General features: G+C 32.7%; 5 protein-coding genes across 5 annotated transcripts; 3 read left to right on the forward strand and 2 right to left on the reverse strand.

The window, feature by feature from the left end:
- Positions 1–1,763: 1,763 nt before the first annotated feature.
- On the reverse strand, positions 1,764–7,298 carry LOC11408204 (SNF2 domain-containing protein CLASSY 1). The gene is made up of 5 exons (XM_003600943.1): positions 7,241–7,298; positions 6,152–6,396; positions 4,426–5,826; positions 4,061–4,207; positions 1,764–3,716 (listed from the first exon to the last, which is right to left on the reverse strand). Exons 1-5 carry the CDS (start codon positions 7,296–7,298, stop codon positions 1,764–1,766), a joined length of 3,804 nt encoding a protein of 1,267 aa, XP_003600991.1.
- A 4,845-nt stretch (positions 7,299–12,143) lies between these two features.
- LOC11421033 (cation/H(+) antiporter 15) lies at positions 12,144–15,343 on the forward strand. The gene is made up of 3 exons (XM_024778945.1): positions 12,144–12,386; positions 12,746–13,783; positions 14,105–15,343. The coding sequence occupies exons 1-3, from the start codon at positions 12,144–12,146 to the stop codon at positions 15,341–15,343; spliced, it is 2,520 nt and encodes an 839-aa protein (XP_024634713.1).
- A 750-nt stretch (positions 15,344–16,093) lies between these two features.
- On the forward strand, positions 16,094–21,715 carry LOC11406159 (cation/H(+) antiporter 15). Its single transcript, XM_039832069.1, has 3 exons — positions 16,094–16,138; positions 19,026–19,895; positions 20,453–21,715. Exons 1-3 carry the CDS (start codon positions 16,094–16,096, stop codon positions 21,713–21,715), a joined length of 2,178 nt encoding a protein of 725 aa, XP_039688003.1.
- A 2,402-nt stretch (positions 21,716–24,117) lies between these two features.
- LOC11411380 (laccase-12) lies at positions 24,118–28,615 on the reverse strand. Its single transcript, XM_003600946.4, has 6 exons — positions 28,398–28,615; positions 27,963–28,114; positions 26,908–27,152; positions 26,205–26,333; positions 24,671–25,612; positions 24,118–24,537 (listed from the first exon to the last, which is right to left on the reverse strand). Exons 1-6 carry the CDS (start codon positions 28,509–28,511, stop codon positions 24,407–24,409), a joined length of 1,713 nt encoding a protein of 570 aa, XP_003600994.3. The 5' UTR covers positions 28,512–28,615; the 3' UTR covers positions 24,118–24,406.
- Positions 28,616–68,977: 40,362 nt separating this feature from the next.
- Positions 68,978–71,331, forward strand: LOC11408332 (uncharacterized). The gene is made up of 2 exons (XM_003600952.3): positions 68,978–69,906; positions 70,569–71,331. The coding sequence occupies exons 1-2, from the start codon at positions 69,056–69,058 to the stop codon at positions 71,203–71,205; spliced, it is 1,488 nt and encodes a 495-aa protein (XP_003601000.1). The 5' UTR covers positions 68,978–69,055; the 3' UTR covers positions 71,206–71,331.
- Positions 71,332–72,089: the final 758 nt, after the last annotated feature.

Below are 72,089 nucleotides of genomic sequence, written 5' to 3' on the forward strand. Positions count from 1 at the left end.
TCTATATTCGAATTTATCCTCCATGTTGCCTGCTGATGCACTAGGCATCTCTTTTGTTAGGCATTAAATTTTTTACTTTTTACTTTTTTTTTTCTTTTTCTCTTTTCCGTTTGTAACAATAAAAACAGTCATTATGTTCAACTGCAAAGGGTGACATACTATCAACTAATCCCTTGAGTCGGATATGATTGTAATGGTCGACAAAACTCTCCCTTAGGAGATTTAACACTACTGCATTGACAGAGCTAGTTTCAATCCCAGGACCTCTGATTAAGCTACAAGAGCCCCATTAAGCAACATGCTTTTAACAAATTAGTCTTTAAATTTTTTTATTTTTTTTACAATAAGTTGGTCCTTTATGTCGTAAAATATTTTTAGTTTTTATTAAATTATTTCTTAACATTAATAAAAAGTATCATAATCAAACATATTATTTTCACACTTTAAGAATTCAAATTTTTCATACAAGTTATATCTCTGGACCACCAAAATTTAATAAATGGACATGGTTGACAACAAGATTGCTAGACTCAAATTTTTACTTCAATTCATTTTGCCTAAGTGAAACAAACTCGTAAACTAGCCTCGTAAAATCGTACGAATTTATCTAAAATTAAAATTTTATTAAAGTTATAATATACATAACATATACTAATATAATTATATAATTTGTAAGTATTAACTTAATTATAAAGCAAAAATATACTTGTCTACCGAAATAAAGCATCAGGCTCAACTCAGAGATTTGCGCTTTGAACCTTGCCGACATCGAAGCCCTGTTGTCGTTAGGGTTTCATTGTTTCAGAATACTATTTTTGGTTAACTTATCTCGTTTTGTCGTTTGAGTGTAATGTGTGGGAGAGGAGTCTTTTGGTTACTAAAAGCAATGTACTCTCACACGTTAAATGGGCTTATCAGACAGAAAGAAAAAAAACGGGCCACAAATAGAAAATAAAATACTTTTTTTAATGTAAAATCACAAACTCGCTTAATATCGGACGAGTTTATCCGATTTTGCAGCAAGTTAAATCGCTCAAACTCGCTGCAAGCTCCGATTTCACTAAAAACAGGTTTACTACCGAGTTAACAATGAATTCACACCTAAAAATGTAAATTCGGACGAGTTTATGAGTTAACACTAGAGTTTGAGAACACTAGTTGACAGTGAGCCTCTTAACATTGAGAATAGGGTCATACTGTCTTCATTCATGTACAGAAAGCACTCCAATCATATATCAAAATCTAGTTAAGAGTTAATTTGGCCTAACAGCTTGTCCAGTTAATATCATAAAGGATGGCTACACAGATGGAATCCAGGTCATGACAATCGAGATCATTGTGTATTCGAAAATACCAATGTAGTTTTTGAAGCATTTATGTAACTGTAATTTCTCGCTGCAAACATATTATTATAACATTATATTTTCCTGTATTATTATGTTAAATCATTCTTCAAATGTTGGACCTTTTTTTTAAAACAAATGTTACATGTTGGAAAATATCTGTTCATACCACCAAAACAGAATTACAATAATTTATAACAAGAGCATCCCAAGTTAATAATTAAAAACAAATTATCAATCTGCAATGAAAATTAATTTCTCTTATACAATTGCTCCTTTTCTGCAGTTCCTGCTGCTACTACAGCCTTTGTGAATGGTCCTGCAGGGTAGAAATATGATAGATTATAGTATCAAGCTCATTTTCAGCCCAAAAAAAATAAAATAATGATGCATAACAATTTTATTTTCCCTTACTTTTGATTAGATTGTTGAAGCCTTTTCATTCTTCATAATCATGTGAATAGCTTTAGACTTATCCTCTTCAACCATCTCCCTAAGTATATCATCTTCAATCTTCTCTGCTTGCCATTTAGAAGGATCTTCCACAAACTCCTCACTAAAAATCATGCAAGAAACCCACTCTTTCCAAGTAGTTCTTCTATACTTATCTTCTTCCATCGACCCGGTCGTCAATAACTGATACACATAAACCATTTTCTGCTGCCCCGGTCGAAAAGCGCGTGCAATAGCTTGCTTTGTTTTTGAAGGATTCCATTCAGAGTCCAGAAAAATCACTCTAGAAGCTGCTGTTAAACTTATACCTTCAGCACAAGCATTGATTGAAGCAAGAAGTATCTTTGAACCGCTGCTTTGATCTTCAAATTTATCTATCACTTTCCCTCTTTCAAACAAGTCTAGCTCACCGGTTAGTACCATAATCTCTTTACCATTTTGCCACTGAAAATATTTCTCAAATAACTCTATTAAGAATCTCACAGGTGCAAGGTTGTGACAAAAGATAAGAACCTTTTCATTTTTCACTACTCGTGAGATTAGGCTCAAAACAAATCTTACTTTGGAACTTTTTCTCAAATCAAATTTGCTTATTTCTAGTTTCTTCAATTCTTCCTCCGCAAAAAACTTAGTTGCACATGATGCAGCTGTTTTGATCAACCATGGATGTATTGATCCGAGTGTTATCAAAAGCTCAACCTCAAGAGGGTAACTGGTACTCTCGGCCATTTTCTTCTGAAGTTTCTGTACAATCTCATGCTGTTCGTCGGACGTATTCATGAGCAATGTATATATTTGTAAACCAGGAAGAGTCTCAGAAGAATTTCCACTGTCGTACACATCAATAAAACTGGAAGTGATTTTTCGCAGCACATATAGACCCTGCATCTTCTCCTCATCAATATCCGAGTTAATTTTCTTTTCAATGTTGTTCAAAAAGAATTTTCTCGCGCGCGCCTCAAGCAAATGACGTTCTTTCTTCGCTATTTTTCCACCTTTCCTTCGGTATTTAGAATCTAACTCTTGTAGAACTTCATGAACAAATTTCGGTCTAGCTAAACAAAGTGTGTTGAAATATTCACAGAAATTGTTCTGAAACAATGTGCCAGAGAGCAATATTCTCAATTCTGTTGGAAGTTTCATTAAACATTTCCTCAGCCTTGATTTAGTGCTTCTAGGATTGTGTCCTTCATCAAGTATCAAGATTCCAGGGCTTTCTCTCAATGCTTTAGCCATGTATTTTCTGTGTTCGAATTTTGTATCTTTTGATCTCATTAATTGTAAAAATGAAGTATAGCCCATGACAAGAACACTAGGGTGTGAGTGCCACTTTTGTATCTTGCTGAGACAATCCAAAACATGTTTGACATCACTAGAAGGTCTTGGAAATCCAGGAAGAATCATTGATTTTGGTGTCGTCGAACTTGAACCTGGAGAGGTTCGACGGCCATGGATAAGATAAACCGGCACAGAAATCTTCCATTTTTTGAACTCTTTTCGCCACGTGTAGAGTGTGGTTTTTGGAGCTAGGACTAGAGGTCGTTTCCCTGGAAATAACTTCAAGTAACTTACAAGAAAAGAAATGATGAGAAAGGTTTTTCCTGCTCCAGGAGCATGTGATATAACACAGCCACCACTTGAGTTGGATTTTTCTTCCATGAGTGATGGTTCCATAGAGCCAGCAATGTTTTGCCAAAGAAATTCAAAAGCTTTTTTCTGGTGTTCATGCATCTTTTCTTCAAGTTCAGGAATCAATTCCCAAACATTGTCGATTTCATTAGTCAATGGTTCATCAGGATCAGTAACATGAGTCGAGAACATATCATTATTATAATCTTCATCAACTTTTGGCTCTGATTTATGTTCCTTATTTTCTTCACTGCACTGTTTCTCCTCTTTGTACCTCTTTGGGCATTCCACCTATCATTATATATAAATTAAGTTATCAGGTAGATTCATACCAGAGCAAAGCAATATACAAAATATCCAACCAAATAAGGAGAATACAGTTAACATCAGCAGAACAGTGTTGTCAATCGTGAATCACGAAAAATAGGAAGTTTGTTCAAATTGTGCTATGCAACATACAGCGCCACTATTTCACAGCATTTTGTACTAAATAGCTTATTGCATAACAATAGCGATGTGTTCAAATTTCAGTACGCTATTTCTGATATTTAAACATTGCAGTAGACAACATATCCAACAAAATGAGGGACTAAAATTACATGTAGACTTCTATTATGCTTTTTTACTTGACTTACAAATGGCTCAGAAATGTCCCGTATTGCAGTTTTCACAAATCCACATCGAAGACAGTATATTCCAATTTCTTCATCCAATCTATAATCATGTTCACAACTTTCATTGAATTCTTTCTTGGTATCAGCTACAACTTCAGAACTTGAACCCTGCTATATTTGAACTGAATCAGACTTTAGCCTTATAAAAGAAGATAAAACCAAAAAACAGAAATTAATTCATATACATCATCAGCGTAGAGACTTTGTACACTGTCAACCAATCATAATTTTCACATAATTAAAAATGTTTGGCTTCAATACTAACAAAGTAACAAAAATAAACTCAAAAAATATATTTAAAATAAACGCTAAAAATTGTCACACACCGCAGTTCCATCAAGAAGATAACTTGATGTCAAAGCTGTATTCATTTCTTCCCACAAGGCATCCAAATCATCAGCATTTTCTTCCTCATCATCGCTTTTCGATACTTTTTCTTCTTCCTTTTTCTCCAACATGCTTGTTTCCTTCCGGTTCTCATTTACAGTAGGCTCTTCTTCAGTTGGTAGACTATCGAAATTCTTCATGTAACTATCTATTATTTCCTTGCGGGCATCAGCATTGAATGTTCTACCGCCTTTATGATCTTGTTCTTCATGAACATGACTTCTGTTAGACAAATAACTCGAATGAAAATTTTCTGTTGGAGCTCCCTTTTTGAAATGTATCCCTTCCCATTTGGTTTCAAAATCCATATCATCCACAACATGAAGTCTCTTCCTCTTAATCTTCTCCTTGAAGAAACTATTATAATCTCTCAAAGTAACATTACCATCAACTTCTTCATCACTTGATATTGTTGTAGGCTCATTTCCGTACTCCAAATTCAACACATCAGCACCATTCTTCTTTGCACTAGAAATATAATTAGTCAAATAATGATATTTGGAAGAAATGTCATCAGTTTTATGTACCTTAAACTTGCCATCACCATCATCATTTTTGTTCCTTGTGTTCACATTAATAGCTTTGCAATGATTCACCTTATTAACCTTTTGATCACTCTTACCACCATCCTCTTCTGAATCTGAAGAAGAGTTTTCATCTTCTATCATATAAGTTGTTCTCTTGTAGGGACACGTTCGAAAATTACCCACTTCCAACTTCTCAACAACACAACCTACGTAACGCTCAGGCTGTACATTCCTACGTTTCGAACGTCGCAAGCCTTCAACTTCATTTGATGGATTTGGTGGCGCTTCATCTTCTTCTCCATCATAATCATAAAATACATCAAATTGAGAAACAATAGGTACTAGTGATTCCTTTTTTAAGCTGAAGTTCACAACATTTATAAGCCAAGGACTAATAATATCAGTATCATTTCCCATAACTTGATACACAATCTTGTTTTGCACAGATCTTATATGGAATGAAACCTTCTTTAAAAAAGATGTAATTACAAACCACGAAAGATCAGATGAAAATTTCCCAACAAGTAATCTAGATTGTGATAATGAAGAGCAATCTTCTGATGAATCCCACCTATAAGGCTTAATTTCAGAGGTATCATTTTCTTTTAACAAGCCTTCACAAGTATTATGTTGAAGCCTTTGGAGGATGAAAATTTGATCCATTCCAATTGCATTAACCTCTTTATTAAGAGTTTTTACCTCTGTACCAAGTGAACCTTGATCGTCATAAAAGTTTACATAAAATTGACATGAACATTGATCGGATTTGTGAGGTTGTCTATGTATAGAATTTATTCTTGCATCAATCCACATCTACAATTTACAAAAGATAAATATCAAACCAAGTGTTTGGTAAGTCAACATCAAGAAATTAAACATGTATCATATGTGATTTATTTTAAGTGGTTAATTCAGTTAAGGACAAATCATTCAGGATAATCCAAGTTCAAATTATGGCTAGAACAATCATTGACTAGACTTTACTTCGCTACTGGGTGAACTCTGGATTACCGGGGCCAGTTCCTTACAAATCGGAGGGTTCAGATAAAAATATATCAAGAAAGCAAAGATCAACAAATAAATGCATATAAACACCAGTTTACTAAGAAATGCAGTTTGATAGAAAGTTTGAACTTACTGGAATAGACCTAAATTGATCTGAATTATCATTGTATCGATAGCCTAATAGCATAGATATATCAATTCCAGGTCGTAAAAAGCTGGAGCAATCAGATGAAGTAGCTTTCCTTGATCTTATCCGAATATCGGATGACAAAGTGCTTTGAATTTGTTCAGTATCAATGAAACGTAAGGTTGTTTTTCCTGACTCTATTTTTAAGAGTTCCACAGGTTGCCATGATCCATTAAATACTGCTTCAAATGCTGTTTTGAAACAAGAATTAGAGGAAGCAACTATAGTAAAAAATCTAAGGATATTAATGAATGAGAACATGAAGTTATGGAAATTTGCTCTAACTAGTTTCTACAAGGCTACAGCAGAAAATAAATAGTAGTTCTAGGTTGTCCTGTAATTAAAATGTATTAATTTTCAATTACATTGATCAGAACTGAAAGTACATGCATGCCACATTCAAAATCATGGTTAATGTCTCTTATTAGTTGAGTTTTGTTAATGAAAACAATAGATATAAAGATGGGATAGTTTTTTTAAGCAACAATTGGAGTTGCAAAGATATATAATTATGAATTACTGACATCTCGATTATGAGTGCAAAACAAAAATCATATCCAACTAAAAGAAAAAATAACAAAAATGTGGGAGACATAAACCAAACCTAGAACGGAAACCAACAAACGTTTAATTAAATCAAGATTGAATAATTCATTAATCATGTAATCAACTGTATTGACTATGATTTTAAATGTTAATAATCAAGATTTAGTAACCTATTAACGATTCGAAGAGCTTTGTTAATTCACAATTTTGTTAATAATGTACAAAACCAACAAATTTATCAAGTGTACAAATACAAAGTGAATCCTTTGCAGCTAACTTTATAAGCAGCCAGCTGCATCTCTCTTAATCTATCTAACAATCTATAGCCGATTGCAGAGGATTCAAGTCTCTATATCATTCGTTGCATTGATCATGGTAATGAATATCACAAAATCAATGTTGTAATCCATTGATAATTTTTCATATTTTGCAATTCTTTTGATTTCTTTCTCATGCATGTATAGTAATAAAAAATAAAAAAAAACTTACGATAATTAGAATCGAATGGATGCTTCCATTGATGTAAATGCCTTTTTATGGGCGCCATTTAATTCAAAATATTTAACAGCTAATTGAGCAGCGGAACATGCAATGCGTGAGTCTTCCGTAGCTGATTAGTCTGCAAAAAATATAAACTCAAATTGTAAATATCTTTCAATTGCACCGAAAAAATGTCATAAAAAACCAAAGATAACGGAGGTGGGTCAATCCCGAGACATGATGAACATAACATTTTAAACATGAACTGAAACATCAAATAGAGATTAGCATCATAAACACGTGATGGTGCAACAAAATGAAAGAGAAAGAAAGACAGTAGAAAACAAAGAATGGTGGTAAGTAACCTAGTTGACTATGGAGTTTGTGAGAGAGGTTCCAAAAAAGAAGGCTTAAACTCCGTTGATTATGGACGTTGAGCATTTTTCGCTAATTAAATTGCAAAAATATTGCAGGATCGGATACATCATACAATCAAATTTACAACCTCATTTATTCCAAACCAAAAAATGTAAAAATATAGACAACGTCAAAAAATACAAACCTCGCTACCTATGATTTTTTTTTTTTTTTTTTTTTATGTGAGCGTAATTAAAAAAAGCTACGTCAAATATTTTTATATTGGTTTTCTTAACTATAGTATTCGGGGTTGTTTCCATAAATACATGGTTCTTATTCTATAGAGTAAATTACACTCCTCTCCCCTCAAAGATGCTTCAATTACACTTCCCTCCCTTCTTATATTAAAATATACACTACCCTCCCTTGAAAAGTAAAGTTGAGAGTCCCCTCCCTTGTGAGATGCTTGAATTTCAACCCGCTCCCTTAATAATTAAATATACACTGCACTTTAATCTATTTTAACAAAAATAAATATTTTTATAATATATACTAATTTTGAATCACGATTTAAAAAACATCAATTCGTTTTTTTATAATTTAAATGTCAATTATAATTAAATATAAATATTTTGTTGTTAATTTTATAATTTAGAGTATAAAATTCACATTTAAATAAGCATTACTTAATTGACTTTAATTATTTTTCACATATTTTAATTTTATTTTGGGTTGTTTCATATTTTATAATAGGGTTTAAAACTACATGTTAATGAAATTGTGAATAAAAAATAGAGAAAAATATCAAATTTTGATATATTAAAATGAACCTGTAATACTATTTTTCTTCAAAGTGTGTTGGACTTTTTTTTTTTTTTTTTTTGCTTGATTATTAGAAATAAAAAATAATATATTGAGGGAGTAAAGCGTAGATTTTAACATAAGTGGGGTGAGGAATGTAATTCAAGCTTCTCTCAAAAGAGGTGAGTGAAATATTTTATAATATGTTTTGAATAAGAGTGGAGGGAAGTATATATTTTAACATAAGAGGAGAGGGAAGTGTAATTCAAGCATCTTTGAGGGGAGGGAAGTGTAATTTACTTTTATTATATAATATGAACTGTGTTTTTCAAACTTTTGAATTAAATAATCCGAATGGTACCGGTAGAGACTGGGGGACATGATTTGATGAAACTCCCTCATATGATATTATTTCAGTCATTTTGATGTTTTTTCGTAGAGTTTTAGACTGTTTGGAGATTGGAATAGTAAAAGAAGCTAAGATTTGAAGTTTAGAAATTGTGTCATGATTTAAAGATATCGCGACACGGTCGATCTTGGAGATAAATTGATGATTTTAATTTTGGAAAAGATGTGGCACGATTAGAGAAGAACCAAAAGATTAATTTGAAAATGCAAGAAAATTGTGTTAGGAATTTCAGCAACGTGCCACAATTGTACTGTTAAAATGCCAGACACGTAAGATTAATGAGTAATTGTGGCATGATTTCTCAGAATATGGCTTAATTTTTCAGTTAGAGAACCATAAGACAAACTTCTTTTTTTAAGCAGGAGTTCAATTTGGGAGCTTTGAAGATCAGAGAACTTAAAGTGGATCATCAACCTACTCATAGTGTGTTCTGATTTATGCAATGTCTCCAAATCTTTAGGCTATTATAGTCATGAGTAGCTAATTTACCTCCGATTGGGTCTTAGATAAATATATTGTAAGTTGTTTGAACCATGTGATTGTATTAACTTTGTTAAATGTAATTACTATCCCAGTTCTTTTTTTCTTCTTCAAGTAGTTTAGTGGCTAGAGCTCACACAATTTAATTGTGGAGAAGTGGGGTGTCCGGGGTTCGAACCCCGGCCCCTGCATATAACATGCAATATCCCTACCAACTGAGCTAAGCTCACGGGGATATTACTATCCCAGTTCTATTCACAATTATTTGTGTTTAATGATATTTATATATCGATCACATATGAAATGAGTCTAAATATCAATTGACTACTATCCCTAGTTATTGAATTTGATGATTATTTTTAACCTAATAGGTAACTTTAGAGATAGAAGATTATTAAGTTATGATTGAGAAATTAATGTTTCATTAAAACCTTCAACGTTTACGGGCTTACATAAGAGATTAGGGGGTTGTAACTTTAGAATAGAGTTTTAAATCAAGAGATTGATCAAAAATATTTTGTTGATGTATCGTGAAACTAATAGAATAATTGTAGAAGATATCTACAATTTACCAAATAATGAGCAATATAGGATTCGAAAGACCTGGACACCTTTTATCTTGTAATTATAAACCATTTTATTTGCATTTTACATTTAATTGAATGTTTTTGAGCCAAATCAATTTCCATGTTCAACCTCCCTATTTTATACATATGATCTGATAATGTCATTGCTAAGTTGAAAACAAAACAGTCCCTATGGATACGAATTATATTTATTACTTTGACAGTTTTTAGTACAATTGCTAAGATTACATCATGATTTAAGTGAAAATGCATGGAAATCGAATTAGGAAGGTTTTGTAGTCACATTACTTTTACATTCGGAAAATAGTATATATAAAGTCCATTGATGTTTGGAATGTGCTAAGAAATCAAGTTTTCAAGAAATGAGGTTTTTTTTATTAGGAGTATGGAGTAGAATGTGAGAAAGGTGGTGAGATAATGTCTGATTATGGGAAACCTGATCGTGCGTGTCCATATTATACACACACACAAACATTGATGGATCCAAAAAGTTCGAATAGTGGGGACACCATATATATAAACTTAGCATGAATTATATGTTACATTTCATTTTTAAAAATATTGAATGATTTTCTCATTTTTAATATCAGTAAAAATATCAGTGTATATTAATAACTAAGCAACCATTTCCTCTCCAGAAGAACTAACCAATCATTTATTTCTCAGGGGTTACATGTGTTCTCATTTCTCACGTATGCGGTCTCTCTTGATTGTTGTTTTTTACTTTATTTGATGTGAAAAATCTTTTTATGTTGAGAAGTAAGGGTTTGTTGTGGCAAGTGTGGGTGTGGTGTGGGCCTAATGAGGAAGGTTGTATGATGTGTGTGGGTCAAGTGGTCAAAATGTCAACTTATATTATATTATACCTAGTCAACAAAATTTCTAAAAATTTATGTGCGGGGCATGTGCCCAGAAACCCTCCTACATGCATCCGTCCATGTATATATATGAGTATTTCGGATTATATATAATCCGAAACGGGAAACCACACTCCAAATTATATAATCCGATTTAGGTTTTTTTTTTTTTAAGAAAAAAAAAAAAGGTGAATTGCTAGACACTAGCAAAAAGGAAAAATATATATTTCCAATTTTATAATACAAAAACCGTTAAATACATTTCAGATTATAAAATCTCTAACGAGTAAAATAGATTAAACATACATACTGAATCCGCTAGGTAGAATATAGCAAAGATTATTAAGCAAGCAGTATAGAATTATCCATTGCTTCTATAAAGCATTGTACTTTATGTTTTGCTCTGAACTTATAATTCAGAGAGAGTTTCATATTCATATCAGAATATCTGCAAGCTGAAACAATTTAACTAGTTTACCCCATACAGCCTCCCTGTGCTTCATCTCTGTCCCAAGGTAATATACCTAGCTGCAAAAATCTCCTCAATATAGAGCTCCTGCAGAACCAGCATTGCCTTTTAAAAGCTCCCCTATCAGAGCTAAATATGAGTTATATCTCTATAAATATGTTGTAATAAGATACTAAGGAAACGTCAGAAAAAAGATACTGAGGAAGAAATAATATGTGAACAACAATAAAAGGTATAGCGTGTCGAATTCAGTACCTTATAGACATCTTTAATTAGTTAATTCCCTTAACAAAAAAAAAAAATCTTTAATTAGTTAATATTAGTGTATGCTACTTTTAAGTAGGATTTCTCAATATTCTATCCATATAGAACAAAGGCGTTATACATTTTACTAAAATAGCAATGTTCTAACTTTAGGTTAATAAAGATAATCAGAAAAAAGAGCAAACACAAGCTAACTATTTTTTCTTCTTTAAAATAATTTTGAGAAAAAAGAATAATTTGGACAAGTATATCTTCTAGCTTCCTATTATTCGTACCTTTGATCATATATCTATTTCCTACTATTGTATGAGTGGCTAATACTTTAGTGTCCCCGTTGTAATTTAAATCTTTTTGACAAAAATACCAAACGCGTGTCTATATCATAGCTTAGTATTATTGATTCTTAACCTCCACCTTTCTATTTTTCTTGTATATATATAAAACCCTTTCATCCCTGTCTCCTCCATTTTTTTTCCTTTCTGCTAGGGCTTAATTTTTTGTTCCCCTATGTTTGTGTTTGCTGCAACACAAACGCAGCAACACAAACACAGGAGTGAACCACATTAGTTATTCACAATCGTCATTTAATGTGTTTGGAAACACGATGGTAAATTAACTATGTTATTCATATGGTCGCATCACAAATCCAAGCACACATTTAATTAATTGGTTTGATATTGATCTATCAATGGAGGAGACCTTACGAGGCAACGGAAATGTCTCACTTTCATTTAATTCCCAGGGGGTGTTGAAAATTTGTGTAAAAAATGATAGAAATGTTGGCTCTTATGGCATTTTTTCTGGAGATAATCCATTCGATTTCACTCTTCCGGCAACATTGTTCCAAATCATCATTATTGTCGTCCTCTCTCAAACTCTTTACTTTCTTCTCAGGCCATTACGAACACCAAAATTCATCTGCAACCTCATCGTAAGTTCCAACAAATTAACTCTCCTCCATTCATTTCATTAATGGAACACAATCACTACATTTTTCTTTTTTCTTTTCCATTATATGCTTTCTATTTTTTTGTACCTATTCTAATTTTAGACTAATTATATTTATAGCCTAATTAAGCATGTGTTAACTTATAGATAGTTATTACTATTATTTGATAGAAGCTATTGACAAAAGAAAATTAAAATAGGATTATATTGAATTATGAGAAAATCAATAATACCTCGGAAAACTTATACTATTGATAATTGGATTTATATAGCTAATAAGAAGAACAACTTACTACTGTGACAAACTAAACTGGTATAACTAACTTTTATATCTGATAATAGTCTTTAAATTTATATTTAAGTGAAAAATGTGTGCAGGGTGGAATTATTTTGGGGCCATCACTTCTAGGGAGGAACGAGATTTATTGGAAGGCCTTGTTTCCCCCAAGACAATCTGATGTTTTATCAGTGTTGTCATTACTCGGAGCTATATACTTTTTGTTCTTGATTGCACTGAAAATGGATCTACTAATGACTATAAGAGCAGCAAAAAGTACTAGCCTACTTGGAATATTACCCCTCATGGCTTCTTTTTCGGTTTTATCATTACTCCTGAAAGTTTTTTATGTACCACACAACCCTCATATCAAAATAGAAGCTTCGCGTACAGCATTAAGTGCTACGATAGCATTCAGTAATTTCCCTGCAGTGTCCGATGCTTTGATAGAACTTAACCTCATAGCAACTGAATTAGGACAGATTGCACTGTCTGCAGCCACACTCAATGACTGTATACAATTTTTCTTCATAGTATCACACCGTATAGTGGGGGAACACACTCCTGAATTAAAACTCTCAATCATGGGATTTAGTTCTTGGATATTGTTCATGTTTTGCAGTTTCTATATTTTACAGCCAATGATGAACTTGATTGCACGCAGCACACCAGTTGGGAAACCAGTAAAACAAATGTATGTTGTGTTTATTCTTCTTGGTGCTTTAGTTATGGCTGCTATTACTGACATGATTGGGCTAACATTTCTTATTGGACCATTGATTTGGGGTTTGATTATTCCGAGTGGACCCCCTTTAGGGACAACATTGGTTGAAAAGTGTGAACTTATCATCTCAGAATTTTTGTTACCTTTCTTCTTTGTTTATGTTGGCATGACCACAAATTTGGCTGCACTTGAGGATTGGCGAGAATGTATAACTATGCAACTTATCTTCTTTGCCGGAGACATAGCAAAGGTGGTTGCTTGTGTGTTGGTTTCTATGATATATAACATCAAGCCCAAACATGGCACAGTGCTTGGCCTCATGTTGAACATCAAGGGCATACCTCACCTTATAACCTTTATTAAATTGCACCAAATCAAGGTACGCAATAGTTTAAATACTTAATTAATCTTATATATCACATATTGAATCCATCGTAGTAATTTTTTTTTAGAATTATTCAAAAAAAATGAAAACTTATAGGAATAAATGTTAGTATGTTAATTGTTTGTATATTAGTATTCTTTTTTTGCAAGACTTGAACCCTGAACCTTTAACTCTTAAACTCTTTTTAATCCTTTAGCTATCAATTGAGTTATCCAACCCCAAACTATGTATATGTTGTCTTTAATTTTACCTTTGATCCTATTTGTATTTTATAGTTTTACACAACAAACTAACAAATTAACTTTATGTTTGTAGCTAATGGATGATGAAACATTGAGTCACTTGATGATAGGTGTGGTGGTTACAACTGCAATCATCACACCCCTCATTAAATTGTTATACAAGCATCGTCCTCGAGTATTAAGTTCATCAAGCATATTTGATGAAGAAATGAGAACAATCCAAAACACTCCAAGAAATTCAGAGTTTCGCATTGTTACTTGTTTACATAGTGAAGGAAACGTTCGTGGCATGACTGCCCTAGTGGAAATTTGCAACCCAATTCAAGAAAGTCCCTTATGTGTCTTTGTGATTCATCTCATCGAGCTCTTAGGAAAAAGTGCATCAATTTTACTTCCTATAAATTACAAGCAAAACAGAAAATTTTTGTCTGTTAATTACCCCAACACAAACCACATCATGCGAGCATTTGAGAATTACGCTAAAAACTCATGTGGTCCTGTAACTGTTGTTCCGTACATCAATGTAGCACCTTATATGAGCATGCTTGATGCTGTTTGTAACCTAGCACAAGACAATATGGTTCCTTTTATTGTGATTCCTTTTCATGAAAATGACCATATTGACCTTCACGGGCACGTGTCGACATCTATTCGAAAGTTGAATAGTAGGTTTCAAGCACGTGTTCCATGCACGTTGGGGATATTAGTGGATAGATACTCAAGACTTGGTGTGAATGATCAAACAAAACCTTATTTTCATGTTGGGATATTATTTATTGGTGGGCCTGATGATAGAGAAGCATTGGCATTGGGGATTCGAATGTCGGAGAGACTGAATATGAAGGTATCTTTGTTTAGGTTCATTGTGACAAACAGAAAATATGTGACTAGAATTGATTCAAGTCGAACAGATCCACTAGATGAAGAACAAGAGGAAATGTTGGATGAAGGTCTGATTGATGAGTTTAAGAGTATGAAATTTGGGATTGGGAACATTTTTTGGTATGAAATTGTGGTGGACGATGCAGTTGAGATAATGGAAGCAATTCGTGGTTTGGAAGCAGACTATGACCTTGTGATGGTAGGGAAGAGGCATAATGTTGGAAATTTGAAAGATGAAGAAATGGGAAATTTCATAGAGAATGTCCAAATTTTAGGACTATTTGGAGATATGTTGTCGTCAACGGAATTCTGTATTGGAATGGTTCCTGTTTTGGTGACACAATGTGGTCGGGATAAAAGGGTTATTAACAAGCTTGATAGAGTAGGTTCAGGTTCAGTTACCGTTTCTCAGATGAGTTTAAAAGGTTGACAAATAAAATGTTTTTTTTGCTCCTCCTTTTGATTTCTGCATCTTTAATCTTTGAATTACAAGCACCTTTAGGTATAAAATTACAAGTGTCAAGATTTTAACAAGTCACAAATGAATCATTGTTTCACTAAAAACCAATTTTTTACTATAATAAATAGGTTTTAAATTCAAATAAACAAGTAACAACACTGTAAGATTTGAATGAAAAGAAGAAAAAAAAAACATTGCTGCAAGAAGTATTGGAGGGAAATGCAAGCCCAAATGGCATGAGGAAAAAAACATTCACTTTTGACATAATAGAACTCATTCTTTTATGCTTTCTAAATCAATTTATCATAATGTTGGAACTTTCATGAGAGTTTGTGTAAAAAGGTGGATTGACAGTGGTCTCATGGAGTGAGGTTTATGTTCCTTTGTTTCATGAGAACATATGAAAGATATTAGAAAGGAAAAAAAAAAACACGAAAAAGGAATTTGTACATGAGATAAATGATAAGGGGAAATATGCAAAAACTAACAAATGGTTCATAATTTTGAGAATTCCAAGGGGATCCTACATTAAGTTTGATCTCCATATTTGATTAAGAGAAACCAGAAAAATGAGATTGATACCAACTATATATATATTCATCTAAAATCTTAAGACATTATGTATATATGTCATCTCACTTATATGTTCTTCGAAATCTACTCTTCCATCCAATATAGAGCTTTAACCCACGCTTGAAACATTAATGGTATGTTTGGATAATGGAAGGAATGAAAGTTATAGGAAAGAATGTTAAAGGAAAGAAAGTAAGAAGAAAGTGAGTAGAAAGTGAGATGATTTGTTGGTTGTTTGGTAAGAGTGAAAGTAAGAGAGGAAAGAAAGAGATGAATTTAGTAAAAGACATAAATAACCCTACGTTATTTTGTTATTTAAAAAAAATCAATGAAAATACATTTAAATAATTTTGGTATAAACATAGTATTAAAATTGATCACCGAAAAATGACTTTCCATGAGTATTTCTCATAAGAAATGTGTATAAGTATTTTTTTGAAAGAAATGTGTATCGAAAATAATAAACTATTGTACAAAAAGAAAAAAAAAATTGAAATATTGATTGTAATAATATACAAGATTGGAGGGCACTTTAGTACAATCAATAAAAATAGTGGTATCCTCCCTCTTTCTGCCCAGTTTGGCATGGAAAGATTTTTTATGTGGGACCCACAAAAAAGTTTCTTTCCATTGCTTTACAAAGGTGTGCCAAATTGTAGAAAGTGCATCATTCCATACTTTTTCCATCCACTCACCTATCTTTCCTTTCTCTTTGTTTAGAACCAAACATATCCTAAGATCTCTTAATCATTTGTATGATTCTTTGTGTCTATAGTTATGTGACATAATCAAATAAGGTCAAAGGGAGACGCAATATGTTCTGTTGTGAATTCGAAGAAAAATCACACTAATAACAAATTTGATGTGTGGAGCAAGTGATAATCAGACAACCAAAACAAAGTGTATGGAACAATTATAAACACAAGCCAAAAGTAGAAAACAGCGAGAGAGAAAGGAAGAGAGAACACAAAAGAATTGTTGATCCAGTTTGGTCCAAATAGACCTAGTCTGGGGGAGAGAGCAGCCCTCCGTTCCACTATAATGATGAGTAACTTTACAAAAAGAGATATCAATGGGTTACAAGAATAAGTCTCCCGCATAATTCTACCCAAAGTTCCAGCCTCTTCCCATAACCAAGAGACTCAATCCTAATAGTGTTTCCCAAGGTGAATCAACCCTCAAACCCTAGTGTTTGTTCCAAAGAGACAAACTCTATACAAACTTTAGTTTTGTTGTTGCCTTTCTAAACCCTTGTTTGAGCCCCCTCTATCTCAAAGTTAATTTACTCTGATACAAGGTCTATATTTATAGTAAAAGTATCGCTTAAAATTTGAAACAAATCTGCACCCAAAAATATGTTTCTGTTATTCGCTGCCAGCGCACCATCGTGCCACGTTGCAAGCCCATCGTGCCACGAAAAATCCAGTGACTTGCCTCAAAAACTGAAACCTCCAATCGTGCCACGTTCCCAGCCATCGTGCCACGATTTCTGCAAAACCTGATTTTAAGTTAACTCTCACATGTTCAAAAAGGTTGATTGGTGGTGGTTTCATGGAGGGAAGTTTATGTTTCTTTCTTTCATGAGAAGAATGAAGTTAGAAGAAGAAAAATGAATATGAAAAAGGAATTTGAACATGAGAGGAGATAAGGGAAAACAACGAGTATTTTGTCTTTTTTCTGTGTGAGTATATGAAATAGTGTGAGTTGCTGGTAATTATTTGAGTTTGTTGAAGGACTTGGAGATTTTTGGATTATTGTTTTACCTAAAAAAATTAGATTCAATTAAAAAACGTCACATATAATGTTAAATATCTAATAAGTATGTATTTTGTCAACTAACCATAACACATATGCAATTTTCTATTGTCACTTCCACCACCAAATATAAAAAGTGAAGAAATTTAAAATAATAGATATTGAATGAAAAAAAATAATAAATAGCATGAAAGAGAATGACATCAAAAGTTTACAAAATCCAATTTGGAGTAATGGTAAATGTCAAATGCATGAGAAAGCTTGGTTCATTTTAATTAAGGTGTCATGTGCCGACATTTCTTGTGAGGTTTGCATTTCCATAAATACATTTAAGAAATATTCATTCATTGTATATTACATTGTAATATGAAATTTTTATCGTTCACTAAAATACCATTCAACATTAAAATATTTTGAATAGAAAAATATACACTGGCCTTAGTTCAGTAATAGCATCAACTACGGTGTCTTCTATGTCTTTTCTTTCCAAATTTAACTGAAACTCCAACTCACGGTTATTTCACAAAAAAAATATATGCTATATTTAAATTTTGACATCATTCCAATTACATTAGCTAACATAAGTAAAAAACACCACATAATCCAACTCATACGTGTTTAAAAATTTCAATCCAGAATATAATTAAGTTGTCTTATCAATTTACAGGCAATAAAAAATGTCATAAATGTTTTACATATATGAAGATATTATTTGTCTTCTTCCACCATTTTTTCTTCTCAAGTGTTTGTGTTTGCATTTGTTGAATGCACAAACCCAAGAAAGAAACATTTTTTTCGTGTCCATCAATTTGTTGAATAAAATACATAGTACACACACACACATAATGTCTCATGATAATAAACCCTTTGAAGTTTGTTTCAAGAATAATAGAACGGTTGGTTCTTTAGGAGTGTGGATTGGTGATAATCCATTAGACTTTGTGCTCCCTGTCACATTGTGCCAAATTATCTTATATTTCATGTTTTCTCGAGTGCTTTATTGTCTCCTAAGGCCTCTACAAACACCCAGATTTATATGTTCAGTCCTTGTAAGTTTTTATTACCCTTTAATTTAAACCTTCTAGTTAGTTTCTTCTCCTCTATTTAATTTAGTTGTCTTCTTCAACAATAAAAATAAAAACAAGGAAAAATAACTTATGTAAATTTACAATATTTTCTTATAGACACTTTTTTTTTTTAACAAGAAAAATTTATTAATTAACTTCTTATGTAAATTGTCTTGAAGATAAATGTATATCATTTTTATTTTTATTAGTACGTATCTTAAGAAACTTAACGATATTTAACTTGTAATTTTTCACAGGGAGGTGTTTTGCTAGGGCCAACATTTTTAGGGCGCAATGAAACATTGTTCAAAACTTTATATCCCTTGAAACAATCTACGTTCTTAACATCATTGGCGAAAATAGGAGCTTCATATTTTGTGTTCATCTATGCATTGAAATTGGATGTAACAATGACCTTAAAAGCAGCCAAACGTTGTTGGAGGTTTGGTGTGATTCCCTTTTTGGCATCTTTTATTTCTACATCAATTCTCTTGAAAATGTATACACCAAATGGTTCTAGTAAAACAGGCTCAGCATATTCCATTCCAAACGTCTTCACAGTTACTAGTTTTGCCGTTGTTTCTCAAGCTTTGACAGAACTCAACCTTATGAGTACGGAGCTAGGGCAAATTGCTTTATCTTCAGCAATGATCACTGAAATGATGCAATGGGTTACGATAACACTACAAATACAAGTCAAAACTATGAAGTTTAAAAATATCTTTTTTGCGTTCATTGCCTTGGGTTTATGTGTCTTATATATTTTATCCTTCTTTTTCATTGTAAGACCAATGGCAAGGTTTATCATTCAAAGAACACCAATTGGAAAACCTTTGAAAGAAATCTATGTTGTCTTTGTTCTTTTGGGTGTTCTAATTATGGTAGCTATTAGCGACGCGCTTGGTTTACATTTTGTTATAGGACCTATTCTTTTTGGTTTGGCAATGCCTAATGGACCTCCCTTGGCAACAACAATAGTAGAGAAAAGTGAACTAATCGTCCAAGAATTGCTTATGCCATTTTTCTTCTCATACATTGGCATAACAACAAATTTAAAAGGAATTGCCAAAAATTGGAAGGTGGTATTTGTATTTCAGAGTATCTTATTTGTTGGGTTCTTGGCAAAGGTTCTTGCATGCGTCTTTGTTGCACCAACGTATAATATGAGGCGCAAACATGGCTTCGTGCTTGGCCTTATATTAAACATCAAGGGCATCATGGAACTAATATTTTTTGCTAGACAAAGAAATACCCTGGTACCTATTATTCTTTCTTGTTTACTTAAAATATATTCTTTCTTTGTATTTGATTTCATCATATACACACAAGGTTTTAGAAAAGGTTTACGTCCGCAATTGCAATAGATAGGTCATCTAACTTTGTTTTCTCCCACATAGTTAGTTAATTAAAGTTTCAAAATATTTGCATCTTTGATGTTTATTTATTTTTTAGGGTTTAGAATTTAGGGTTTCATAATTACAATTGCAGTGGTATCATAATTACAATTGCAATCGTATCGACCCTGTTTGATAGTATTTTCTTGCAATATCAAGGTTTGCAAGATAACCGCAACAATTGCAATTGCAATATAGGTTGAATCAACTGCATTTGACTACAATCTTAAATAATGTGACCATGACAATCAATTAAATTTACAACGTTTTTTCATCAACTATTTTTGCAGGTTATTAATAATGAAGTATACAGCCAGATGGTTCTATATGTGGTGGTGATGACCGGGATATGCATACCTTTGATAAAAAACATGTATAAGCATGGCTCTCGCGTGACAATGGTAAGAAGTATACATGACGGGGGAGTGAGGACGATCCAAAACACTCCTGAAAATTCAGAGTTCAACATTATTTGTTGCATGCACAATGATAACAACGTGCATAGCATGATCGGTTTGTTAGAGGTTTGTAACCCAACACAAAAAAGCCCTTTATGCGTCCATGTCATTCATCTCACAGAGTTATTAGGAAAAAGCACACCAATTCTTCTTCCTATAAAGATGAAAAACCAAAAAGCCTTGTCCATCCATTACCCTACCAGCAGTCACATTTTACGTGCTTTTGAGAATTACTCCAAAAATTCCGAAGGTCCCGTCACAATTCATTCATATATTAATGTTTCCCCTTACAATAGCATGCATGAAGCCATTTGTAACCTCGCCGAAGATAAATTAGTTCCTTTGCTCATCATTCCATTTCATGAAAATGATAAAAGTACGAGTAGTGACATTGTTATAACTTCAATTCGTGACCTCAGCATTAATTTTCAAGCTCGTGCTCAATGTACAGTGGGAATATTAGTGGATAGAAATTCGCGAATAAGTATGAGTACAACTAAATTGTCGTTTAATGTTGCGATTTTCTTCATTGGTGGACAAGACGATAGAGAAGCATTGGCATTGGGTATTAGAATGTTGGACCGTCCAAATACGAGTGTCACATTATTTTGTTTCATCGTTCATAACAATGAAAACAATATTAATAATTCAGGTGATGTTAAATTTAAAATTGATGATGGTGAAGAAGAAGATGAAACATTAGAGAATATGTTGGATGAGAGTTTGATAGATGAGTTTAAGGGTAAGAAATTAAATATTGATAATGTTGTTTGTCATGAAATTGTGGTGGAGGGCTATACACAGTTGTTAGAAGCACTTCGAGGTTTAGGTAATGAAAACTATGATCTTGTGATGGTGGGTAAGAGGCATAATATTGGAGATTTGACTGATGAAGAAATGACAAATTTTATGGAAAATGCAAATTTGTTGGGTGTTTTTGGAGAAATGTTGTCATCTACTGAATTTTGTAATGGGAAAGTTCCTATATTGGTGTTACAATGTGGTGAGAAAAAGGTAAACCATTTTGGGAAGTTATCCTCTCTCGTTAATGATGGGTCACATAGAAAAAAACTCTCACTTAATGCATTATTTTAGTTGTGGTCCAAATTAAAAGGTGTTGTGTTGGCTTGAAATCAATATCATAACTCGGCAAAATTTGTTTGTCCATTTTGAATTTTTGAGGAGGGAGGTGAGGGATAAGAAGCTCTAAAAGGGATGGTTGATAATTTGGCATGCTACTCTTTGGATGATTTAAAAAATGTAGAAATGACATAATTTTCAATATTTGTATTAAGGAGATTGATGAAATTGTAGAGGAAATTATGGTGGTGTTTTGGGATTGAAGTTTGAATAAATTAAGATATCATCTTGTTTATTCTATGAATGGTGTTGGAACTCAAAGTGCTTATTGAGACAGTTTCTTGGTTATGGGTGTTTTTAAGTTTTTTCCTCGTGCTATTTTATTCCTTTGGAGTTTATCTTAGGTGGTTTAGCCTTTTGGGGGGTGGCCGCATATTTATGGTGCCTCTTGTATTTTGTTTGATGTATCCTTTCGTATTGTTGATGCGATTGTGGTTTATCAATTTAAAAAATTATTATTATTTTAGTTTTTTTTTAGTATTTTTGTTAGTTTATGATTTGATTGACTTTAGTTTTTAAATTTTTTTTTTTCTATTCATTACTTTGTTAAGATAGAAAAAAGTTCGATGTTGATAGACTCATATTCACCCCTCTCAAGTCCCTCTATAATGACATTTGAAAGAGCTATAGAAATCCATCAATGTGACATTTGGCAACCTACACCTAAGCAAGACATCGTCTTGAATTATTTTTATCAATTGACAATGAGAGGGGTGAATATTAGTTTTATCAATTGGCAACCTACACATTATCAAAGTTTAAATATGCAATAGCCTTTATCTCAGGAGAGTCCAACTCATTCAGCCGAAAATCAACAAGAGATACCGAAGGGACTTCAGAACTTGAAGAAAGAAGTTGAGCTTACAAGAAATTTAAAATCACAAGAATATTAAGTTATTTTAATTTTCAATTTATGAGACTTAATTAATAGTTACCAAAAAAAGACTAAACAGTTAATACAAATTCCGTATCACAAATTATTCGAGCATGTTAGAAGAATATGAAATTCAACCACAGTACCATAAATCTTCTTTCTAAAAATTTATACAAACCAATATATCATATTCCTTTTTTTAGGGTTAAATAATGTTTTCCCTGCTATTTAGACGGGTTTTGATCTATTTTGTAAAATATATTTTTTTTAGATTCCACCAAAATATATTCAAATCGCAAGGGTGAAATCTAAAGAATATTCGAATGGTAAGGGGAAATTAAAATATATATACTTTACAAAGGGTAAAACAAAATAGTATGGGGTAAATATTATATAACCTTTTTTCTAACAAGCCAGTATATTTTAACTCTGTCAGTTTAACTCAATTCGTAAGGACATGTAGGGGTCATAGTTTAAAATCGAACGCCCCACTAATTCAACCTTTAAGAGGTGAATTTTTAACATCTAGATTACTTGAAGAAAAAAAAATATTAAAAGTACAATTAAAACAATACTGCTTACTTTGGTGAGATATTACTAGCAAACTATGTATCACATACACGTCAAAACGAACGTGTATCTAGTTTTCAATACATATCGATATCCAACATTGACACATGTGATTACACTTAACTACTTTTATTGAAATTATTACTTGTATCTAAGTGTCTCGTATTTATGTTTGTGATTTAATGCGAGAAGGGATAGCAAGGAAAGAGTTGGATTTAATGCGAAGGGATAATCAATAAAGCTATGTAAAATAAGCCCTAAGATTTCATAAAGGGAACACACATTTTATTTTATTTTTTAGAAAATAAAGGGAACAAACATGACAAATAGAAAATGAACGAGTAATGTAACATGTAAGGGGGAGAATCAGACATGACCAGTGACGGAGCCTAAAAAAAATGTTAGGGTGGGCCACTAAAATTAACTATTGAAAAATTGTTTAAAGTCTCGCAAATTAGACCTATAATTGAATTATTTAAATTTTTCGGGTGGGCCACTACACCAATTTGCAGGAATTTGGATCAACCGAAACCTAAAACCGACATAAAATTGTATAAAATCTCGCAAAATAGACCTATAATTGAATTATTTAAATTTTCGGGTGGGCCACTACACCACTTTGCAGGAATTTGGATCAACCAAAATATAAAACCGACACAAAATTGCATAAAATCTCGCAAAATAGACATAATCATTGATTTTTTAATTTTTCCGGGTGGGCTGTGGCCCACCCCAGCCCATGAAAGGCTCCGCCATGGACATGACAATGGAGCGGGGTAGAGAGGAGTTTTACTTTTTCATTTCCATCTTCGATTCCCAAACACTTACCAGCCAAATTATAGTGGCATATGTTTCCGAACTTACAACTTAAATCATTATTATACTAGGTATAAATAACAACAGAAACACCATATGTATTAAAAACTTCCAATATATTTGTAACATAAACTATAGGAAAAATTTATATAACATCAATTGATCTACTCGGGCTTGTGACTATTAAGATGGTATCTTAGCTTGTAACAGAAACATCCTTATTTCTAAACCCGATTAATCTCTAAATAGAAAGGAAATAAAAACAAGAAAAATTCATCAAACATAAAAGCTTCCCAAATTCAGGAAGGCAAAAATCAACTTCCAACTAAATAAAAATTAAGACCCTTATTACTATGCTTGATAAATTCATGAAATTTTTAATTATCCTAACAGATAGGCAGGTCCTGTGGAGGTGATTGTATTGATTGCAATTTCCCAACTCCATCCTCTACCAATAGTATAGTAGCCAAACCCCAACCAATATGAACATCCAAGTGACAATGCAGAATCCAAGCACCTATAATACACACAACATTATTAATTATCAACAAATTTAATGTCACAACTGACTTTTTTAATTCTCGTGATTTATATTAATCTTATATTTAGTGACCGAAGTAGTACTGTAAATTTGGAAGAAAAAAAATCACCTGGGTTATCCGCAACAAACCGGATAACTGCCCAACCGTTGACAGGTACAGCAACTGTATTTCTCATAGGTGGATCAACAAGGTTGAATTTTGAAGTATCTTTCTTAGCATCAAAATTACCAAACCCTTCAGCAACAATGTAAAAATCATACCCATGAAGGTGAATTGGGTGATTCTCAGGAGTAACAATACTGGTATCTTGCAACACAATTTGCACCCTTGATCCAAACTTCAACTTGTAAGCTTTAGTCCCGGGAACAGGTTGCCAGAGGGAACGGCTCACGTTGCCGGTGTAATCGAATTTAACGGGTGGTTTTGCTGGAAAATCAGTGGTAAAAACTCCAGGGATTCCATGGTAATGAGCCTGCAAAATGGAAATATTGTTTGGAAGAGTAAAAGAGACATTGTTCATGCTCGCAGTGAAGCGTGTTCCGTTAATAGGACCTTGACACCTTCTTTTTCTGAAATTTTTCGGGCAATTGTTGAGTCCTAGACCAATTGTGAAGAAGAGATTTTCATCAATTTCCGTCGGGACTTCAGCTTTTCTCAGACTAAAAAAGCTTCTACTAAATTTAGTAACTATGTTGGTGTTATTGTAAGAAGGGAGTGGTGGCATGATTGGTTTTGTTTTGATTGAATTGTGGTATTGGAGAATGGCTGTGGTTGTGGTGTTATCGAACGGTGCATTTTGGGCGGATTGATAGGCGCGTGCAGCTATGTAGTATTTGGAAGGTGGTTGGTTTGCGTGTATTAAGACATCGGTGGTTTGGCCGGGTCCTAACATGAGGATGTTGGTGGTGAAGGGTTTAACGTAAGAGGCATCTGCGCCAACCACGGTTAGTTTGTGGTTGGCAATTGTGAAGAAAAGTGGTTGGTTGAGTGCCGCATTGATCACTCTGACGAGGTTTGTTTCTCCGGAATGTATTGGAATAATTGTTGTGCCTGCAGTTTCAATCATTCATGTCAAAATAAGAAAATTAGTCATGTATTGTTGAGAATGTGTGACATAGTTATTGATCTTAGTTGTCCGATTGAAAATCAACCGTGAAGATTGGTAAATCAATCGATCTCAAATTAAAGATTGAAATCATTTGATTTGTGTAACTATTTTATTCTTTTTTTTTTTTAATATCTATTTAGAAAAATGATAGCTTTTTCTATGATTCAAATTTTTGGTTAAAGAAATTGTTAGGCAATCAAAATTAAATATTTTAATTTAAAAATAAAAGAATAAACAAATGGTCCCGTCATAATAGACCCTGTACCAAAAAAAGGAACTCCATTGACCATTTGTTTGATAAAATCATTGAAATAGTATCTTTTAATAATCTCATATAATTATGAGCTCTAGGGTCTTTGTTTTCTTCTCTAAAGCATTTCACTTTTATGATTATCTCCTGTTTTATTATGTCAAATCTTATGTAAAGTCAAAAATTTATTTATGAAACAAAACATGCGATGCATGTTTAATGTAATCATCAAATTTCTTAACAAAAAAATTGTAATTATAAAAATTAAGAAAGTTATGAATTACCTTTGGTAGAGCACTTGTAAAGGTCACCAGGTTGACCATTGATAGTGTATGCATCAGATATATTTGGTGCTGCTCCAGTTCTTTGAGCCTGCCTCACAACATCTATGGGATTTCCATCCCACCATTCCCCTAATCATCATTATTTTCACCGCTAATTAATTTGTCGTCATCATAAACATAATCTTTGTCTAAAAAGTTAAAAAAAAAAACAATGATAATGACTTAGATATAGACACTGAACGCTGCGCTGACATGTTGACACCATCATCGTGTCAACAACATCAGTAATAAGGGTCATGCTAACTTGTATTCTAATAAGGGTGCAAGTTAAAAATGTAATTAAAAGACAAACTTAATATTGAAAGGATAACTTTTTAAACTTTTATGGTATTTCCTCCCGTTTCAAAATACATGTCGTAATTTCACAATGTGCATTATTCACATAGTTTACTTTGATCATATTTTTTAACTAATTTTCAAAAAAAAAAAAATTATATTTGGTTTTTTAACTTGCGCCTAAGAGCACAAGATAACACTTTCCTAATGATAATAACTGAATGCAGTCATGTAATATCGGTCATACATCATATGTTGGTGCTATAGAAATTACAACTAACTTGATTTTCTTGTCTCCATGTTTTCATGAAATGTTATGATTGTAACAAAAGGGCAATTAGTACTACTAATTAGTGTAATTAATTACCTAAAAGAATGGATGTCTCGTGGTTAGGCTTAGGAAAAGGGTAGGGCTCTCCTTCCCTAGGACGAATGATTAAAGCACCATAAACAGTGGCCCTTAACCATGAGCTATGAGCATGCCACCAAAGTGTCCCTTCTTGTCCATTAACAGTGAAACGGTAGGTGTAACTCCCTCCAGGACGAATGGGACATTGAGTCACAAATTCAGGACCATCTGCCCATCCTGTCCTCATTTGTCGAACACCATGCCTAAAACACACACAAATACATACACAATCAACATTAATCATTGATTGATCAAACAATTTCCTCTTCAAAATGTTGATTTTCCAAGTGAAATTAGAGGCATTAGTTACCATTTTTCAAATACACAATCAACAAGAAGGGCATTTAATGGTTGGATTGTGTCTGTTATGGTCAAACTTATTACACGTCACAATGAAATTTTATTGATTCGAGTTAGGTAAAAAAAGAAGTAGATGCAATTTTTTTGTCAAACCCATTCCAAAGCAACTCGATGATGAACGAGTTTGTTTGGGTTCGACCATCATATCTAAAGATTTATTTTTTAAAAAAATTATATAAATAATGTCATTCTATTTTATAAAAATTACAATACCAAGATTTAATTTTATTATAATTTAATTAAAATTTTAATGCTTGAATTAAATTAAAATACTTTTAGAAAAATTCATAAAAATTTAAAACTACATTAACGAATATATAATATTTTTTAAGAGACCAGGTTCGTAGATTTAAAATTATATAAAATTATATCCCGAACCAAACAACTTTAAATTTGATCTTTAATTATATCCCGAACCTAAGAAAGTTTCATTTTTCTAGTAAATTGAAAGTCCACTCTCAATTACATATTTATTTTCACCGTGATAAAGGAAAAATAAAGCCACATAACTAATTTCTTAGGTTTAAAACTTTCATTTCATGCATGTACGATGCTGTTTTGTTTGTGTGTATAGGCCAATATATATGATGACATTGTTGTAAGGAAATGAAGTTAAAATGCTAGCCTAAGAAATTAAATGATTGTATTAGTACCAATGAATGGTGACATTGTAACGAGCTTTGTTAGTGACTTTTACAACCAAAGTGTCTCCATTGTTGATTTCTAGGGTTGGACCAGGGTATTGCCCATTCACAGTTATGGTGTTGTGTGTTTTGCACAGCCTCTTCACTGGAGTTGCTTCAACCTATATATATTCAATTCCAAAATAGAATAATAAGTGCATGAATATATCACAAGAGTTTAATTTTTATATACCGTCAGTGTAAAAAGATTGATAAGTCAGTGTAAAAAGTTTTGCACTGTCAATAAATTACAATCATTTATATGTGTGATCATAGACGAACTTAAGATGAAAGCAAACAATCTTTATTATCATACAATTATGATCGATAGTGTAAAACAATTTTATACTCGAGATATATAATAGGTCCAATGAAATAAAGAAATAAAATTATGAGATAACTTACAACAAACTCATGCTCGTGAGTTTTGGGATTTGCTAAAGCCAATGCAAAAGATGAGAGAACAAAAATAGCTATTAAGATGGATGAGTATTTGGAATTGGTTTTAACACTCTCCATCTCTTAGCAAGCAATGAATACTACCTTATAGTGTGAATGTGAAGTTAAGGTTGCAATGCAAATAAGAGTGGGAGAGAGTGCTTTTTATAGGAGAGATTAGAGGAGAGAGATTATGTTGTTTAAGGTTGGCACAAATTATATTTGGTTGAGTTCAAAGTCATAAACAAATTAAGTAACTTAGTTCTACCCCATATGATAGTTTGTTGCACCCACTAGTTAATCAAGTTCATAAATGCTTGCTTCATAAGTCTTCATTTAGAGGTTGAATTTTGAAAAGCATAACTATATATTTTCAGACTTTGTTTACCAATCAAGATGGTTTTTTTAATATTTAGGTCAAATTCTTTTTAACTCAGAATTATTGGTCACGTGACATATTACTTAGTAAATTCCCATATTTTATTTCTTCCATTTTTAATTGCAAAAGTTTAACATTCCAAAAAGACCGAACCAAAAGAGCAAAGTACAAAGGTCAAAGGTTATCTTGTATATTTAATTTATATTCTTTGCAAATTGTGCAAGTTATATGGAACTTCTCTAAGAGAATATAATATGGTGAGGTTAGCTTGATTAACTATTATCCATCACCTGCAGAAAACAACATATAATTAATTTAGTGCAAACCGTTAAACAAATAGACGACTTTCTTTTTATTTAATTCTATTGTGACATTTGGATAAGAGGGTTTATAACGGTTTCCTTGTTTATGTGACACAAGATCTAGTGCCACTTTTGCATTAGTCCAACTTGAGTACGTTTTCCTTGTTTATGTAATTGTAGGAAAGTGAATTAAATTAATCTCATTAAGTAGTCTAGTCGTTTGATGAAAAGGTAATCGACTTTAGAATTTAGAAAAGTTTGATAGATGAAGGTCTAAAACACATCTTCTTTTGTTTGACGTGTATATATACACACAACCTTCTCATTTTTCTTATAAGCAAATATTTTATTAATGTGGGTATAAAGGATATTTGAAACACTTTATCCGTTGTGTTTAGTATTAAATACTTTGAAGACAAACAAGTGGGTTTAACCATCAATTCGAATATTGTGAGAGAGAGAGAGAGAGAGAGAGAGAGAGAGAGAGAACATCAATCTGAAATTTTTTTATTACTACGCTACATATAAAACAAGATCGAGAAATATGCTTATCCGACCAATTAACATCAAAGAATAGTCAATTTAGCCGTTAAAAAAAAACATTGTTCCGCTCTAACCCTAATACACAAAGTCGTTGTCAACATACATACGTTTGAAAATCATGTTTTACACCTCCGAGGTCTTAGGACACGACGCAAACAAATGACTAGCGGATTCTATGTCCCTAAGACACTACACACAACATTCTTGATGTACACCCTTTATTACACATTTACTCCGCAATTCTATTTAGTTGGTAGTCTATCTTGTAACACAACCTTCCGATTTAACATCAACATGAATGAGGAAACACTTTTCTCCACATATCATTTTTCTTTTCCTATTATTCTCTCTTGATTAGATAAAGAATGACAAAACATTAAATAAAATAATTATAAATGAATGATAAAATTGAAAAGAATATAAAGAAAAAAACTTTTACCAAAAATTGGTATATCTCCACATATGTAAAGAAAATTCAATTGTTTGATTGGGTAGAGTGAGAAAAGTACAAATAAAGATATGTGAATAACGGATAAAATAATTAAAAGAAAAAAAAAAAGTACTGCACAACAATGAGGTTTTTAGTTTATATGTACATAATTTCAAATATTTTGATTGGATGCTGTTGGGCTAGCTAGTAAGTTTGATCGATTAAGTTTGGTGAAAGTGAAAAGTATAAAACAATTGAATGTGAAAAGTTGACTTTAAAAAGGTGTAACAAAGTATTATATTACGAAATTTCTTAGTATGGTTTGATTGCATCTAACAAGAATTTAGTTAGAGATACTTATGAAAAATATAGCTTACGTATAAAATTAGGTGGCCTGTCCAATATAATTTAATTTTATGCATAGATGAGAATTATACGCACAAGCATTGCATTTCATGTTTCAAAGATACGTACTTGGAATATGTTTTTTTGAGTTCATATAGATATGTACCTGGAATTGGATTGGATGTACACGCCACGTATCATTTAATAATTTTGACGAATATCTTTAGATGATTTTTCTTTTTGGTGAACAACTTTAATTAGGTGATATAAGGATTTTGAGTTTCGTTTTTCAAATGGTTGAAACACAATAGGATTTTGAATCTAAAAACTGGTTGAATTATGAGGATGTGGTGGTTTCCTAATGATTGTTTTAAATATTTGATTTCCCTAAATTGTTTCTTTTCGGAATCCAAAGCAATTTAATAAATATCATCATACCAAATACACTCGTATGCATTTTTGTGTTTTATTTTTGTTGAACAAATGGTCTCCATAAAGTTTTTGTTGGGTATGTATGTATCTTTGATCTAACTTTTCAATTCATGTTATATTTTTATATTGATTTATTTTAAAATAAATTCAAATATTAAACAAATTTTATTTATGTGGTATCAATATCAAACAAAACTAGGTACTTAAGAATGTGGACTTAGATTGATGATATGAGAGATGAAGGTAAGGTTGAGGATGTTGACAACTCCCTAAAGAATGTGGTGTATCCGCAAACATTTTGATGATCAAGTTGGTGATTGGTCTAGAGTGTGATGTTTTAGGCTATGTTTGGATTGATGGAGAGTGGTGGAATGGAATGGAATGGGATGGAATAGAGTTAGATTCCATTGTTTGGTTTTGCAAAATTGTAATGGAATGTGATGGAACTCATTCCATCCAATACCACTCATTCATCCAATTTTCCATTCCTCCCAAATTGGGGTGTATCCAATGGAATTGAACACATTAATAACTCAATTACATTTTTATCCCTATTATTTCTATTTCATTAGTCACTCCTCATTCCCTGTTTCTTTTTTCCATTGATTGTTTCTTGTTTATAAATCTCTTTCTTCTTCATTCCTATTAAAGTGTCACGAAAATTGACTATAGTAGTTACAAATGGAAAAACACATAGGTTTCTTATTTATAAATCTCTTTGAGATCGATTTTGAATTATATCTAAAAACTATTGATATTGAATTATATATAAAAATACGATGAATAGTAATTTGCAACTAATGTAACCTACATAGGCTAGAAAATAGATGAATTTTAACGTGTAACCTATATTATTATTGTTTTATTTAACCTGACAAATGGAAATATTGTAGTTGCAAATTATGCCAGAACCGAAATTTAAAAATGTTTTGTTCTTATCTTAATTTGTGGTTCTACTTGTGTTTATTCCTTTACTTGTTTATTTTGTGCTATTTATGAATAATGTCAAAATAACTACTTATTGATTGAATTGAGTTGAGAATTCAACATAGTGATGTTTTTAAGTAAAGGGTAAAAATGGAATGAAAAAGTTATAAATCATTCCGTTCCATTCACTTTCCAAACAATGGAGTGGAAAATTAGTTCAATTCCGTAGTAAAATATCCAAACAATAGGATGGAACCTTTGTTCCGCTCCGTTCCATTCCATTCCATTCCGTTCCACTCCGCTCCATTCCGTTCCGCTCCGTTAGTTTCATGTTATCCAAACAGAGCCTTAAGGTTTAGAAAATCGAAATTTTTCGAATCAACACACTTAAAAGTAGTTCATAGTTGATCAGGCAATAAAAATCATTAAACGCAAATTATACTGAAAAAAGTCTCTAATTGCATTAGATAGGTTTCGTAGATTACATAGTTCAAATAGTACCATAATGGTTCATCATTAAAATTTAATCTAACTTGTTAGCCACCACTGATAGTCAAAGGGTTAAAAAGCAATACATTCAATACAGATGACAACAGTCTTCATTCATGTTGTCAATTGTTGAAAATCGTCACCTTTGGTCGCTTGAATCGCTCGGTGCTCCTTTGCTCTTCTAAATTTCAAAACACTTCTGGCAAAAATTTTGAATAAGTAGAAAAATTTCCAACTCGCGCATGCCTCCCTTTGTGCCGCACATTGTACTCATTAATATGTTTTGACATCTTCTGATTGGTTTGTACGCGTGTCGCGCAGGATGTAACACTCATCGCGCAACTACCTGTCAAAATCTCTTTCTTCATTACAATATATGTGTGTCACACGTTATGTCACACACATGGTCAAGTAGTGAAATTGACTTTAGGCTTCATTTCTAAACTCTCATGAAGAAACAACCTTTTGACTTAGTATCTGGACTTAGGGCTAATTTCATTAAGTTGTATGGACTTAGTTTCTTCATTGTGACTAATCTCCATACCTCTGTAACATCCACAAAGCATCATCTGATCGGATCACCCTAAAGGTTAACACCAAAAAGACACTGACTACCTACATAGTTGTCTTCTTAAAAAAATACAACGACTTTATTTTTATTGTTGTGACATGATTTATTTTAATTTTAAGCAAACAAGTTTACCATTGAAGAGATACAGAAAGTTATAGCGCCCCAAACCCTGCGAGTTTGATCTTCATATATTATTACTTGAGACAGTGTATACTTGCACTGGTAAAACTCCTGAAAATACAAAGTGTCTTTAGAGCTAGTAGTAGTCAAGAACTTTACTATGAATTAGGATAAAAGTAAAGCGTATAGACTAATATGTGGGTAGACTGATGACCTCATTCATCTCATGGTCATGGATAAAGAGTTATTTAATCTTCACATAGGTATAATCATTACGAATAATATTTACACTCGGTTGACCCACAATGAGAATAATACATAGTGAGTCATGTAAAGTGTCATAAGATATTCTCATAGTGATAATGATTTATTTTACCTTTTCACTTGAAACCACTATATATGTACCCTAGATGTAGGAGTCGAGTATTTCAACATCGTTCAAATGTTGTCTGTAATAAGACGAATATAAAGTCGGATAATAGATATGATAAAAGTTTTAGAATTTAATCATGGATCTAGATACAAATTATAGCATATCATGACAACAAAGAAGGAACAAGATATCATGACAACAAAGAAGGAACAAGAGATTGTGTACCTTTAGAATTAGGTTTGATGAAGGATAGTTGTCAGAAGGATGAGAGGGATGACTACCCTCGTTCTGTTTAGCACACCAGAATGTTCAGAATAGTTTAACCGTATGATGGGATGACGTTTAAATAGCTAAACGGCTGAGGGTAGGGACCTCTCATTGGGCTTAGCTAAATGGTCCAACCCATCACGGTCCATTTAGAAAGAATAGTCAAATCACACATGTTCATCAACTAATTAGTGCTTAATAGAATAGACCATAATTTATATTATGACATTAACTTATAATAATTGATTATTGTCAATCCATAATTGATTACTTAAATAATTAATCCAACAATCTCCCACTTGGATGACAATACTCAATTACTAAAAAATTTCACTTGTCATAGAGAATTTAAATTTTAAAATTATATGTTTGGTCAAAGCACTAATCATTTAAATTTCTAACAAATGATGAATTTATAGTGACACGATTGAATTTAAAAAGAATGTGTCATTAAAGAATGACCCAAACATTTTAAAAAATACTATAACAAAGTACCACTAACCCAAAATATCATAGACTTAATCAAATCATTATAAGTTACAATACCGATTTATATAAATTTGTGATTAGTGGTTTTGCCAATGAGTTTTCAATTCCATAAAAGTCATATATCCACATAGGTATAAGAATAGTAATTACTTATAGGGAGAGCCTATAAAGAGAGAGTAATTACATTTAGTCAAAATCAATAAATGTTCTTTGACATTCAATTAATCCAAGTTTTAGCAAAACATGTGACTATGAAAATCCATAAGAAAATAAGAAATTCAAGAATCTCCGAAATGGATCAACATAGATACTTAGTTTAAAGAAAATAAAATATGGATTAATGTGGCCACTAGAATGTCTATAATGAACAAACATTTATGATTAGTTTATAAGTACTTCAAGAACACAATATCATACTCGATAGGAGTATTGATATTATACATTGTACTTATTATTTATTACCTCATAAAATGTGGAATGTTGGTAAAAGAGAAGCACGATATATATTTGCATGCTAAGAGGTTATTGTACATATTCCAACAAAATTGACTTAAGCATCCAATATGATGCTTATTGAGATTAAAAGAATTTTAATATATATTTCAATATAATAGAATGAGAATAAAGTTTAAAGTCTCTTAAACTATGTCATATTTTATAGTGTGCACAAGAGTACACGGCAATGACGAGAATTTTAAATTTTGTATATATATAGTACTGTGTACACATTTATCTTGACCTCACATATATATAAACAAGAGTGAGATTTCTCGTTTGAGCTCATAGTATATAGTGTTGTGTACACACTCCCACTGATCCCATATATATATATAAACAAGAGTAAGTGAGATTCTCATTAGTGATCATTGATATAAAATATTATAATAATGTAATATTTAACAGTGGGATACTTAATTGCTAGTGCAAAATTATTAACATAAGTGGTTATATAATTTTAACTAACAGAGTTTCATGAATTCAACCACATATTTTGCACATAAGCATAGCAGAATTATTAACACAAGTGGTAACTCAAGGATAATATGAAACCCTCATAAATACATATTTTATCGATGGCAGATATTATCAAGAATTGGGTTTCGTAGTTAACCACATATTCTGCATTTAGAATTAAGGAGAATATAAACTTTCATTTAAGAATTTTATAACACAAGATCTCCTTTTTCACAATTAAAATTCAAAAGAATTTTATAAATATAGTAACCTTTATATGACAAAGTATGATGATTATATAAAAGGATTATCGTCATATGAGTGAGATAAGTCTCTTATTTTTATAAAATAGGATATAAGACTCTATTCACAATTTTAGTAACTCACTCAAAACTTCAATGCTACAATTATACTTCCACACATTTGAAAAAAAAAATATCAGGTTTACGCAGCGGAAATACACGAGACTTATAGCGGAAATACACGCAGCGGAAACTTCCATAAGTATTAAAGAATAGCAATAATATGAAATATGTCTAAATATGGTTAAAATGGTAAAATCAAATATCTCAAATATACCATTTATAATTATTCAGAATAATGTTATAAATAAATTTTTCTCAGTAAAGTTGTTAAGAACTTTGAGACTTCGATATATTGCTATTACAAAATAAGTTTACAATAATATAAACGGATATGGAAGTGTATAATAATTTATGAGAAAATAATATAATTAATATCCTCAATATAAGTCTCTACAATTATTTTATATCTAGAGTTATAAAACAAATATATATATATATATATATATATATATATATATTTGTTTATAAGATATAATTAATTGACATCTAGAATTTTCCTCGCTTGTTGAAGAATTGTATTTTCTCCACTTGGTAGAGAATGATACTAATAAGGTATTTTTCTTACCCATAAAAGGATGATTATGTTATGTAATGTCATACCAATAGGGTATGTCCATCACGTTACACAATACATAGCAAGGATTCTCCCACTTGATAGAGAATAGATAATTATAGTTGAATTAAAAGTTTGAAAGATATTTTAAATAAATATTCAACTATTTCTCTATTACATAATGATATTTTAAGTAACGTCACACCGATAGGTATGTCCGTCACTCACATAACAAAGGGATAGTAGCAATCCAAAATATTTACATACAAAAAATAACATTTAAGTAAAAATTTCATTCAAAAATAATAATATTATTGGAATGCAAAATTTATACAGCTTACTACTTGTCTTTTAATAGAGTAACTTACTTATTGTAATCTCATTCGAGAACCTTAAGGATAATAAGTGAAAACTGTATCATCACAATGTACAATTCTTGTGTCTCAAAAATTTAAATATTGATTGGATATTCTAATTATTATTGACACAAGTATAAACATTTTAGGTGCATTGAATAATAACAACACACCGATAGGGTATGACTATTACCAATATAATGTTAATCTATTTAACAAAATTCGCATAACTGTACCCACGATAGGTGTGATTACAATTATACAAATCAATAATGTTTATGCTTAAGAGAATATGATACAATAATATTATGCATAAACAATTGTACTTAATTTACTCAACTTCGGTCATATTCAAATAATAGAATGACATGCTTAACAATATTTTAAATTAGCATATCATAAATATGACTTTAGAATTTATTTATATGAAATAGTATAATAACAAGAGTTATTATTTAGTATACAAGTGTGTCAATTAGTTTTCCATTTTATCCAGAGTAGAACTCTTAGAATAAATTTTTCAATACTCCCACTATAAATTAGAATTAGAATATAAATACAACATGAAGTATTATTGTATTAATATATAATAATTATAAAGTTCTATTTAGAATATTCTTGAAAAAGGATTTCACTTCTATATAGGATATTATAATTGCACAACAAAAGAGAAGAATGAATAAATGTTTTCATATGTGCAATAATATACAATAAGTCACAAGAGGATAAACATAATTAAATGACGACTTACCTCGCAGTGTGTGACATTCATTCTTATACTTAGAGACAATGTCTTTTGATGACTTAACGAGAATATCTTATAATATAATCATCTCAAAATAATCATGAATAGAGAATAAGTCATTATAACTAAACATATATGAGACTCTAATTATAAATCATTATGATTCATATAAGTGTTCAGTTGTAAGGATGATTTAACATTGCCTGAATTATTAATATGTTATTTTGATAATATTTAACGGATAACAACAAAGAGGTGTGCAAATTTTAGCATAAAAATGCATTATTCACTATGTACAATATACATAGTTTAACATAATTGTGATCCAAATATTTAATTGCGACAAAACACATTATTAGATAGTTAATAATGTTTGTCACAAAATTTAGAGTAATAAATTACGGGTCTAGATTAGAGAGTATAGCAGAAAGCATAATGTATATTAAAGAGAAATATGTCAATTTTAGATTCAATTGATATAAATGACATATATAATATACAACTTACTATACTCATATTGAAAACAAAATATTATTAGGACCATTTAAATCAATTTGTGACAAAAAATCAGAGACAAGTGTCTAAATTTAAATATGTCGCAAAAAGAATGATCAATTTGTAAATTTTGGATCTTTATGCTAAGACAATATGAAAGAAAGAATATATTAAATTAAATATATTTGGCATTGGAATTAATAAATTTGAGCCTTTCACAATAGTAATATTTTAATTTATTATATGATTAGTGTCACTAATATAAGAGAGAATTTTTAAAATAGTTTAGGCTCAAATAATGAGAATATATGATTTGAATATGCGTTTTTAATGTAATTCATTCACAGACAAAGCAAAGCCGTAAACCATCTTTGTGAATCAATTGCTTATTCATGAATTTTAATTTCACGATGTACAGGTATAAGAGTAAGAATCGTATAAGTAAACTTGTATGTTAATTCATATATTAGGATTAAGTGATAATAATATCAATATACTCCATCCGTTCCTTAATAGATGGCCTAGTTGACAATATACATTATTGACTTGACATACTTTGATCATACTTTTCTACTAATTCACAAAGATAAATAATATCATGTAAGATGTTGTTGGATTTGTCTCGATGAATATTTTTAAAATATTAAATCTTTATAAGTTTTTTTAGTAGAGAATTGAAGATATCAAAGATAAAACATATGTATTGGTACGTGTGTCAGAGTCAACTAGGTCGTCTATTGAGGGAGTACAATAATCTACGATCAACAACAATTAGAATTAATCATCCTCGGATTCAATTCAAGAATATATGATTCATAGATAGCCATAAGTTGTACCTAATTGGCTCTGATACCAATTGATAAAAGTTTTAGAATTTAATCATGGATCTAGATACAAATTATAGCATATCATGACAACAAAGAAGGAACAAGAGATTGTGTATCTTTAGAATTAGGTTTGATGAATGATAGCTGTCAGAAGGATGAGAGAGATGACTACCCTCATTCCGTTTAGCACACCGGAATGTTCAGAATAGTTTAACCGTCTGATGGGATGACGTTTAAATTGTTAAACGGCTGAGGGCAGAGACCTCTCATTAGGCTTAGCTAAATGGTCCAACCCATCACGGTCCATTTAAGAAAAATAATTCAATCACACATATTCATCAACTAATTAGTGTTTAACAGAATAAACCATAATTTATATTATGACATTAACTTATAATAATTGATTATTGTCAATCCATAATTGATTAATTAAATAATTAATCCAACAAGATATTCCACGAATCATGATGAAAGATATGAGTGACCTAAATTATTTCATATAAAAGTTTTCTAAAAATATAGTTTTAATAAAATTAATTAAAGCGAGTTAAAAAAAATATATCTACATAATAATACTATTAAGTAAAAGTTATAATTTTAATGTGCTTAAAAAATGGTGTCATGGTATGCCGCCCTTTTCGTCCACCCTTAGAACCACCCCGGTGTTAACTTGTTGAATAGGGAAAATGATCTAAAGTCAAATAAAATCTCCCATTGAGTGAGTCAGATATGGTAGTCTATCATTTTCAATCTCTCTATTTAGCACGGGATGATGTGAATGGTTCCTCTAACTGTTAGTTATCTCAGGCCTTGATTTGCACCTATAAAGTGTAGTATAAAGAATTAATTGGTTGCTACATGCCAGCAAGCATCTTAGTCAATGACGACAACTATCCAAAGCCACTAGATTTTATATATATTTTTTGTTTTTCAGAAAACCGTTAGGACTGTGAAAATGAAAGCATCTCAAACAAATTAGGATGAGTGTGACCATACAATTAATAATGAAACCAAATTAAGATTTGATAGGTGAGCAAGAAACCAATACACTCATTGGATAATGTTGGTAGAGTTTGTTACATTGCAGACTTTCTCACGTTCTTAAGAAGGGCTGAAATAGGATCTACATCACATAACTCACAAGTATATGTTGTTAGATATAATCAGAAAATTATTTAAAAAGTGATGCAACAAAATGAGAAGGAAGAAGAAAATTAACAAATCCTTTTCTCGCAGAAAAAATTAAAAAAAAGCAACTCCTTTTCGGTATTTCTTTTTATCTCTTTTGTTTTGATTTTTATATTTTTTTAACATGTTTTATTATTATTATTATTATTAATTAAAAAAAATATTTTTATATATTTCCATAAATTAGGCTTTCAACTTTCATTTAAAATATACCTCAAAAAAAACTTTCATTTGAAATAGTTGTTTCACTTATTTAAATACAAGTAAAGTCTATTGATTATGATATAGGTTAACAAACCTTTTTTTATCAAGTAATCTAATTGCTAGAAGTTCACGTTATATCGTGTCTGACTTCAAATTTTGACCCCTATGATAGACTTTTAACAAGTGTACTAAAACTATCGAAGTAATAAAATTTATAAGTTTGTATCCATAGGAACTGTGTTAATCTCAATTTAGCAATAAGGTTAATATCTAGGATGTGTAAATTATTTTAGTGCCCGAGGCAATAGTTTTGATTGCATAAAATTAAATAAACAGAAAATAAAGATAGTTTTGGAAAAGATTAGGAGAGAGAGAGAGATGAGATCAGGTCTTTCGAATCATCTATGTTCCCCTAATTGGTATACTGCACCTATTCTTATGAATGATTCTCTAGTTCCACGATAGTTAACAAAATAGTCATAATCAATCCCTTGAGTTAGGGCCCTCTTCTCAAACTATAATCCCTAATTCCTTAGGTGGTCTAATAATCTTTGAAGGTTTTAAGTATGTTAACCTAATATCACTAATAAACGATTATCCATTCCTAGACTAACCATGTTTATTAGAACAATTCAATTAGGTCTAAGTCAAAAGCTATGGTTAGTAGTCATTCATTCTCACGAAATCATGTTTATATGGTGTCAATATATAAAAAACATTAAGAACAATTGAATTGAATAAAAACTAGATTGTCATTCACAATAAATAGAGTTTCACATCAACATGGTTCAATTAGGGTTACAAAGAATCATCTCATACCTAATCTCTAAGAGATTTAGCTACTCATAATTGAGTTTACAAATAGCATAATCAATAATGGAATTAAAACATACATGAACTGATAGAAGGTTGAAGAATTTGCCCTTCTAGCCGTCTTTAGGTCTCAAAATCGCACTTTGCTCTCTCCAATTCATAACCCTTGTTTTCAGAATAGTTTTCAGCTTAAATAGGCACATAAATTCGCCTAAAATCGTGTCACATTTTAATTAAATCGTGACACTTTTTCCTTTGAATCGCAAACAACTGAATTAAGGTTTCCTCAAATCGTGTCACGTTTTTCTCAATGTCGAAGCATGTTTTGGTCTTCCAAAATCGTGTCACGTTTTTACCAAATCGTGACACGTTTTTACCAAATCGTGACACGTTTTCTTTCTTTGTACTTTCTTCAGTTTTTTGCTCTTTTTGGTGCATAAGTTGCCTTGTGAACTCCAAATTATGATGAAAATACAAAAAATTACCTAATGACAAGATGTCATCCCCTACCTATATTATTTTTTGGCTTACTCTAGAAAACAACTACATATATTCTGTGTTATACCCTGTTTTTGGACCTAAAAATACTGGGCCCAATTTCATTTCGAACTTTGTCAATTATCAAATTTCAACTGCACAGTTCAAATTGTCTCTGCCTCGCAGTATTTTCAATCACAATTTTACCTATGTTTTTCTTGCATAAAACCTTTCAAAATGTCTTTACTTGTCTTGTAAGTCATTCAAAAGTGTCTCTGAATCATTACATTGCTTTTTCTACAGTTTATTTCAAAATTTGCAAAAAGTCATGCAGAAGGGTATTTTGGTCATTTCCTGCAGTGGGACCCATTTTCATCCTTGTGACTGTCTCTGAGTCTTTTCAAATTCATTTTTAACATTTCATCAGTAAACCCTGTTTAAATTCATTTCAAACTTGCGTCCGAGTCAGTGTCAAGTCTGTTTGAGTCAGTTTAGGTCATTTTTAGCCCTAGGGGCATTTTGGTCATTTCACACAAAAATTTGGCATAGAGAGGTTACTTTGAAGTACCTCATTTAAGCCATTGGTTCGTTTTAGTCCGTTTTGTCAATTTTATTTTTGTTTCGCTTTACGTTTGGTCAGATTACCAATTTTATCCCAATTTTATTTTTTTTATTATTATTTTATTTTTTGCATTTTGGTCCCCAAAGAAGTCCAAATTTGCTTTTTAATCCAGAACTTTTTTTATTTCGCATTTCAGTCCTTTTGGTCATTTGCAGTTTAGTCCTTGAGTTTTTGTTTTTGCAGAAAAGTCCAATGCCACATGGCAGCTCCTCATTGGTCCAAAACTACACATGGCAGTCTATAAATAGCTTTATTCTGCACAGATCCAGGGGGGTGACACATCACAAACAGATTTTTTCTTCTCTCTCTATTCAGTTACAAATCAAAACAGAAAATCATCAAGAACACACACATAAACCCTAACCGAAAATCATCACAGATTCATCAAATTCATCCCTTTTTTTTGGTGATTCTCAGAGATTCTTTGCGAATCTTCATCATCGAATCGCCTCTGCTCCACAATTCAAGTGCGAATCCGCCACCGGAAGCGGCGAATTCAAGCACGATCACAGAGAGAGGGGAAGAAGAAAAATCAACAAAGCAACAAATCCGTACCAAGAATCACAAAAATCCACAAATCCGCGCCAAGAACATCACCAAACAACAAGCACAAATTCGGTCAAAGAGCCACGTGAAAGAGAAGAGAAGGAAGGAAGGAATATTCCGGATTCGGAAGAAAGCAAAGCTCTCTCCCTTGCTCTACAACACACCACAAATAGGTAACAATTCCTCTTCCTCTTTCTTCCTCTTTAAAATTCAAATTTCCGAATCTTTGAAGTTAGATCTACTCCGATTGGGACTTTTTCTCAAAAAACTAAGTTTGGATTCATGAATAGCACGAAAAAGGATATCTAAAAATGTAAAAATTTTCAAAATCGGAGGAGTTTGCTCAACTCCGGCGGCGGCGCCGCCACCCTTGGGTGGCCGGCCACCACGCCGGAGGAACAAACTCCGCCGGAGAAGATGAAGATCATCTCCTGTTTTTCCAGAATCCGGCGCGGTGAGGAAGAGAGAAGTGAGAGCTTCTCTCACTAGAATGAGAGAAGAGAGAGAAGGAGAAGAAGAATTATAAAAAAAAACCGGTTTCCCCCCCTTATAAAGCCAGTGAACCGGACCGGTTCAGGACCGGTCCAACCCCCCTTGGTTCCTGGCCGTTTGATCTAGGGTTTCAGGACCCTGGATCAATCGTGTGGTTCCTGTGCAATCTGAGTTTTGGTGTTGGGCTTTGGGTTTGGGCTTAATGTTCTGCACATTTCTTGCTTTTTCCTTGCTGTTCACACCCCTATTTTTTGCTACCTGCACCTATGTCTTGATTAAAATTGTGGTAAAATTCCTAGAAAAATTCATACATGTTTCTTGATATTTTCTTAGTGTTTTTATGACATTTTTGCACATTAAGGATCTATGAAATTTTGGTATAATTAATTCATAGCATTTTAATTCTCTTTGAATTATTTGTTATGGATTCTTCTTCACACATTTGTCCTTGATGTGAGAATATGTGATAAAAGCTACTTGATGTGTTAATATGAGAGATTTGTGCCTATAATTTCATGTTGATTTGCTGTTTTGATTTGGTTCATAAGTTCTTGATTTTATGAACAATATATGCATATTTTGGAAGATATAAAATGCCAAGTTTATTCTAGAAAATATGGCATGAAACCATGCTTGCATGTTTCCAATAATTCCATGCTATAACTTGAGATAAAGAAAACGCTTTCAAAATTTGTTAAAGCATGAGAATTAGAGGCCAAGAATGCTTTAGGTTTCATACCTAAGTTTTTAGGGTTTAATGTCATTTTGTTAACTTTTTGTGCCATCTTGCATGCTTTTATTTCTTAGTACTTGTTATGTTTTTTCTTTTCACTAACAAGTTTATTTCCATGTTTCATGCATCTCATTTAGCATTCCCTCCACCTTCTTTAGCCTAGCATTTATTTTTGCAAGTTTTAATTCGTTTTAGAGATGTAATTTGTCATCATTATTTTGTAGCTTGGCAAAGGGGCCATAGAATGTATTTAGGCAATTTTTGTAATATGGACTATGGACACTATGACGCACCGACACGCACACACTCACCTTAGATGTATGCATAGGATTGTATGGTTAGATAAGCGTTTAGGTTTAAACACTTAGAGAAAATCCATCTTTTTTTAAGAAAAAAAACAATTGAACTTCACTTCAAAAATTTTCATAATAAATATGAAGTCAACACTTCATTTTTTTTTCCTTTCTTTTTTTCTTAAGAAAAATTCAATTCATCTTAATCATTTAGACTTTCTTTTTAATCACTAATCAAACCTCACTTTTTTTTGCTAAATCTAATGCTCATGAAGCCTCCCAATCTCCTTCTTCAAAACCATTTTTTTCAAAACTTAAAACCAAACAATTAAAACAAAAAACAAGTCTTTTTAGCAAGAACTACGCCGGTTTTGATCCCGTAAAACGGTACGTAGGCAATGAGTCAAAACTCATCCAAGCCGAAATAAAAAAATCAAATTCTACTTCTTCTCACCCCCCATTCTTAACTAATCACACTTTCCTTTTTTACAAATAAGCAATAAAACTAAAGCGTAGAAATAAACTTAGGAAAGCGGTTCTTATGGAATACCATAATCGCTCCGGGTGCCTAACACCTTCCCGTAGTGAAAACGACCCCCGAATCTAGAACTTTTTAAGGGTTTTTCTCCTTTTACCCTTCCCAAGAAAAAAGAGAGATATCAACGGTCAAAAGGTTCAAGTCCGATTAATGGCTTGGCACCCAAAAACCATGATAACAGAAATGGCGACTTCACTGGGGAAATCTTTTTAGCGGGTCACGCCTAGTTTTCCTTAGTTTATATTTACGCTTTGTTTTATTGCTTACATATGTGAATACTTGTTTATTTTCATTTGACGTGTGGGGTGAGAATATCAAAAGTCCTATACCCGGGCTGAGTGAACTTATGTTTAGGTAGAGATATAATCGACAATTCGATCCGGGGGTTGCCTCGTGTATTGGATTATGCGATCAATCTCACATAGCTGAGGCATTTTGAAGGTGATATTGTCGGCGTGTGTTGTCATGCTTAGGCACTTCACTTTCAATTGTTCGACGAAGCTATGAACCGTAGTTACCAAACCCATCCTAGCCTTTTTAGGACGTAGTGCGGTGGCTAAACCGAGTGTTGTCTCGAGTTTTAGTCGTCACGCGATACTACACTCAAACTAGACCTTCTTTCGAATAAACATGGAACGGATGTTGTCCCGTGCTACCATGATATACGTAAGAGAGGTTGCAGTTTGGGAACTTGATTAGAACCTTGGTTACTATTATCCTAAACTTTAGTTTACTGGGCACCGTGTCCGCCCTTGGCTCCTCGACTTTAATCTCAACCCTCCATGTTTTCGCTGTAATTGAAAAAAAACAATCATGCATACATGCATTCATGCATAATTTTTTTTCTCATGCATTCATCGAAGGATTGGACAAATTAAAAACTTTGTAAACATTACAGGTATGAATTTGCTTGTTTAGATATTGTTTACAAAACTCCTAATTTGTCTAAAAATCCTTCGATGTCCAAAAACAACTTTTGCATTTGCATTTGTACATATCATGCATCATGTGCATCATTCATCAAGCCACAAGAGGTTTCCAAGTGCTCACTGCCTCCTGGTTCTTCTGCCACAGATTGAAAGGTGGCTCGTGCTCGGAAAGTTTACGAATCAGACAGAATACACCGGACTAGACTCTACAGAAAGAAGAATTCGGCAGCCATGGAAGAGGAAAATGCTCAGCTCCGTACCGAATTAGCTTCTCTGAGGGAAGAATTGGCTAAGGCCAATGATACCATGACTGCTCTGCTAGCCGCCTAGGAACAATCATCCACCGGTTCACCAACAACGACAGCAGCAACAAGCTAGACCTACCTTTCCTCTGATACCAATGCTATATGCTGAGTTGCTCCCGACTCTACTTCTCAGAGGGCACTGCACAATCAGACAGGGGAAGTCTCCACCTGATCCGTTACCTCCCAGGTTCCGGTCTGACCTCAAATGTGATTTCCATCAAGGTGCTCTGGGTCATGATGTCGAAGGATGCTATGCTTTGAAATACATTGTGAAGAAGCTCATTAACCAAGGAAAGTTGACTTTTGAGAACAACGTCCCTCATGTCCTCGACAACCCTCTTCCAAATCACGCTGCTGTGAACATGATTGAGGTATATGAGGAAGCTCCCGGACTTGACGTCCGTAATGTTACAACTCCTCTGGTGCCACTACACATCAAGTTATGCCAAGCCTCTCTGTTTGACCATGATCATGCCAATTGCCAAGAATGATTCTGTAATCCTTTGGGTTGCTGCGTTGTTCAAAATGACATCCAGAGCTTGATGAACAACAATCATTTGACTGTCAGCGACGTCTGTGTGATTGTGCCAGTCTTTCATGATCCGCCCGTCAAGAGCGTGCCTTCAAAAGAGAATGTTGAGCCTCTAGTGATAAGGCTGCCCGGACCAGTACCTTACACTTCTACAAAGGCTATTCCTTACAAGTACAATGCCACATGAATCTTCTACAGTGCTGAGTTTATCAATGCAATTACTGAAGAGGCGACTGGATGTAGTCCTAGGCCTATGTTTGTTATACCAGGAGGCATTGCGAGAAATTGTGATGCCATCAACATTCATTCAATCATGCATGTTTCCGAATAATGTGTCTTGTTGCTTAAGTGTTTTGTTTTTCAAAATAACCATCCTCTCGCTCTGCCCGAAGCGAAAGTGATATTTCTGGAAGGGCGTGTTTGTTTCGGCATCGCCGTTATTAACAAAAATCGTCGTTTCTTTCACGACTTTTATTTTTTAGTGATTTTTTTTTTCTTGGAAATAATGGTAATACCAGAAAAAACCAAAACATCTTTATTTTTCTTATCAATTTCAAAGAACTGCATAAAAAGAAAAAAAAAAACCATTTTCTAAAATCATTCAACCATTCTATGCAGTTTGAACCATAATAAACCCGTTGAACACAGTAATCCTACGGTTCCTTCAAATTTTGAATTCCCTGTGTATAAAGCCGAAGATGAAGAGGATGATGATATACCATATGAGATCACTCGACTGCTTGAGCAAGAATCAGCCTATTGTATGGAACGATGAATGCCAGGAAGCTTTTGATAGCATCAAGAATTACCTGCTGGAACCACCTATCCTTGTCCCTCCCGTGGAAGGAAGGCCTTTGATTTTGTATTTGTCAGTGTTTGATGAATCTGTGGGATGCGTGCTTGGTCAACAAGATGAGACTGGAAAGAAAGAACATGCTATCTACTATCTGAGCAAGAAGTTCACCGATTGTGAAACTCGGTATACAATGCTTGAGAAGACTTGTTGTGCTCTAGCTTGGGCTGCCAAACGCCTGCGTCATTATTTGGTGAATCATACAACTTGGTTGATATCCAGAATGGATCCGATAAAGTATATCTTTGAGAAAGCTGCTGTTACTGGGAAGATTGCACGCTGGCAGATGCTTTTGTCTGAATACGATATTGTGTTCAAAACTCAAAAGGCAATCAAAGGTAGCATTCTTGCCGATCACCTTGCTTACCAACCTCTTGATGATTATCAACCAATTGAATTCGACTTCCCCGATGAAGAGATCATGTATTTGAAATCCAAAGACTGCGAAGAACCGTTGATTGATGAAGGTCCAGATCCCAATAGCAAGTGGGGTTTAATCTTTGATGGTGCTGTCAATGCTTATGGTAAAGGAATTGGGGCAGTCATTGTATCCCCGCAGGGGCATCACATTCCTTTTACCGCCCGAATTTTGTTCGAATGTACCAACAATATGGCTGAGTACGAAGCATGTATCTTTGGGATCGAGGAAGCAATTGACATGAGAATCAAACACCTCGACATCTATGGAGATTCTGCGCTCGTCATCAATCAGATAAAGGGTGAGTGGGAGACCCACCATGCTAAGTTGATTCCTTATCGTGATTATGCGAGACGTTTGCTGACATATTTTACAAAGGTTGAGCTGCACCATATTCCTCGTGATGAGAACCAAATGGCTGATGCTCTTGCTACTCTATCTTCCATGTTTCGAGTAAACCATTGGAATGACGTGCCATTAATCAAAGTGCAACGCCTTGAAAGACCTTCGCATGTGTTTGCTATTGGGGATGTGATCGATCAGGCTGGTGAAAATGTGGTTGACTATAAACCCTGGTACTACGACATCAAACAGTTCTTGCTGAGCCGTGAGTATCCGCCTGGTGCTTCCAAACAAGATAAGAAGACCCTAAGAAGATTGGCCAGTAGATTCCTGTTAGATGGAGATATTCTGTACAAGAGAAACTATGACATGGTATTGTTAAGATGTGTTGATGAACACGAAGCAGAGCAGTTAATGCATGATGTACATGACGGTACCTTCGGGACCCATGCTACAGGGCATACTATGTCAAGAAAGTTGCTACGGGCAGGTTACTACTGGATGGCCATGGAGCATGATTGCTACCAACACGCCAGAAAATGCCACAAATGTCAAATCTATGCTGATAAGATTCATGTGCCTCCGCATGCTCTCAATGTTATGTCATCCCCATGGCCGTTTTCTATGTGGGGCATCGACATGATTGGAAGAATTGAACCGAAGGCTTCAAATGGTCATCGTTTCATCTTAGTGGCAATTGACTACTTCACCAAGTGGGTTGAAGCAGCATCTTATACCAATGTGACCAAGCAAGTGGTAGCTAAGTTTATCAAGAACAACATCATATGCCGGTACGGTGTTCCCAGCAAGATTATTACCGACAATGGTACCAACCTGAACAACAATGTGGTGCAAGCTCTTTGTGAAGAATTCAAAATTGAGCATCATAACTCTTCTCCTTATAGACCTCAGATGAATGGTGCAGTCGAGGCCGCCAACAAGAATATCAAGAGAATTGTCCAAAAGATGGTGACCACTTACAAGGACTGGCATGAGATGTTACCCTATGCTCTGCATGGCTACCGTACTACCGTGCGCAGTTCAACCGGGGCAACCCCTTTCTCTCTTGTATATGGTATGGAAGCAGTTCTTCCTTTGGAAGTGGAGATCCCGTCTCTCCGTGTGATCATGGAAGCAAAGTTATCGGAGGCTGAATGGTGCCAAAGCCGGTATGATCAGTTGAATTTGATTGAAGAAAAACGCATGGATGCCATGGCTCGTGGACAGTCATATCAAGCAAGAATGAAGACTGCTTTTGACAAGAAAGTCCATCCTCGAGAATTCAAGGTAGGGGAACTTGTATTGAAGAGGAGGATAAGCCAGCAACCCGACCCAAGGGGCAAGTGGACGCCTAACTATGAAGGTCCTTATGTTGTCAAGAAGGCCTTCTCCGGTGGTGCTTTAATCCTTACACACATGGATGGTATAGAACTTCCAAATCCAGTGAATGCCGATATAGTCAAGAAATACTTTGCCTAGAAATATGAAAAGAACAGCGTGGTAGGTTGAAAACCCGAAAGGGCGGCCTAGGCAAAAATGCGCTTCCCGGTGGATCGAAAACCCGAAAGGGCGGTCCAGGCAAAAATAAGGGACAAAAAAAAAAACAAATATGAAAAGCTCGCTGAGATTATACACAACTCAGGCAAGAATGAGCGTCTCGATGAATCGAAAACCCGGAAGGGCGGTTCATGCAAAAATGAGATTGAAACAAAAGGCAAGTAACTATATCTGGCCAACCACCGTCCCCCTTGGGGCATTTGCAGCTGTTAATGACCATTTTCATCAGAAGTTTCTGCGCTTGTGAATTCAAAATTTCCAGGAAATGTAGTGATTACTGTGTTCAATGTACCACCAACCAATAAAATTACCATTTTCCAAGCTTTGTGAATCCGTGGAGTCGTGCCTTTGGCTGACCACCACTCTTATACATCAATTTGAGCCTTTGCTTTTGTTTGAAAATTCTATTTTTTCTTCTACTTTCAAAGCTATATACAAAACATTTTCTTTCTATTTTGATAATGACAATGCTTGAAACAAACATTTTGAAAATTGAAAACTTTTTGTCTATTTTGAAAAGCAAACCTGAGCAACAGGGTACATTCAAACGAAACATGCATGAGTGAGAGTATGTTGATGTCTATTTCAATATGTGTTACAAGCAGGTTCTCCTCCAGGATAGTCTGTGGTCAATGGCAAGAATGAAAAAACAGAATGAAAATGCATGAAAATGAAAAGGCTCGCTAAGTTAAAAACCCGGAAGGGCGGCTTAGGCAAGAATGAGCACCCCGCTGGATTGAAAACCCGAAAGGGCAGTTCAGGCAAAAATGGGGCATTGAAAAGAATTTATTTCCCCGGTGGATCGAAAACCCGAAAGGGCGATCCAGGCAAAAATGGGATGCAAAAAATGAATGAATGAAATTGAGAATATAGCATGCAAAAAGCATTGACCACAGAGGCAATGTCTACAACATACCCAGCACTGAAATGCCCAGCACAACGGCATTTTCCCCAGTCAGGTCTTCCAAGATTCTATCTCCAGCGAGTTGCATACCTACCGGCCCTCGGCCATGGTTCCGATACGTCTCCCAACGACGTCATCTCCATAGAGGATCTCCGAGAATGTGTAATATAGCACGAGCCACTACGTGCCCAATACTCTAATGTCTTGTCTTCCCCGTGAAACTGTGTCTACAAACTGCCAACAGTCATGCATTACAAGCATTCATACATGCATAATCATGCATATTACGTGCCCATGCATTTAATGAAACTGTTATATCATCCATGCATATTGCATTTCCAATATCAAACATCCGTCTCAATTCAATACTCATGTCAGGTTCTCCGTCAAAACCTTGTGAGCCAATAATATCGGTCAATTTCTGCCTTTCAATTCAAATCGACGTCAAGTCAATCTCAATCTATATTTTGTCAAAAAAAAAACAATCCCCAGTGAATATGTTTCTGTTCGATCAAGTGGCTAGTTCAAGTCCAAGAACAGCTTGTACCTATCAATTTGCTTATGTTATCGGTCGAGTGCCCAGCTCAATCCAAGAGCAGCTTGTACCTGTCAATATGTTTCCGTTTGGTCAAGTGCCCAGCTCAATCCAAGAGCAGCTTGTACCTATCTATCTGTTTGTCTCCGGTGGAGTAACCAGTTCGCATCCAAGAACAAGCTCGCACCTGTCTATTTGCCTTGCTTTCAGTCGAGTAACCAGTTCGAATCCTTAAGAACAACTCGTACTTGCCAATTTTCTCTTTTTCCCAGTCGGGTCACCAGTTCGAATCCATAAGAACAACTCGCACTTTCCAATATCCCCAAGTGAGTTACCAGTTCGAATCCATAAGAACAACTCATGTTTGTCCAGTAACCTCTATCCCCTGTGAAGTGACCAGTCCGAATCCATAAGAACAACTCGCAGTTGTCTGTTTGTTTCATCCCCGGTCAAGTGGCTAGTTTGAATCCAAGAACAGCTTGTACCTGTCCAATTTGTTTCTAGTTTCCCGTTGCTCTGCTATTCACTATCTTTGTCAATGTCTACCAATCCCGCAATGGATACGACATATTTTGTTAATTCCAATCTCCATGAGGTCTTGCATTTATAATCCAAATGATGCATAGCATGCATATTATTGGAAGATGGGTAGGCGTATTTTTACGTCCAAACACAGTGCAAATGTTAATATTTAAGTATCTTCGTCCTGTCAAGCCAAAGACTCCGTCTCTTGACTCTCCAGACAAAGAAACTTAAATAGGGGCAGCTGTTATACCCTGTTTTTGGACCTAAAAATACTGGGCCCAATTTCATTTCGAACTTTGTCAATTATCAAATTTCAACTGCACAGTTCAAATTGTCTCTGCCTCGCAGTATTTTCAATCACAATTTTACCTATGTTTTTCTTGCATAAAACCTTTCAAAATGTCTTTACTTGTCTTGTAAGTCATTCAAAAGTGTCTCTGAATCATTACATTGCTTTTTCTACAGTTTATTTCAAAATTTGCAAAAAGTCATGCAGAAGGGTATTTTGGTCATTTCCTGCAGTGGGACCCATTTTCATCCTTGTGACTGTCTCTGAGTCTTTTCAAATTCATTTTTAACATTTCATCAGTAAACCCTGTTTAAATTCATTTCAAACTTGCGTCCGAGTCAGTGTCAAGTCTGTTTGAGTCAGTTTAGGTCATTTTTAGCCCTAGGGGCATTTTGGTCATTTCACACAAAAATTTGGCATAGAGAGGTTACTTTGAAGTACCTCATTTAAGCCATTGGTTCGTTTTAGTCCGTTTTGTCAATTTTATTTTTGTTTCGCTTTACGTTTGGTCAGATTACCAATTTTATCCCAATTTTATTTTTTTTATTATTATTTTATTTTTTGCATTTTGGTCCCCAAAGAAGTCCAAATTTGCTTTTTAATCCAGAACTTTTTTTATTTCGCATTTCAGTCCTTTTGGTCATTTGCAGTTTAGTCCTTGAGTTTTTGTTTTTGCAGAAAAGTCCAATGCCACATGGCAGCTCCTCATTGGTCCAAAACTACACATGGCAGTCTATAAATAGCTTTATTCTGCACAGATCCAGGGGGGTGACACATCACAAACAGATTTTTTCTTCTCTCTCTATTCAGTTACAAATCAAAACAGAAAATCATCAAGAACACACACATAAACCCTAACCGAAAATCATCACAGATTCATCAAATTCATCCCTTTTTTTTGGTGATTCTCAGAGATTCTTTGCGAATCTTCATCATCGAATCGCCTCTGCTCCACAATTCAAGTGCGAATCCGCCACCGGAAGCGGCGAATTCAAGCACGATCACAGAGAGAGGGGAAGAAGAAAAATCAACAAAGCAACAAATCCGTACCAAGAATCACAAAAATCCACAAATCCGCGCCAAGAACATCACCAAACAACAAGCACAAATTCGGTCAAAGAGCCACGTGAAAGAGAAGAGAAGGAAGGAAGGAATATTCCGGATTCGGAAGAAAGCAAAGCTCTCTCCCTTGCTCTACAACACACCACAAATAGGTAACAATTCCTCTTCCTCTTTCTTCCTCTTTAAAATTCAAATTTCCGAATCTTTGAAGTTAGATCTACTCCGATTGGGACTTTTTCTCAAAAAACTAAGTTTGGATTCATGAATAGCACGAAAAAGGATATCTAAAAATGTAAAAAATTTCAAAATCGGAGGAGTTTGCTCAACTCCGGCGGCGGCGCCGCCACCCTTGGGTGGCCGGCCACCACGCCGGAGGAACAAACTCCGCCGGAGAAGATGAAGATCATCTCCTGTTTTTCCAGAATCCGGCGCGGTGAGGAAGAGAGAAGTGAGAGCTTCTCTCACTAGAATGAGAGAAGAGAGAGAAGGAGAAGAAGAATTATAAAAAAAAACCGGTTTCCCCCCCTTATAAAGCCAGTGAACCGGACCGGTTCAGGACCGGTCCAACCCCCCTTGGTTCCTGGCCGTTTGATCTAGGGTTTCAGGACCCTGGATCAATCGTGTGGTTCCTGTGCAATCTGAGTTTTGGTGTTGGGCTTTGGGTTTGGGCTTAATGTTCTGCACATTTCTTGCTTTTTCCTTGCTGTTCACACCCCTATTTTTTGCTACCTGCACCTATGTCTTGATTAAAATTGTGGTAAAATTCCTAGAAAAATTCATACATGTTTCTTGATATTTTCTTAGTGTTTTTATGACATTTTTGCACATTAAGGATCTATGAAATTTTGGTATAATTAATTCATAGCATTTTAATTCTCTTTGAATTATTTGTTATGGATTCTTCTTCACACATTTGTCCTTGATGTGAGAATATGTGATAAAAGCTACTTGATGTGTTAATATGAGAGATTTGTGCCTATAATTTCATGTTGATTTGCTGTTTTGATTTGGTTCATAAGTTCTTGATTTTATGAACAATATATGCATATTTTGGAAGATATAAAATGCCAAGTTTATTCTAGAAAATATGGCATGAAACCATGCTTGCATGTTTCCAATAATTCCATGCTATAACTTGAGATAAAGAAAACGCTTTCAAAATTTGTTAAAGCATGAGAATTAGAGGCCAAGAATGCTTTAGGTTTCATACCTAAGTTTTTAGGGTTTAATGTCATTTTGTTAACTTTTTGTGCCATCTTGCATGCTTTTATTTCTTAGTACTTGTTATGTTTTTTCTTTTCACTAACAAGTTTATTTCCATGTTTCATGCATCTCATTTAGCATTCCCTCCACCTTCTTTAGCCTAGCATTTATTTTTGCAAGTTTTAATTCGTTTTAGAGATGTAATTTGTCATCATTATTTTGTAGCTTGGCAAAGGGGCCATAGAATGTATTTAGGCAATTTTTGTAATATGGACTATGGACACTATGACGCACCGACACGCACACACTCACCTTAGATGTATGCATAGGATTGTATGGTTAGATAAGCGTTTAGGTTTAAACACTTAGAGAAAATCCATCTTTTTTTAAGAAAAAAAACAATTGAACTTCACTTCAAAAATTTTCATAATAAATATGAAGTCAACACTTCATTTTTTTTTCCTTTCTTTTTTTTCTTAAGAAAAATTCAATTCATCTTAATCATTTAGACTTTCTTTTTAATCACTAATCAAACCTCACTTTTTTTTGCTAAATCTAATGCTCATGAAGCCTCCCAATCTCCTTCTTCAAAACCATTTTTTTCAAAACTTAAAACCAAACAATTAAAACAAAAAACAAGTCTTTTTAGCAAGAACTACGCCGGTTTTGATCCCGTAAAACGGTACGTAGGCAATGAGTCAAAACTCATCCAAGCCGAAATAAAAAAATCAAATTCTACTTCTTCTCACCCCCCATTCTTAACTAATCACACTTTCCTTTTTTACAAATAAGCAATAAAACTAAAGCGTAGAAATAAACTTAGGAAAGCGGTTCTTATGGAATACCATAATCGCTCCGGGTGCCTAACACCTTCCCGTAGTGAAAACGACCCCCGAATCTAGAACTTTTTAAGGGTTTTTCTCCTTTTACCCTTCCCAAGAAAAAAGAGAGATATCAACGGTCAAAAGGTTCAAGTCCGATTAATGGCTTGGCACCCAAAAACCATGATAACATTCTGCAACGTCTCTTACCAACTGAGCTAAATTATACATACATTTAATCTTATCTAACGATATTGATTTTTTTTAGGGGAAACAATATTGATGTATTGTAGAGCTACTTTATGAATCAATATAATTATTTTACATGAAATGAGATTAATTACGTGTTTAAATTTCTTTTACACTATCAACGTATAACTTATCAATCTCTAAAAAGCACAAAGTTCAAATTTAAAAAACTAATATAACCATAATAATTTACTACTGTTTATGTAATAAAAAAATAAATAAGTAAATGTCCCAAAAGTTGATATTTTTATAACTAAAAATAAGAATAAAACAACAAAAGTTTCCCTACTAACTAATTATCTATAAAAAATAAATAAGTTAGTAACTAAGTGTTTAAAAGACTAATAATTGTAGTTAAAAACAATAATAAAATAACAAAAGTTTCACTTCTCACCAATAGGTTCTTGGTTCCATGCTTCATGGTTGGTTAAAAGTGGTGCCCTCTTTATTTAACAAACAAAAAGTGGGTCCGTACTTCCTATGTAACTTAAATTCCACCGCAAAACGTTTAATTTCACCCAAAAAATTAGAGACAAGTTGAAGGCAAATCATAATTCCATCATGTTCTTCTGTCTCTAAACATGGGCTATCTTAAAGCTCACGCTCTCGAGTGAGGATGAGCAAATCTTGCTTGTTACCATTTCAAATGAAAAATATTTAAACATATTTAGATGTGAAAAAGACTAAAGAGAAATAGATTAAATGATGAAAAATAATATAATTAAACGTCTCTTTTAATATTTTTTTTAATTTGTAAATTGTATGTTTACTCAAATATTTTTTTGTTTTGAGCTGTGATATGTAAGTTTTTATTTAAGGTTTGTGACTGCTACAAAATATGCTTACTTTTAAGTAGTATGCATATTGCATAGCATAATCTTTGACTTATGACAGTTTGTACTGGCAAAGACAGCTTGGTTCTTCCCACTTTATGCGATTGAGGTTGGAGAAGTTGTTAGGTTGCACACCACGTCAGGATGGGTGGCGGACCTTTGTTCTTGTTTCCAAGAAGGTCATTGAGTATTTGCATACAAAGTAGAGGTGATATTACAAAATTTTGGTTGCGCAATGCATGCATGTAAGCAAATGTTCCAAATTACTATTCAAAACTCTCATGTCGAGTTTAGCCAAAGAAGTCAATAAGGTCGTTCACGCATTTTATGTTAGGTTCCACTTGTTTACTGATGTAATGTTATGTATTTGTACTGTTATGTATTTGTACTTTGATTCCCGATGAAATGAATTAACTTTATTCCCCAAAAAAAAAACACAAATCTTAATAATTTAGACACACACATATAAAAAATATAGTTCATTTACTTATTTTAGAAATAAAGTAAATTATTCTTCTCTTTCTCTCTTTTTTCTATTTGTACGAGTGCGGCCTAAATAGTTTAGATTTAGCCTTGTGATCGTCCTCGTGAACGTAACTCAGTTGGTATGAACAATGCATAATATACGCAAGGTCCGGGGTTCGAACAACCCCGACCACCACAAAAAAAATAATCATTTAGCCTTGTGATCCATAAAAGCCACAATAGGTTCTAGGGATGTTTCATTTTCAAAGCAATCACTCTATTTTTCACAATACTTATTCCGTATAATAACGGTCATACTTTACAAAATATTATTTCAAACACAATCAATTTTATTATCTACTTTGTCCGTCTCAAAATAATTGATATATTTTTACAGAAAAAAAGTCCTGAAAATAACTGGCATTTACATTTCAATACAACATTAATATTTTTTTTCAATTGTATCATCTAATTAATAATATATACTTGCATTACTATCGATCCAATATTTTCTACTTTGCATTTATAATAATGATAAATAAACCAATACATAATAAGGGTCTTTCAATAAAAATGTTACTCCATCCGCTTCAAAATGAGTGTCGTTTTAACTAATCGTACACAGATTAAGGAATGAAATAAAGTAGTCAAATGTCATAGCAATTTTACTAAAATAACCTTACTTTATAAGAAAAAGGCAAACTTAAAGCTGTATTGAAAATTGTGTAAGAGAGAAAAGTTTGAGTATTTATTGAGGGTAAAGTTGGAAGAAAAAAATTAAAGTTGTATTGAAAATGTAAAGTGACATTCATTTCAAAACAAATTTTTTGGCTAAAGTGACACTCATTTTTAAAAAAAATGAGTATTTTATTTTAATTATACGTCAAATGATCAATTATACAACTTCATTTGAACAAATGGAGTTATTGGTATTACATGAACCATTATAATTCAACATATTTTATTTTGAGTTTGTGATACCTAATATTAAATAGGCTTAATTGCTCTTTTCGTCCCTTAAGTTATTATTTGGTATCGCTTTGGTCCCTTAAGTAAAAAAAAGATTGTTTTGGTACTTTATCTTTATCTCCGTTACATGTTTTGGTCCTTTCCGTTAATTTTAATAAAAAAACGTTAACTGTTATCCACGTGTCATTTTGGCATTGGCTGAAAAACTTAATTTATTTTCTTCATCTTCTCCACTTAAATTCTTCATCTTCTTCCCCCATTTTCTGGAAAATAAGAACACCACCAACAACACTTTCATGAAAAAGAAAAAGAAAAAAATAACAACACCAACAACAAGAACAAACAATAACAACAACCCAATAAGCAGCAACAACAACAAAGAAAAAAAAAGGCAAATCTCCAAACAAAATCAAATCATCTTCAACACCTTCATTCATATTCAAACCTAAAATATAAAACATTTAAAAACTCAAATTCATCATCTCAAAAACACCAACAACATTCAATCTACCTCAGAATAATTGGAAATTGGTGTCGTTCTTCAACCTTGGATTCAATTGGGTGTTGTGCTAGTTATCCCAATTGGATTTAGCACCAAAGTCACTTTTTTTGATAATTAATTTTTGGATTTTTATTGCTGGATTTTTTTAACTGTTAGTTGTAGTTGTTGTGGATGTTTTGAAGATTTTGGTTGATTTTCCCATTGTTATTGAATCTGGAAAAAAATAAATTAGGAAATAGATATGAAGATTTTGGTTGATTTGCTTTAGGGAGATTGAGAAATTGTGTTGTTTAGATTGAAAGAGATGTTTATGAATGAAAAAATTGGTTATTGATTAAGTTATGAAATTGATTATGTTTATATATTTGTTGAAGATGATGAAAAGGAAAAAAAAATTTGGGTTGGTGTGTTGTTGATGATGAAGATCATGAAGAAGATGATGAAAAAAGAAGGAAGAAGATGAATAATACAAACCCTAACATTTTTTTGAATTTTTTTAACGGAAGGGACCAAAACAGGTAACGGAGATGAAGATAAAGTACTCAAACAATCTTTTTTTTAGTTAAGGGACCAAAGTGATACCAAATAAATAGTTAAGGGACCAAAAACACATTTAAGCCTATTAAATACGAAAAAAATACTTGATAAATGTCATGTATAGAAGTATTATTTTATTTTATTTTTTTACTTATGCATTTTTTTTTTGTACAACTTATACATTTTTTTTATTCCAAGTAAAATAATCAAGTAGACCGATTATTATGGGACATGGGTAATTAAAAAAATTTAAAGTTATATTTATACATATATAACTAATAAAAAGTAGTTGATGTGATTTTAAAATTTTAAAACGAAAAATAAATAGAAACAAATACAGCATACGATTGTTCTTTAGGCACCTTACGATTGTTCAATAACAACAACGTACGATTGTTCCAACAAATTTGTTCTTTAGGCACCTTACGATTGGTCACAACACCTATCGGACGACCCTTTTTAGATTGGGTAAAACATTTTTTTAATTGGTTCAACCGACTTAAAAAGTGTGTTGAATAGCAAAAAGCAAATAGCAAGTCTTGGCTCCAAAAGTGGTGCAAATAGCAAAAAGACAGCTAATGTAAAACAATCCAGAATTTAAAAGAGAAATTCTCCATTCAAGTCTGCACTATTTGCCTCTATTTTAAAATATTTTTATTTGAGAGGTTATCTTGCCATTATATACAATTTTGATCATTTTCTACTTTTGGTTCATCGTGTTCATGTCTTTTCTTTCACATCTTGCATCACTTGTCTTGATGTTCTTTTTGAGTGTGTCTTTTGTATTTTTCTTGTTTGTCTTTAAATTTCCTTTGGTTTTTCCTTGATCAGAGTTTCTTGAGCTTGTGATTTGCCTATTGCATGATAAGTTCTTATTGATGCTCTTCCACATTTTTATGATGTTTTCCACATTCTTGCTTGGACGTGATGTTTTTCACAAGAGTGCTCATTTTATAACACAAAAGATCCTATAAAAGAAATTGAAATACTTAGAGGGTGGAAAGGGCCTTTAAAAAAATTGTTTATATTGTTGTTATTTAAGATTTTATGAACAAAAGTGATTATAATTCTCCATCATCATGAACAACTTTGTAACATCCCAAAACTTAGGATACCTATTAGGGCCTAATTAAGAGTGTCTCTAAGTGTATTACAAATTAGTAGTAGTTTAAAATAAAGGCTTAATGATGTGTTTCGTCCTTGCAATTAGGCGTCATTTAAAAATTAGTTCATGTAATCGCTAATCTTGACAATTTACCCTTGCATTGTTTAATCATTTAAAATTTCGTCCTTTGACCAACTTAATCACTACCACGTCATCAAATTAGCAAAATGACTTGGGAATGGACAAAAATATCCTCGTCATCCATTCGTGAAATGATATTTTTACCGCTGTCTTCATCTTCTTTTCATAATAAAGACAAGGGTATTTTTGTCCATTCCTATGCCATTTTGCTAATTTGATGACTTGGTAGTGATTAAGTTGGTCAAATGACGAAATTTTAAATGATTAAACAATGCAAGGGTAAATTGCCAGGATTAGCGATTACATTGACTAATTTTTAAATGACGCCTAATTGCAAGGACGAAACACATCATTAATGTAACACCCCGTTTTTCCAACTTAAAAATTTCAAACATATAATCAGAGTATTCAACACATAAACGAAATGTTACACTTCTAAAAGTCATAAATGAGATAATTAACTAATTATCCTTCAACATAAATCATCAACATATTCGCAGCGGATTAAATTCTTCAACATAAATAAGTCTTGGCACGCAGGCCTTATCAATATCTCATAAATTCAGTTTAAACGACATAATCATGAAATTATAATCAAATACGTAAGAAATGGAAAATAGCCACAAAAGATCTCATCCCGTTATGTATCAGAGCACCTAAAAGGACACAGTGAGGGATAACCACTCATGACAGCAACTCCAGCTACTTAAACTTGGTCACCTGCAAGTTACTCATACGAAGAGCAACATTTCCAAGCAAAAGGGGTGAGATTTCACAAAACAATAATATTAAGCATATAATTCAATAATCATATTCAACAACAAGAAATCAACATAATATTCATCATAGATAATAATGTATCATTTATCACTTCATTCATAGTTCATATAAACAATCACAACTTCACAACTTATCATCTTTGACTCGACAAATGCGACTATGCAACTTAGACCTCTTATATGCATGTGGTACCAATCCAGAGCATCAAGCCCTCAACGTAATAAGTATTAATATACTTCTAGTGCATCAAGCCCCCAACATAGTTGAGCTAAAGCTCCAGGGCATCAAGCCCCCAACGTGGTGAGCAAAGGCTCCAGGGCATCAAGCCCCCAATAGTGAATGCTAATGCATGGACATAACATCTTAACAACTTAGAACAACATCATCTTATAAGTCCAATAATTTGGAACAACATCATCATCAACTTAGACCGACTCATGCAGCTTAGTTAAATAACAAACAGCAACATAGGCAGTATGCAAATCATCATGATATAACAATATCGAATGCAATCAACAACATCTCAATTATCAACATAATCCATTTAATGTATATACAACATTATAAACAACATTAATTCATAAGCATCAGTCTTACTAGAACAATGACAGCAAGATAAACAACTTAGTTTCTAACCTCTAAGATCAACTCACATCAACTCGTGCGACAAAGATCGCATTTAACCTAAACAAGGCATTATGTAACACAAGTACTCGCGAGGCGAGAGCCTCTGCTCGCCATGGCGAGTTCAGGTTCAGTTCCCAAAATTCATTCTAAAGTCTTCCTAGGTTCAATCTCATTCTCCAATCTTTCCTAATCATTATTAGATATGTTCAGGCACTCAAAAGCATCTAAGGATCAACTCAAAAGTCAAAATTACGAAATCTGAATAGCTCCCTGATTATGCTTGCCATGGCGAGTTCATCTATTCGCTATGGCGAGCTGCGAGGTGCAACTCGCGAGGCGAGGGAGAATGGTTCGCGAGGCGAGGATCATCGTTCGCGAGCGATGAATGTTGGCTCGGGCAGAAGTGCAGTTTTCACGAAAAATTCACTATAAACATGGTTTTAAGCCTAACATTGATTCTAGAATTCATCCTACACATTATCTAAGGTCTAGGAACAGTTTCTACATCAATCTAACAAGTTTCCACCGTTTAATCAATAATTCTACAATTTTGACCTAGTTTTCAAATTCTCTAAAACTCATCCTACATCATGTTAAACCTAACCATTGAATCACAGACTTAATAGAATTGCAAAGTTAGTCTCACCCTTACCTTATAAGTCAAAATCGCAGCCTCTAGGTCTTCTTGCTCTTCTCTTGGCTTTTTCTCCCTTTTTTCAAAAACTTATCGTACGTTATGTGTTTTCTAAACTAGGTTTTTCCTATTTATATCTCCTCCATCTATCTTATCTTATTTCTCTTTCTCCCCAAAAACTCTCTAAAATCTCAAAATAACCCCTAAACTCAATAATTATTTTATTTTCAAATTTTATTTTATTAAACAATAAAATAAGTCACAACTCCTCATAAAATCACATAAATCACCTCAATCATATAAACCTCTTAAATCACACATATATCATATAAATATAATATAAACTCATCATAATAAACTCTAGACTCAATTAAATAATTAAATAATTCAAAGAGGGCGTTACAATTAAGCCTAAAATAAACTCTAAGAGTAGTGCTAAATAGATACTTACTCTTTATAGAAACCTTAACATGTGCTCTAAAGGCACAAGTTAACATGACTCTAAACATAAATATGGGTTTTGATGGCACATTAGTAATTGAACACAAAGTAATAGGTATATTAGTAACTTGTGATCCAAACCTTCACTATATAAATTAAAGGTTTAAATGCTCTTTTGGTCCTTTAACTATTTAATTGGTATCGCTTTGATCCCTTAACTAAAAAAAAGATTGTTTGAGGATTTTAAGTTTTTTTTGTCTCGTTTTGGTCCCTTCTGTTAGGTTTCCGTTAGTTTTAATATAAAACGTTAAGTGTGGACACGTGTCACCTTGTCATTGGCTCTGAGATATTTTATTTTATTTTTTTACAAAAAAATATATATATAATTTTTTTTGTAAAAAATTACCATAACCAATGACAAGGTGACACGTGTCACTTAGTCATTGGCTTTGGGATTTTTTTTAAAAATATATATATTTTTTAAAAATAAAAAAAAAAACTTAGAGCCAATGACAAGGTGACACGTGTCCAGGAGTTAACTTTTTTTTAAAACCCTAACGGAAACCTAACAGAAGGGACCAAAATGAGACTAACAAAAAACTTAAAATTCTCAAACAATCTTTTTTTTTAGTTAAGGGACCAAAGCGATACCAATTAAATAGTTAAAGGACCAAATGAGCATTTAAGATTAAATTAAATGGTTTAGTCAACAAAGATCGTTCTATTCTCTGATCTTCTCCTCTTCATGCGACAAAAACAACAACAAACCTAAGAGAAAACTCATTCTCCTCTTTCTTGAGTAAATTGACATGTAATCCAAACCCCCACTTCCAACCATCTTGCATATTCTTTCAAATAAGTGTTTGATCATATAAATGAATGTAGAATTTGAGAAATCGGAGAAGATAATATTAGGAGCAAAGGAAGGGCTAAAGAATTTTATTCAGATTACTAGTTAAGCTTTATTCAACTAGGCAGTTTAAATTAAATAAGATATACAGTAATTTTACTAGTTGTGGTTTGTGCAACTTAGCAACTGTTTTGGTTAATGTGCGGTCGATCAGTAAGCTAAGACAATCTTCCCAACAAAGAGGAAAATCTTAGGTGTTCGGTAGATTATTAAGCTAAGACAATCCTCCCAGCAAAGAGGAAAACCTTACGTGTCGGTTAAAATTTAGGAAAGCAAATGATGCATTTTCTTGTTGAAGTGTTTGATTGTGATTTGTGAAGATGGATTTTGGATTTTTATTTTTGGGTTGAAGTGTTTGAATTTTAGGTTTAAGAATTATATAAATGATGAAAAGGAGAAGGTTTATGAGTTTTTTATTTTGAAAAAATATGAGTATTAGCAGTGAGGTGCATTCTTTAATCAACTCATCAATACCTTATTAGCCACATATCATTGTCATTGTCACACACTACTACGTCATAAAATATTAGCTAGAGAACTGCTATGGACAAACGCTCCAACACTCTCCTGCAAACACACGCTCTTGCATTGGTCCACGTTTCTATTCTATGTTCGGCTACCGGTTATTCAGGTTTACTTTTCTTTTAACACTTTTTTCTATTCTCTCACCAAAACAAATCAGACATTGAAAATTTATCAAAATAAAAAATCAGAGATCGCAAAGTCTTCACCCATACCATCATCTCCTTTTCGAAAATTCATAGGCCACCTAATTATTTAGGACAGTGGAGTGTCCACCACCATCATCCCTGGTTGTGTCTTACAATTTTCCTACCCATTTTTCTTTTCTTTTTTCTTCTTAAGATGGAGACAAGAAAGAAAAAAACAAAGATTGAGATTGAAGGTTGAATTAGATGATTCCTCCATTGTTTTGTCTAATTATTCTCATTTTTCTATATTTTGTTTACGGGTTGATGGTTGCAAAGATGGGGAAGAAGTGTTGGCTTGCGGGACTGTAGAAGGATGGTGTTGGTCGTTTAGATGGCAGTAGCAGGAAGAAAGAAAGTTGAAGGTGATTGTTGTGGTGGTCTTGCTAGATGAAGCTTCTGGTGGTGTTTGATGTTTCTCGTGCAAAAGAGTTTGACTTTTTGGAATGTGATTTTTTTTAAAATGTGTTAAAATTACTCAACTTGATGAACCGGTACACAAGTCATTGCCTTCTTTAAAAGAGCAACGTGGCCCAACAAAAACGCGTGTGTTGATTGGCGATTGACAGAGCGTTTGTGGCTAGCATCTCTCATATTAGCTATATATCAACATTTTTAAACATTAAAAAAAATAACTGAGGAACCAAAATATTAGTTCTGTTAGCTATATCAGCACTCTTATCCCTCTCCCCACAATTTCTCTCGGGCCCTACAAAATTCTCATTTTACTTTGATTTGGAATCTATAATCTGAAGTACGTTTTGATGTTTTAAATTATAGAATTTGAAATCTATCGGAACACAAAAGATCAAGAATTTGCAATTTGATCATATTTCACCTCAATAATAACAACATAATTCAACCACAACAATTTCAAAAACATAACTAACATAAACTCACCAACATATATAACAACAAAAATAATTGTGGCAACATAATTAAACACAAACAAGATCATGGATCAGTCAAACAAATTTCTTCATTTAGTTCATCTATGCATACTAGGGGTGGCAAAGTGGATGGATTGGATGGATATGGATTTGGATCCTAATGGATGGATCAAAAAAAGTCCATTACAATCCACTATTATTTTTTCTTAAAAAAAACCATCCAGTCCATCCAATTAGAATAAAGTCCATCCAATCCATCCATTATTAGATTTTAATGGATGGATAATCCATCCGATCCATAAATCAAAGTGTATTATTTTTTTTAATAGGTGAATTATTTTTTTTTAAAGTGTATTATTTTTTTTTTTTATAGGTGTATTATAAAAAAAACTTATCTTATACAAAAAAACTTATTACGATCTCTTTTTAAAAAAACAGCTTATTTATGCAAAACAACTTATTAGGATCTCTTTTGAAAAACAACTTATTTATGCAAAACAACTTATTATGATCTCATTTTCAAAAACAGCTTATTCAAAACAGCTCATTTAAGCAAAACAACTTATTCTGATCTCATTTTCAAAAACAGCTTATTTATGCAAAACATATTATTTCGATCTCATTTTCAGAAACAACTTATTCAAAACAGCTTATTTATTAAAAATTGCTTATTATGATCTCATTTTCAAAAACAGCTTATTCATGCAAAACAGCTTATTTATGCAAAATAACTTATTTCGATCTCATTTTCAGTAACAGCTTATTCAAAACAGCTTAATTATGCAAAATAGCTTATTATGATCTCATTTTCAAAAACAGCTTATTCCAAACAACTTATTTATGAAAAACAACTTATTTCGATCTCATTTTCATAAACAGCTTATTTATGCAAAATAGCTTATTATGATCTCATTTTCAAAAACTGCTTCTTCAAAACAGCTTAATTATGCAAAACAGCTTATTATGATCTCATTTTCAAAAACAGCTTATTCAAAACAACTTATTTATGCAAAATAGCTTATTTCGATCTCATTTTCAGAAACAACTTATTCAAAACAGCTTATTTATGCAAAATAGCTTATTATACGATGTTTCGAATAAGCTGTTTTTAAAAATGAGATCGTAATAAGCTGTTTTTCATAAATAAGTTATTTTTAAAATGAGATCGTAACAAGCTGTTTTGCATAAATAAGTTGTTCTGAATAAGCTGTTTTTGAAAATGAGATCATAATAAGCTATTTTGCATAAATAAGCTGTTTTGAATAAGCTGTTTCTGAAAATGAGATCGTAATAAGTTGTTTTGCACAAATAATCTGTTTTGAATAAGTTGTTTTTGAAAATGAGATCATAATAAGTTGTTTTGCACAAATAATCTGTTTTGAATAAGTTGTTTTTGAAAATGAGATCATAATAAGCTGTTTTGCATAATTAAGCTGTTTTTGAAAATGAGATCATAATAAGTTGTTAGCTATATCAGCACTCTTATCCCCCTCCCCACAATTTCTCTCGGGCCCTACAAAATTCTCATTTTACTCTGATTTGGAATCTATAATCTGAAGCACGTTTTGATGTTTTAAATTATAGAATTTGAAATCTATTGGGACACAAATGATCAAGAATTTGCAATTTAATCATATTTCACCTCAATAATAACAACATAATTCAACCACAACAATTTCAAAAACATAATTAACATAAACTCACCAACATATATAACAACAAAAATAATTGTGGCAACATAATTAAACACAAACAAGATCATGGATCAGTCAAATAAATTTCTTCATTTAGTTCATCTATGCATAGTGCATACCCTAATTTATACTTATGCTTGGGGCAAATCAAACTTGCTCGAATAGTATATACATATCACACGAAGGTAGATTGATCCCTTCAGACAATATTGACTAAATAATAAATATAGAAAACATGACTCTACATCGTCGTCATCGTTTTAGAGTTTCATTCTGGTAAATCGAACGCATCTAGTTGATCAGCACTAACCATCCTAGAGTTTCATTCCTAGTGAACCGAACGCATCTAGTTTCATTATGAGTCAATCGACGAACAACGATAGTCAAAACTTATCATCTTTCTTGTGTCATTGTGGTAGAGACAAACATCAATTTGGTTTAGTTGATCATTTAAGTAACACATTTTAACATCAACATTTACCCTAAATAGATTCGGTTTTTCTTTTGTTGTAGTAAACTACAATAATAAATAGAGTTCAGAGATGGCCCTACCCTTGTAATTAAGGGTGTGCAAGTTTAAAAACCAAAACCAAATATTAGTTTTGGTTTGCAATACACTTGCTCAGATTTTGCAACCTATAGCAGTTCTGCACCACCATCTGTTGAACATTCTCAGAACCAAAAAGACGAAGAAGAATGTAGAGCTAGATTTTACATGCCACACTTGCTGAGATTTTACATGCTATGAGCTAGATCCGTTCCTGAATGTAGAGCACTTTAAATTGGTGTCATGTTTTCATAACTAGGTTATTTAAAAAATATATATGCATAAGAAAAAAACTTAGAAACTAACTTATTAAAATATTATTCCCTAAAAAAGTTAATTATTAAAATATTAATAATTAATCTGTACAAAAAATAATAATAAAAAAAATTAACATTAATTCTTTAAAAGTTCATCACACAAAGTTGGATCCAAGTCTGAAAACATTACCCTATCCTTTTTCAATTTTCCTCTTAGGTTGGTACACTATAATGTTTCTTCCTCCTTGTATACTTCCTTTTACCAGGAAAAGTCAATGTCCAATAACGTGATTTTTATCAGTTTCCAACTGTTCATATCCATGCTTTTAGGCAAATTAACAGTATGCAAGTATGCATGCACCATATATATATATATATATATATATATATGTAATTCTTTTGTGTAAACAACCATCATACCTTTATATTCCAAACTTTTGAAGTCTAGAATATGTATATGTTCCTTTTCAAGCAGAATATAACTTTCTTACCAATAGAAATTGCGATATATGCAATATCTAAAAACCTTGCACGTCAGCCAATTGGACTCACCATTCTATCTTAAATAAGTTTATTTATTCACCCCTATCTTATTCTTATCTAGATCCTAATTCACGAACAAATTTGAAACCTAATTAATAACATTTGACAAGAAATTCTTTGAAAGAGATTAGTTGCTCTTGAACACGCTATATAGTATAAATTTGGTGGCGTAAACATTAGATTAAACCGATTTAATTGGTTATACAGCTGTTTTCAGTATACATGTCTAGCTAGCATCACTATTATTTATCCAAAAGAAGAAAAGCTAGCATCACTATGTTGCAAGAAGAAACTGATTTCTATGTTTTCAAAAAAGCAAGAAGAAATTCTACATGAAGCAAGAATAATACTAATAGCATCATCACTATACAGCTGTTTTCTTTAATAATGTATTTCAGTATTTACTGCACTTATTGCCCCCTAAGTTTCAATATTTTATGATTTTGGCCCCCTATTAAAAAAAATGACAAAAGTGACTCCATGTTTAGGGAAATATGTTCTTTTGACCCCCTAACATGAGGGAAATATTATATTTTGACCCCTTATCTCCTCAAAAAGCTGCGATATGGCCCATGTTTTAGGACATGTGGCGTCTTCTCAACAATTTTGGGACGAAAGGACCCAAAATTGTCATTTTTTTAATAGGGACGAAAATCGCAACATTTTAAAACTTAAGGGACGAAAAGTGCAGTTTAGTTCTTTTTTGAAAACATAGAAATCTTCCTCCTTTTATAACAATAGTTTAGAGGGGTTAAAATATAGGGGAATTTCTCTAAAGATTATTATTAGTATTAGATGAATTTCTTACACTCTTATATTTATTATAAAAACACATATCTACTACATCATAGGCTTAAATGTGAAAATAGTCCCTGCAAATATCTGACATTTTGGTTTTAGTCTCTGTAAAAATATTTTTTTGATTTTAGTCCTTGCAAATATAGAAAATTTGGTTTTGGTCCTTGGTATTTTGTTTTAGTCCTTGTAAAAGTGATTCATATTGGATTTGGTCCTTGTAATATGTAGAATATTTGATTTTAGTCCCTCAAAATGAGGACTAAAATGAATATTATAGGGACCAATTTCAATATGAAATGATTTTACAAAGATTAAAACAAAATACCAAGGACCAAAACCAAATATTCTATATTTGTATGGCCTAAAACCAAAAAATATTTTTACAGGGACTAAAACCAAAATATCAGATATTTGCAGGGACCATTTCCATATTTAAGCAGATATTTTTTTATCTTTGTAAATGATAAATGTCACATATTTAGTACACACTTCCGTACAAACTTTCTTTACCTTTTTCCAAATGAGTAAAATTCAATAATGGTGGATAAAGATTCTTAAACACATATACAAGTTTAATAGAGTAAAATTGCATCATGCATGAACATTTTGCATGTAATCGTACGTGTACTAGTAGTTATTTTCTTGTTCAATCAACCTTCTAGCTTGCTTCTTCCAGTTTCTAATAACATTAGCATCCTAATCACTTTCTCAAAACAATTAAACAAATATCATACTATACTAATCATATATATATTCATACTAATCATGTGTGAAGCCTCAACCAAGTGCACCTACAAACAGAGTTAAACTATATAAGTTGAATTAATTGAAGTAATTTCTTCCAATTAATCCAATGGCTTTCAGTTTTCCTGATGTATTTTGCTGGATTCAAAATCTTCCACCAATCTCAGAATGGGAAACAAATTCCATCTCCTTAAACGTATGTTCTTCAACAACTTCTCAACCATTACTCAATCTCACCATATCCAAAATCCATCAATCCTTAAAACTCTCTTTTATGATTGTTGCTGAATTCAATAATATTGACCCTATTCATCTTTGGACTTCAAAACCATTTATGCCAAGCTCAAAAACCACCAATTTATTAGACAAAGAAACTATTTCAAATCTCTTTATTAATTTCATTCAAGACATTCTTCATTATGGTTCAAACAAAAACAGCCCTTTAATAAGGTTTCCAAAACTTGACTCTGGTCCAAACCTACCAAACATTTTTAACCTCACTTTCTTCACTCTTTTTGTCCTTGTTTGCATATATGAAGCACCTAAAAATATTAGTGATGCATGTATTGGTTTCTTAAAAGATCATTTGACAAGTACTCAATCAAGACAAGCTTCGAATTTATTAATGAAACTTCTGGGCTCGAATTTGCAAGAACAATGGATGCGTTCTGTGAACCTTGCAATTACTAATTGGGTTGGTGAGATTGAAGAACAGCATCAAAACATGTTTAGAACGCCATGTTCTTTGTTTTCTTATGCATTTTCAACAAGTGGGTTGTGGAAAGTGCAACTTTATTGTCCTGCTACATGCATGGATGTAGAGAAATCGGAAAGTCATCCACATGACAAACTGGAATTTTCTCTCAAGTATCACCAAGTTGAAAGTGTTCTTCAGTTCAATTACAAAGTTGTTGTCAAAGAGGAGTGGGTTGAAATCATGGTCAATGTTGATAACATAAGGTAATCACAATTATTATATTCATTTAATAAGTTAAACTATATTGATATAATAAGGCCAATAATAAGCATATTAGTTAGCAAAACAAAATAAATAAACTATCTCATGTTCTATTTAGAAATATAGGATAGCTTAAGCTAGAAAAGCCTCATCAATTGAGGGTTTGTTTGATGAAATCACCGTAGCACGGGGTTTAGCAAAATTCATCGTCAATCTAAACATGCACTGGTTAGTGCAATTAGTAAGGATCGTCTTTTTGCTTTCTTTCTATTTTTTATTGTTTAGATCTTTGAGAGCCATTGATTTTGAGAGAGATAGAGAGAGAATCTCTAAACTCATATCAAGAGTATCCAAATATGTTTTCTCCTGCCTTCTTCTTGAATAATTTGTTGAATTGAAACTCAGTTTCTAATAAATTAATTATTTAATATTCAAATTCCACATACTTGAAGTTCTAATTAAATTGTATATTTTTAAAAATACATATATAACATCATCCATTTTTTTATAAATAACAACATCCCTTTTTTTAAATAATTGCATTATCTAAATAACAAGAATTAATTTGCATTTTTATTTATTATAATTAAATATATTGAAGTGATTTTTATTTTATTTTTCAAGTCTAAAAGTTGATTTATTTTGGCTATATATATATATATAGGTGTGATGTTACCAAATTAGTGAACGATTCTCTAGTGAAGGAAAGAGGGGCAGGTGCAACTGAAAAACATTTTCCATCAAGAATATCATTACAACTAACACCAACTATTCAAAACCAAGTGATGAGTCTCTCAGTTGGAAAATCAACAGAGAATCCAAAAAAAGAAATTGGTATTGACAAAGGTATAGAAGCTTCAATTGAGCCACCAAATCCTTTAGGACTCAAAGTATCAGCCGGAGAATCAACAACCGTTAGTTTAAAGCCATGGAAATTTGAACAATCTGTTTATGGCTATAGTGCAAATTTGAATTGGTTTCTTCATGATAGTATGGATGGCAAAGAAGTGTTTTCATCCAAGCCTTCTAAATGTGCATTGATTAATCCAAAGTCATGGTTTAAAAATCGTTACTCTAGTGCTTATAGACCTTTTACTAGACAAGGTGGGGTTATTTTTGCGGGTGATGAATATGGTGAAAGAGTGTGGTGGAAAGTGGATAAAGGAGCTATTGGGAAAACAATGGAGTGGGAGATAAGAGGTTGGATTTGGTTAACTTATTGGCCAAACAAACGAGTAACGTTGTACAATGAAACTAGGAGGATGGAGTTTCGTGAAATTGTCTATCTTGATGTTGCTTAATTACCTTAGGTATGATATTGCGTGGTTTTATTATTTAAACAAATATATACGATTTATTTATTGTATGATATAAATGAAGCTCTATATTGATCTTGTGTTTTAATGAATTATGAAATTTTGGGTTGATGTTGGAGAGAAACAAAGTATTGATATTATTATTGTGTTCACAGAGGGGACTTTAGTTTTTGCTTTAGTCCTCCATTTTCTGTAATTTATATTGTATCTACTAAAGAGCCTTTGAAATATATTCATTTTATCATAAGGATCAATTGTGACGTCCAAAACGCCAAAATATAGTTTAAAACTCTTTGAAAATGATTTACTAATCTTCCTTGCAAAAAATAGTTTTTTCATAACATAAACATGGAGGTTAAGGATATCACTAGTAACATAGACAATTAATCTCAGAAGAAATTCTTAAAATTGTTTTCATAAAAAAAATCAAATAATTTGATTCCCTCAAATACGTGGAATCGTTTTGAAAAATACTTCAAAATAACTAAGTAGAAGAATGTAGTAAAACAGAACGTAATAGAATAACTCCTCAGAATCTTTGATATCACAAATTCACAATCATAGTAAGTATATACAATTCTCAACTAAATGTAATTATTTACCACTCAGTCAATAAACAAGTCTTTTGACCATAAAACTTCAGTCAAACATCAAAAGAAGAAAAAAAAAGTTTCATCTACAAATAATCACCATAGCAAAAGTGCAAACACAATTAAACAAAGGGATACAAATAATCACGGCCCGTTCCTGCAAATATGGAGGCTCAGTTCTGTAAGTGAAAATAGGTCTGTAATAAAATAAAAATGTAAGTTTTTAAAGAATAATGTTCTATTTAAATTTTTTAAAAGATAAATACAAAGTGTTGTATA

The sequence above is a fragment of the Medicago truncatula genome, chromosome 3 (genome assembly GCF_003473485.1).
Source record: "Medicago truncatula cultivar Jemalong A17 chromosome 3, MtrunA17r5.0-ANR, whole genome shotgun sequence".
Taxonomy (NCBI): domain Eukaryota; kingdom Viridiplantae; phylum Streptophyta; class Magnoliopsida; order Fabales; family Fabaceae; genus Medicago; species Medicago truncatula.

Coding starts and splice junctions, on each gene's coding strand:
- LOC11408204 (XM_003600943.1), bottom strand. CDS start 7,298: ATGGCGCCCATAAAAAGGCATTTACATCAATGGAAGCATCCATTCGAT. Junction 4,208..4,425: donor ATCTTCTTGATGGAACTGCG/GTGTGTGACAAT, acceptor CAAATATAGCAG/GGTTCAAGTTCTGAAGTTGT. Junction 3,717..4,060: donor GGGACATTTCTGAGCCATTT/GTAAGTCAAGTA, acceptor ATATAATGATAG/GTGGAATGCCCAAAGAGGTA.
- LOC11421033 (XM_024778945.1), top strand. CDS start 12,144: ATGGAGGAGACCTTACGAGGCAACGGAAATGTCTCACTTTCATTTAAT. Junction 12,387..12,745: donor AATTCATCTGCAACCTCATC/GTAAGTTCCAAC, acceptor ATCTGATAATAG/TCTTTAAATTTATATTTAAG. Junction 13,784..14,104: donor TTAAATTGCACCAAATCAAG/GTACGCAATAGT, acceptor TTATGTTTGTAG/CTAATGGATGATGAAACATT.
- LOC11406159 (XM_039832069.1), top strand. CDS start 16,094: ATGGAAGGAATGAAAGTTATAGGAAAGAATGTTAAAGGAAAGAAA. Junction 16,139..19,025: donor AGAATGTTAAAGGAAAGAAA/GTAAGAAGAAAG, acceptor AATTTTTCACAG/GGAGGTGTTTTGCTAGGGCC. Junction 19,896..20,452: donor TTGTTGGGTTCTTGGCAAAG/GTTCTTGCATGC, acceptor CTATTTTTGCAG/GTTATTAATAATGAAGTATA.
- LOC11411380 (XM_003600946.4), bottom strand. CDS start 28,511: ATGGAGAGTGTTAAAACCAATTCCAAATACTCATCCATCTTAATAGCT. Junction 28,115..28,397: donor CTCACGAGCATGAGTTTGTT/GTAAGTTATCTC, acceptor GAATATATATAG/GTTGAAGCAACTCCAGTGAA. Junction 24,538..24,670: donor GTTTGTTGCGGATAACCCAG/GTGATTTTTTTT, acceptor TGTGTATTATAG/GTGCTTGGATTCTGCATTGT.
- LOC11408332 (XM_003600952.3), top strand. CDS start 69,056: ATGGCTTTCAGTTTTCCTGATGTATTTTGCTGGATTCAAAATCTTCCA. Junction 69,907..70,568: donor GTCAATGTTGATAACATAAG/GTAATCACAATT, acceptor ATATATATATAG/GTGTGATGTTACCAAATTAG.